The sequence below is a fragment of the Nicotiana tabacum genome, chromosome 22 (assembly GCF_000715075.1).
Source record: "Nicotiana tabacum cultivar K326 chromosome 22, ASM71507v2, whole genome shotgun sequence".
NCBI classification, from domain to species: Eukaryota; Viridiplantae; Streptophyta; class Magnoliopsida; order Solanales; family Solanaceae; genus Nicotiana; species Nicotiana tabacum.
The window spans coordinates 116,009,810-116,081,898 of NC_134101.1; the positions used below are offsets into that span (position 1 = coordinate 116,009,810).

Consider the following 72,089-nt stretch of genomic DNA (forward strand, 5'->3'; position numbering starts at 1 on the left):
AAGGAGCAGGTAATGAGGAAGGGTAAGGAGATAGGCAGAAAAAAAGAATATACTCCAAGAGAAGATGGGGAACAAAGATGCTACTATGATGAACATCATGCTCAAATCCTGTTGGAAGAGAGCATGATGAAGCTTATTTCTAACAAAGTGTTCTTTTTTGCAGGAACAGTCTCTAGGCCCTATTGTTCACTGAAGTTCTTACTAGTGGTATTGTTGATTTTCACCCAACCTAGTGGAATGAAGGTAGAAATAGGATACAACCTAGAGGAACCAAGGTACAAAATTCAGATATTAAGCAACAGGACATATAGATCATTATGGCACATTAAGGCAGGGGTGCACAGCATAAAAAAATTCACAAGGAAAGGAAAACTACAAGCAATCGAGAAAAGAAGCACTCAAATGGTTGGGGTCACACCTAAACACACATTGTGGACAGTTGAGGTACATAAGCTCAACTGGATGAAACAATCGTGGACATCATACAGTGGGAATTGGTTAGCAGATCTTCAGTTTACATGGATTTTACACGACCTTATGAGGAGCTTGCTGCTGGTGGTATTAGTACTTTGTACTCAGTCCAACACAAGTGAATTATGGGGGAGTGTAATTACAGTTCAGGAAGTCATAGGTACTCAGTCATTAAGCTGGTACTGTTCTCGACTTTTGGACTATAGCAGAAGAAACATTCAGGAAATGGAGCTCATGCAATGCTCGCTGCAACTAAAATGGATAAGGCAAGGCACAGGGCAACCTTGGTTAGGTTTTTCAAACAGGAGAGGATCAACAAGGAACAAGAATACAGCACATCAACACAACAGAAAATGCAAAGAAGGAATTCAGAAGTGGAAATTAAGCAGACATATCATAATGGCGGAGGAAAACTACAACAAAGTAGAGGCAGATGGACGCGAAAAGCTGGAACACTGTTACATTGGTAATGATCTCAGAAGGACATTTTGGCACTCACCCTTGATCTGGATATCATTTACAAATATGGCTAGATTAGTTACATATTTTGTGATGCCAATGTTGAATTCACTACTCAATATTGGTAATAGGATTAATGTAATCTTCATTTGTTATTACTTTCATAGCTTAAGACCTCCTGACAAATTCATTGTATTCTTTTGATTTTTATGAATAAAACCTAGCCCTAGGCCATGCCTAGTGGATTGCTTAAAAAAATAAAATATCCCTATCGGGTGGCATCCCCGGCAGGTCTGCAAAAAATACCTCTGGAAACTCACGAACAACTAGTACATAATCCATGGAAGGAACCTCTGCACTGGAATCGCGAACATAAGCCAAATATCCCTTTTCAACCATACGTCGAGCCTTCATATAAGAAATGACCCTACTGGTGGAATGAGCAGTAGTCCCTATCCACTCCAATCGAGGCAACTCCGGCAAGGCTAAGGTCACGGTCTTAGTGTGATAGTCCAATATAACATGATAAGGTGACAGTTAATCCATCCCCAAAATGACATCAAAATCGACCATATCAAGAAGTAGGAGATTTACGCTGGTCTCAAGACCCCCAATAATAACCATACACGAGCGATAGACACGATCTACAATAATAGAGTCACCCACCGGTGTGGACACATACATAGAAGCACTCAAAGAATCACGAGGTACAACCAAAAACGTAGCAAAATAAAATGATACATAGGAGTATCTAGACCGTGGATCAAATAGAACTGAAGCATCTCTACTGCAAACTGAAATCATACTTGTGATAACGGCATCGGATGCCTCAGCCTCTGGCTTGGCTGGGAAAGCATAAAACTAGGGTCGGGCCCCACCGCTCTGAACTACATCCCTGGGACGGCCTCCTGCTGACTGGCCTCCACCTCTAGCAGCTTGACCTCCACCTCTAATATCTCGACCTCCCCCTCTAGCTGCATAACCCCTACCTCTAGCTGGCTAAGCGGGTAGTGGAACACCTGGTGCCGGAACTATGGCACGAGAACTCTAATGTTGAGAACGGCTCGATGCTTGAGTGCAAAATCTAGCAATGTGCCTTGGATCGCCACAAGTATAAGAAGACCTCGACTGCTGAGACTGCTGACCCTGACGGCCTGAGTAACCCACTTGAAAACTTTGGAGTGGAAATGCACAGATAGGAGCTGGTGATGTATTGTAGGGTAGCTGGTCAAAATACTGCATATGATAGCCACGACCACTTGAAGCACCGTGAGAAGCCTGAAGTGCTGAATGAAAATGGTCTGGGAGGATGGCCTCTACCAAAAGAATCCCTGCCTCCAGACGAGGCACCATTGAACCTACCAGAATGACGAGGCCTCTTGTCAGACCCCTGACCAGTCCCCTAAGCTAGAACCATCTCAACCCGCCTGGTCACATTGGCCGCATCCTGAAAAGAAATCTCGCTCCCTGTCTCTTTAGCCATCTGCAATCTGATAGGTTGAGCGATTCCCTCAATAAACCTCCTCACTCTCTCTCTCTCCCTCTCTCTCGGTGGGGAGCATAAGAAGAGCATGACGAGACAAATAAATAAACCTAGTCTCGTACAAAGTGATGGTCATAGAACCTTGCTGAAGATGCTCGAACCACCTGCGGTAGTCCTCTCTCTGAGTGATAGGAAGGAACTTCTCGAGAAATAACTGAGAGAACTGATCCCAAGTCAAGGCAGGTGACCCAGCTGGTCTAGTCAACACAAAATCATTCCACCATCTCTTAGCGGACCCTATCATCTGGAATATAGCAAAGTCGACCATATTGGTCTCTACCATCCCCATGTTTCGCAACGCCTCATGGTAGCGGTCAAGATAATCCTGGGGGTCCTCAGAAGCTGCCTACTATAATAAACCGGGAAAAGCTTGGTGAACTTATCCAACCTCAACAAAGCCTCAGAAGACATATATGATCCACCAGCGGCCTGAGCCATAATAGCTGGCTGAGCTACTCCCACGGGTTGAGCTGCTGGAGTCCGGAACTGAGGAGCCATCTGCTCTGGAGTATGGGTAGCGGGAGTCTCGACTCCTCCCCCATCCTGAGAGATGACTAGTGCTACAGGGAATGTTCCAGTCTCAGCTACGCTCTCCATAAGGCCCACTAGATGGACCAAAGCATCCTGAAGTACCGGGGTAGCAATGAACCCCTCGGGAACCTGAGCTGGCCCTGCCGGAACGGTCCGAGCTGGAACCTCATCATCGAACTCCACCTGAGGCTCCGCTATTGGTGCTACTGCTCGAGCTCTAGGCTGAGCCCTGCCCCTACCTCGGCCTCTAGCACGGCCTCGGCCTCGTCCTCTAGCACGGCCTCGGCCTCGTCCTCTGTCCCTCATAGAAGCTGCCGCTAAGGGCTCGGGTTGTTGATCAGTTGATAAAGTGGTACGTGTTCTCGCCATCTGCGAAAGAGCAGAGTAGATGTTTAATTAGCATTGAGAAATCCAATCGCACGACAGAGAAGAATAGATGTGAATTTATTCCTAAACACTGTAGTCTCTAGGGGATAAGCATAGACGTCTCCATACCGATCCCTCAAACTCTACCTAGTTTGTCCGTGAATTGTGAGACCTAGACAATATAGTGCTCTGATACCAACTTGTCACGACCCGAAAATTTCCATCGTCGGGATCGTGATGGCGCCTAACTCCTAGAATGCTAGGCAAACCAACAGATACAGTTCTAACACATTAATCATTAACCAAAACAGTAATTAGCAGTAATTTAAACTAAGTAAATATGAAGTGCAAAAATTTTATAACAGTTTAAAACACTAATACAAAACTACTCAAAAGATCTAGTGTCACAATCCACGAACTTCTAAGAATTTTCTATAAACACAGGTTTAAAAGAAATACATCTATCCTCGAAATGAAAAGAGACAGGAAAACTAAGATAGGGGAAGGGGACTTCAGGGTCTACGAACACCGGCAGATCTACCTTGGGTCTCATGTGGACTAAAGGCAGCAACCCAAACTCTGATCAGTGCGGTCCAGTACCGGGATCTGCACAAAAAATGCAGAGTGCAGTATCAGTACAACCGACCCCATTTACTGGTAAGTGCCGAGCCTAACCTCGGCGAAGTAGTGACGAGGCTAGGACACGACAAACAACATGAACTTGTGCAATTAAATCATATACGAGAAAATAACAATAACGGAAATTTAACAACTAATAACGGGAAGAGGGAAAACATGTTGAGGGGGGATGTCAAATTCTAAAAATAGTACAGTATAGAAACTCAATAAGTATCATGCTTTGAACCAACGGAATTAATAACATAGTAACATGTGCACAGCATCACCCTTCGTGCTTTTACTCTTGTCCTCACCATAAGAAACAACAAAAATGGCACGGCATAACCCTTCATGCTTTATCACTCACTTACAAAATATTGCACGGCATCACCCTTCGTACTTTACACTCTTCCTCACCCAAACAGCAGAAATAATAACAACCCAACAAGGGAATCATCAATAAACAACCTCGTTTCAACAATTAACTTCACAATATAAATCCCAACTTGAGTCAATACTCAGCAAATATCCAATACCAGGAAAATATAATAAAACTTATTTAACATGAAGAATAACCAGTTTAAGCATGAACAGTACGTATAAAGAAACACAACAGTCACAAGTATAAGACTCACTCGCATGCTAGGACCCGACAACAACGTATAGATACTCGTCACTTCACCTATACGTCGTACTCAACAACTAAGCATGTAGCAAATAAGGCAACAATACCTAATCCCTCAAGCTAAAGTTAGCCACAATAGTTAACTCGATTCCACGGCTAAAATCAAGCCTCAATTATTGCTTTACCTCTCGGTTCCACCTCCAATCCACTCGTATCTAGTCATAATCAACTTAATAATATCAATTATCGCTAAAGAAATCAATTCTAATGCGTAATTATAAGTTTCCCAACATTTTTCCCAAAAAGTCAAAAATCGACCCTGGGTCCGCTTGGTCCAAACTCGAAGTTCAGACCAAAACTGGATTACCCATTCACTCCCGAGCCCGAATATACAATTGGTTTTGTACTTCGACCTCAATTTGAGGTCTAAATCCCCAAATTTCGAAATTCCTAAATTCTACCCAAAAACACCCAATTCCACCATGAAAAACCCTAGATTTATGATGAAATCTTGTAAAAAGATGAAATAGATTGAAAGAAATAAGTTAGGAATCATTTACCTATGATTTGGGGAAGAAATGGTCTTTAGAAAATCGCCTCTTGAAGTTTAGGGTTTGAAAATTTGAGAAATGAATCAAAAATCCCGTCCAAAACTCATTTTGAATAGTTGCAGGTAGCGCATTTGCGATCACAAGTTCGCAAATACAGACATTACTTCGCAATTGCGAAGGTTGGCCTGGCCTGCTAGCATCGCAAATGCGAACAACTGTTTGCAAATGCGGCCCATGTTCCAGTCGCAATTGCGACGATGAGCTTCGCAAATGCGAAGGTCCCCACCCAGAGACCTGCAACATACCAGAAATTTTTCTTAAGTTTCAAATCACTCTGTAGCCTATCCTAAACTCACCTGAGCCTTCGGGGCTCCAAACCAAACATGCACATAAGTCTTAAAACATCATACGGACTTGCTCATGCGATCAAATCGCTAAAATAACACCTAGAACTATGAATTCAACCCCGAAACACATGAAATTTTCAAGATAGTTTCAAACTCCCTATTTTCTCAATCAAAGGTCCGAATCACGTCAAATCACTTCCGTTTTTCACCAAATTTCACAAATAAGGTTTAAATATTATAACGGACCTGTACCAGGCTCCGGAACCAAAATACGAGCCCGGTACCAACAAGATCAAATCATTTAAATTATTATATTTTCAGTCTTATCAATTTTCTTCAAAAATTCATTTCTTGGGCTAGGGACCTCGGAATTCGATTCCGGGCATACGCCCAGGTCTTATATTTTACTGCGGACTCTTCGGGACCTTCGGAATACGGGTCCGAGTCCATTTACCCAAAATATTAATCGAAATCAACTAAAATCATCTTTTAAGCCAAAAATTATCTTTTCTTAAGTTTTTCACATAAGGGCTTTCCGGATACGCGCTCGGACTGCACACGCAAATCAAGAAGAGATAAAATGAGGCTTTCAAGGCCTTGGAATACGAAATCGGATTCTAAAACAAAAGATGACCTTTTGGGTCATCACAACGCAACACTATACTTTTTGATCCATCATAAAAATCAAACAATCAATCCCTGAATCGAAGAAGATTTAGGGGAAAATACATAAGTTGCTCCATATATTTGTTCCGAAAAGTGAGTTCCCCGCTCAACCTTTACGGGTGTTGTTTTTTCTCTCTGTACTTGTCCAAACCGAATTTATTTCCTCCTTAATAGGTGACATGACAGAAGAGTTATTTTCACGCCTCAAAGGGCGCGTGACAGATAGAAAAATGGTCAAAAAGTGATTAAATAAGTGACATGATAGAAGAGTTATTTGGCAAAAATCATCCTTGAACTATAGCCCAAACTTAAAGTACATCCATATGATGCCTTAATGAACAAAAAAATCCCTGTACTATTTAAACGGTTGCAAAAATTATCCTTCCATTAATTTTTGTCAAAAAAACTAACAGTAGAAACAAATGTGCATACCAAGCACCCCTAAAGTTTCCAAAACTGCCCCTCCTGCCAATCATCTTCCACCTTCACCAAAAAAGACAAAGGCTTCAAAAATAAAAGTTATATTAGCGAGTAGATCCAAACTGTAGATCCAGCTTGGTGCAGATCCAAAGTTATATTACGGAAAAAGGTCGGCCATGCCAGCTTGGTGCTTGTTGATGAAAGCAAGTGAAGAGAAAGTATGAAAAATAAGCTGCATTAAGAATAAATGTAACCATGGAGTGTAATATATTTGTGAAGCAGAAGAAACAATCCCAATTAGTTATATGTTCATTGTCAACAATTCTTTAAATCTTGTGATGAATGATCGTTTTGTGTGATACTTTTAGCTTCAAGATCAATTCTATTTACCTTTACTTGAACTATTCCAACAAGTTTCAGACAGGGCAACAATCAAATAATACTTTTATTAAGATAATACTCACATTCAAGAAACACTATGCAACAGAATCAGGAGTCAGATAAAAGCATGCTCCATAGTTAATTGCGCAAAGCCCACATGTCTAAGAGATGCAGCCAAATGAGCATCTGAAGCACGAATTTGTGTCAGTCTTTCTTGCATATTCTGGAATGAAGGACTATTTAACAAACTGGTATTCTATCACCCAATGATGGGTCCTCTAGAAATTGACAAGTGCTTCTGCAGCATTATCTCTCATTTCCTCTGACTCATCCTGCAACATATCTACTAATTGCGGTATAGCCCCAGAATTTGCAAGAGCAACTCTATCTGCTTCATTGTAACTCAAATGGGCGATAGCTCCAGAAACCTTCTCCGTCACATCACTGTTTTGATCTTCCAACAGCTGAACCAGAATCGGAATTAGGAGTAAATCCAAAGTTATAAATTATATAAAGGTTTTGTGGAGCTTGGTTGTATTTTAGAGTTTAATCTCCAATTCTGTAGTTTGGTTTTGTGAACTTTTATTTTTGAAGTCTTTGTCTTTTTTGGTGAAGGTGGAAAATGATTGGCTGGAGGGGAAGTTTTGGAAACTTTAGGGGTGTTTGGTATGCACTTTTGTTTCTGCCGTTAGTTTTTTTGACAAAAATTAACGGAAGGATGATTTTTGTAACAGTTTAAATAGTACAGGGATATTTTCTGTTCATTAAGGCATCACAGGGATGTACTTTGAGTTTGGACTTTAGTCCAAGGATGATTTTTGCCAAAAACTCAGTCTTGTTTTCATCGGTAGTTACACTAATTATATTAATTAGTTCTATTAAAGAAAATACTAACCTTTTTTCTTTTCTTATTCTTTTTATCTTTCTTCTTCTCTTTCTCTTTCTTCTTTTCTTCTTCAGCTATCTTTCCTCCATTTTTGCCCGATCTGCTTACTTTGAGTGACCAGCCGTGACAAAAAAGTACTCATTTATGACAAAAACTGTACCTTATTTACTTATAGACTAACAAAGTAAAAATTTATTTTGAGATTGAAAAATAAAGAATAAAACTTGGAAGTCTTAATTATCACCTCATTTTTTCAATTCATCTTCTTAAAATCACAAGTTATACCATACACAAATTCATCATTCACGTCAAGATTATAGTTCACTGCCAAAATGCCCTTCATTCTCTCAATTTTGCTCGAGTAATATTTTTTTATCTAATTAACCCAAAAGAAAATTTTCTTTGGCTTATTAATTGACGAGACCCAAATAAAATTGCACACGGAAATAATTCAACAAGAACCAAAGAGTAAGTGAGTTCATGCCGATATTCAACCGCTCAGCAGTGCTCTTTTAGGGAATATTATTTTGGATTTCTTTGGGGGGGGGGGGGGATTACGGTGAAATAAAATAAAATAGAGTAAACGGGTTAGAGTAAATATTTGGGGAGTCCGAAACCTTTTTAATTATTTTTTGGACAAAAAATACTTTTGTACTACTTTAAAAAAAAAATTACACAAATGAGTAAAATGCAGTATTATACTGCGAATTACTTTAACGAAAATTTTGCCGTTAAAGTAATTCGCAGTATAGTATTGCGTTTTACTTTAAAAAAAAATTGTAAATCGCAGTACTATACTGCATGTTACTAAGATGTTGGGCTCAGCTATATTTTATTAAAGCTGTTCGCAGTATTATACTGCATTTTACTTAAAACGCAGTATAATACTGTGAACGGCTTCAATAAAATATAGCCCTTCTTCTTCCTTGGACCACTGAACCGAAGGAAACCAAAAACCTTCGATTCTGCTGGTCCCCCCCCCCCCCCCCCCGCGTCAAACTTCAAAAAAAAAATTTGGGCCCCACCCGTCACCTAAAGAGCAAGGAGTATAGGTCCCACATACAAGACAAGCTTTGGATTCCTTCTTTCGGGTGCAAAAATTCGATTTCAATCAAATTTAAAAAACTTAAATCGAGGTATTTCAATTTTGTTTATGTCGAAACTCGTATAGTACATGCATGTTTGTATTGTTTAATGTGCTTCCATGTTAATTTGTGTTATGTTTGTGTTTAAATTTGTATCTTATTTATACCCGGATTGATTTATTAGCTTTGGTATAAAAAATTGTTAAAATTTGATAAATTATTTGTATTGTTAAAAAATTAATATTATTTATTTTGTTTGTTGTTCATATTTGTATTTTATGTTAGTTGTTTTTATATGTAATAGTGACCTTTTAGCGTAGTAAAATAAATAGCCTTTTAGCGTAATAAAATATAGAGCCTTTTACTTAGGTTTACTTAGGTTTTTAGTTTGTGTAAATAGTGCATTATGTATATAATGATAACAATTATCGTTTAACAACATTTATATTTAATTGCATTTGAACAACAGTTTTACTTAACCAGTACACAAGAAACACAAACATTGCAAAACGTAGTACTATACTAGAACTAAAACCATCACTGCACAAAGGATAGCAGTACACAGAAAAACAAATAATAGAACTAAAACCATCACTGCACAAAGGATAAGTAAAACCAGCTTTTTTCACATGGTTTTCATCTTTTTCAGAACGACAAGACAACTCCATAAAACGTAGTACTATACTACGCTTTATGTGTTAAATTTTTTTGCAATAAACCAGCTTTTTTCACATGGTTTTCATCTTTTTCAGAACGACAAGATAACTCCATAAAACGTAGTACTATACTACGCTTTATGTGTTAAATTTTTCTGCGATAAACCAGCTTTTTCACATGGTTTTCATCTTTTTCAGAACGACAAGACAACTCCATAAAATGTAGTACTATACTACGCTTTATGTATTTTGTCTCGCCTATAAATAACGGCATCATTATAGTTATTTTGTGTGCTCAAAAATTAGTAAAAGCAAATATTTCATTAAAAGTAAGGTTTTTTTTTACTAAAAGCAAATATTTCATCAAATGGCTCAACTTCTTCGTGCACCAAAGTGCAACTGTGGAAAAGAATGCTCGATGCAAAATTGTTGGGACGATGGTGAAGTTGGACGCCGCTACTGATGCTGTATGAACCAGTTATACAAGGTTTCCGGCGAACTTATTTGTGATTTTCAGGAATGGGTTGATGAACCATATTATCAGGAATGCTACAGAGAACAACTGCAGTTTCTTCATAATATGTGTTTATGCCAACGGGAAACACAAAGAGAAAGCGATAGAATTATTGTAGAAATGAGGGCGAAACTGAAGGAGGTGGGAGAAGAAATATGGAAAGCACAAAAGGAACGAAAAGAAAAATATAAACGGGAACTTGCGAAGGTGAAGGCGAAACTGAAAGAGGTAGAAGAAGAAAAAGAACGAATGGAAGAACGATTTAAGTGGTTGGAGCGGAGAATAAATGGCAACCGGGACTAAACATTTGCTTGTATGTGTTTAGTGTATTTTTCATATTTCATGTATTTTTATTATGTTCGCCTGTTATATTTGTGTTTGTGCTGTAGTAATGCTTTATTTTAATTGAAGTGCAAGTTAAGTTTAAGTGCTTGTGTTGTTATATGAAACTACCAAACCACGCTTTACATATTACATTTCCTACAATTAAACAGCTTTTTCTTCACTCATTTCAAATTGTGGAACATAATTTTATTTGATATATATTGCAACATACACAAGTAAAAACATGTATTACAAAAAACAATACCAAAATAAAAGATTAGGGGTATCCTTGATAGTTGGGTACATTCGACGAACTTGCACCAGGAGCCGGATTACCACCGCCATGCACACCACCTGAAGGACATTTACGACGGTCGTGTCCTGTTTGCGAGCATATGCCACATTTACGCGCATAAACGGTGTCACCAACATCCATTTGATTCCGTATACGCGTTCTCTTTTGCACTTGCAGCTTGAGCAAATAGTCCTTGTTACATACCATCTTAAAAGGTTCCGGCGGCCAATAATGCTCAGCACCTAATGGCTGCAACTTCCTACTATACGTGTCTATGTATGCAGCAACACTGTATTGCCTATCAATATAGTTTGTTGCCCCATATCCAACTTGTTGAAAGCACTTCAACGCATGTGCGCACGGCATGTGGTAGATAGTCCATTTCCCACATGAACATAACCTTCTATTTTCATTCACCGTCTGTAGATTATTCCCACGGTGTCCGCGGATAGCGGTCTTAACTTCAAAAACACCCCGTTCATGATCATACTGAAGAAATGAATGCCACTGTGCTCGCCTCCTGGACCTTTCAAATCTTCTCATGGGTATTGGCATAAATTGAACACCTCTGTCCATCAATGCTGATGCAGCTGCATGCCTTTCAACAAACCTCTCTGCACTCTGTTTGAATGTCATGCGGACCATGGCAGTGACAGGCACTCCATGGGCAGACTTCAACAAGCTGTTGAATGACTCCGGCACGTTTGTAGTGAGGGCTCCCCATCGTCTGCCGCCATCAGCATGCAATGTCCACATGTGAAGCTCATGCCCCATCAACCAAGTATAGGCTCGTGGTTCTAACTACCGGATCGCTTCCATGCGCCTCGTGAATTTGCACTGCTGGTGCTCAGTTGCAGCCAGCCACATTAAGTCATGCAATGCCTTGTCAGGATATTTCTTCTAGAAATTGGCCTTCAGGTGATGCACACAGTAGCGGTGGTATGCATATGGTTCCTGCCATTCAGGCAAGTGACATACAGAACTTAAAATACCACCATGCCGATCAGATATTAGACAAATACCTGAACGCTGTTTGACAACGTGCTGCTTCAAGTGGTTCAAAAAAAACGTCCATGTCTCTTCACTTTCGTTGGCACATATGGAAAAAGCTAGTGGAAATATTTGCCCGTTGGCATCTACTGCAACTGCAATCAAAAGCTTAATATCATACTTTCCATAGACATAGTACCGTCTATGGAAATAATAGGACGACAATGCACAAAATCATCAATTGCTGGTTTAAATGACCAGAACACATAGTTGAAAATATATTCGGGTCTGTCCGAACTCCGCTCACGCCTCCATTCAACAACAGTCCCGGGGTTAAAGTGTTGCAGTGCGGCCATATACCTGGGCAGATTTGAAAAAGACTTATCCCAATCGCCATAAATAAGTTTAAAGGCATGTTTGCGACCGAGATATGCCTTTCTTTTGGTTATAGTACAACCATACTCCTGGTGGACGGCTGTAATACACTCTTTAATCTTGAACCTAATGGACACTTCCAAATATGGAATCAAGACAAGAGAAATCAAGTCCACATCCAAGTTGAAGTGATTCTCATTGTATGTGTCCATTTCACATCTGTGCTCGCTAATAAATTTACCCACTTTCCACAAACCTGATTTCTTCTTGGTGGCACGCAACATCCAGTGACAACCCATAAAGTCTCTACGACATACAGCCTTGTATTTCTCCATAGTTGACTCACTTACCGTCATCTCACGGCACTCTCTTATACTGTAGATTTTTACAGCCCTAATTAGGCGAGCTTTATCAGGGAAATACATGCCCTTTGTCAGAACAGCTAGTCTAGACTCATCCCACATCGCTGACCGAAATTCATCATCATCCCTTGTGAGGGCATCCACGTTCGGCATGCTTGGCAAATTATCAAGGTAGGGAATACTCCGCTCATGAAATGGCACGTGGGACTCGTACACTCTTGGTCTAGCTGGAGGTGGAGGAACATGTTCCCTCGTCAACTCAGGTTCAACATTCACTTCCTCCTCTTCATCACCCTCATCATGGAAGGGTGTGTCATCCCCAGACTCATCCGCATTGTTGTCATAATCACTATCATCTTTCTGACTCTGTGCATCTGCCAAATCACGAGTAAATACGTCATCTATGGGTAATTGTGTGAGGTCATGAGCTTCAAGAAGCTCGTTTTCACTGCACATAAAGAACAAAATGATAAGTTACTCAACTAGATAAATACTTTAGATATAGCTATATCACTTTACTTACAAGTCGTACTGTCTTGACGTTTCATGATAGATATTTTCTTGTTGGTGATGACTCCCAGATGGACCACCATGGTCCAATACTCCAGAACTACGCATATTCCAACTAGGGGCAGGGTCATAACTTGTAAAATTCATATCCGGACGGTACCCCCTATGAAAAATATGAGTGTTAATACAAATCCAATTAAAACATAAATTAAACATCGCTAAAGCGTAGTAAAATTGAAGTTTACCAGTCGTCTTGTTGATTTATCTAAAGTCAAAAAATTATTTTGTGGCTGCTCATTCGCCGGTGGTGACAAGTTTAAATCAAGGCAAGCTCTTTCATCACCAATCTGTCCGGCAAAAACTGCTCCAGAATAACCACCCGATGACTGAGGGTTATCCCTACTATGCACGCCCTCATTATTGGGAACGTCTTCCACCTTGACGTACATTTCCAATAATTTTATTACAATAAATTCCCTATATTCATCTGGAATCAGCAAAAAATCTCTAAGAGTTTCATCATCTTCGATGTTAAACTCAGAATAATAAGCAAACCCCTGCGGAGTCACTGAATACGGAAATCTACCGGTTATTTTAAGGTTAACCGAACGCCTCCTCTCATTCATTTTTTTACGTAACAACGATACCAATTTATCGTACTCCATAGTAAGCGGCAATTTAACATGACATTGTGGAGGTGAGCTATACCTCACAGAGTTATTCTCCAACACAACCTCACCCCCCCCCCCCCCCCCAATATAGTGAAACCCTTATTTTTGCCACTTCAGACATTGTAAAAAAATAATTGATAAGAAGAAGAGAGAAGTATGAACGTAAGTTTGAAATAAAGTATTGAATGAATTTTTATAAAATTGAAACGCCTTTAAATAAGGCAAGTCCGACGTTGGGGTGTAGAATTTTTCTATGTAAAATGCAGTACAATACTACGTTTTATGTATTGAATTATTGTTATGTCAGTTCATTATTGGTGGGGGCAAAAACCAGAGTACAACGCAATTATTTAATGTAAAACGCATTATTATACTGCGTTTTACAAATATATCTTAGTAAAACGCAGTATAGTACTACGATTTACAGGAAAAAGAAAATTAAGTAAAATGCAGTACTATACTGCGAATTACTTTAACGGCAAAATTTCCGTTAAAGTAATTCGCAGTATAATACTGCGTTTTACTCATTTATGTAACTTTTTTTTAAAGTAGTACAAAAGTGTTTTTTGTCCAAAAAATGATTAAAAAGGTTTCGGATATTAGGTAGAATGTTATTATCTTAATTAATTAAATTATTAGACTAATAATTATTTAAGAATAAAATTTAATATGTGGCATCACCAGAGGGAGAGTGTATGCCACACACTACATACATCTTGGGAGAGGGCTTAGGAATGGGGAAATAAATTTAGTTTGGACAAGTACATGGAGGGAAAACGACATCTGTAAAGGTTGAACGGGAAACTCACTTTTCGGGACAAATATAGGGAGTAATTTATGTATTTTCCCAAGATTTAGAATGTCTTTCTTTTTGGTAAAAATAGCACGGTATAGCCAGATTTCGGACTGGTCATTCAAAAATAACCACCGTTTACGAAGTCAATGAAAAATAGCCACTATTTTGCTGCAACAGAGACCGGTCCAGCATAATATACTGGAGTTCGGTGCACCTGTGTATGAACTCCAGCATATTATGCTGGACCGATATACTTTGCTGACTCCAGTATAATATACTGGAGACTGGAACACCGGTGCTCCAAACTCCTGTATATTATACTGCACAATTATACTTGCTGGAACTCCAGTATATTATGCTTGAGTTCTAGTGTACTTATGATGGAACTCCATCGTATTATGCTGGAGTTCCAGCATACTTATCTTGGAACTCCAGTATAATATGCTGGAGTTCAAGCATACTTATGCTGGAACTCCAGTATAATATACTGGCGTATTTTTCGGGTTTTGAACAGTGTTTCCGCTCAAATTTATCTTTACATGAAAAGTGACTAAATTTTGATTACTTTTGAAATTGTGCTATTTTTGAACGTCACTCGTACATCTAGCTATTTTTTAATTTCTCCCTTCTTTTTGTCATTTCAAAAAATGTTGTCCAATGTGGCCTGCATCCAAGGTTTCTAACGAAAATCATCTTCCTCATCAAATGAATAAAAAAAGAAATCCTCAAAGAAAGCACCTATTGTAGTTCCCTATTTTCCTACTAGTTGAAGTTATATTACTATTTGAAGTATTTCAATGTTCATAATGATTGATTTGGTAATGACATGTTGCTAGTATTTCTTTTTATTTTTCCTATACTTTATTTTAAGTTAGGTATGTACTCCCTCCGTTCACTTTTACTTGGCACATTTTGACTTTTCACGCCCTTAAAAATAATAAATCAGAATTTCGTACGTGACAGTTAGTATGTGACAAACAAGTTCAACAAAACAAGTTCAACAAAACAAGCCAAGTATATGACAGTTAAGGCATACACATAAGACAATTAAGGTAAGTAGCAATTAGTCATGGAGTCTTTGAAGGAACAAACAGTAAAGATCCGGCCGGTCGTTTCATGAATTACCGCTCCGTTTTCCCCATTTATGCTTCTTTATATCTTTTTTTCAGATGTATTATATGGTATCGGGTTGGTTGGTTCGGGTTCAGAGTGGTTTTGTAGAGAAATGAGACACTTAATCTCTTTTGAGTAAGCTTAAGTTGGAAAAGTCAACCGGATATTGACTTATGCGTAAAAGGTCTCGGATGTGAATTCCGACAGTTCGGATAGCTTTATTAGGTGATTTAGGACTTAGGAGCATGATCGAAATGTATTTTGGAGGTCCGAGGTAGATTTAAATTTACCATGATACTCATATTAATTGATACATATTCCTTATGGTTTTGAGAAAATGATTTGAAATGAGTATTAATGTTGTGGGTATAATAGGAAAAAAGAAATTGTCTTCTCTTAATATGCTAAAAGTGATAAGTAAAAGTAAAAATATATTTTTAGAATATTGGACAAATAAAAATGAACGTATCTTTTAAATACTCTATAAAAGTAAAGGCAAAACAAAATTTCGTAGTTGGACCACCTTTTGTTTTGTTCTATCTCCTGTTGAGTTGGCAAATAGATGAAAGTGTTTCTTATGTGGCTTTATTATCTTTTTCCTTTTTCTTTTGACTTTTAAATTGTATAATCGTTCTCAAAAATAAAGAAGTAGGAGTACTCTGCAAAATCTATATATTTATATATAAATGTAGGAATAGAAAATGTGACTTGACACCTCTCTTTGGCCAATGATCCTATTTATCTTTTTTCTCCTTTTTTTACCTTTTCCCCTTTCATTCTTTTTATTAAATTATTTAATAATTGGAAATTGATTATTTTCTATAGTATTAATTACATCAGTTAACCATTCTGCCCATAGTTAGGTTCATTACAATTATTAATACACCTATTATCCTTTCTATTACAATTATTCAATATACGTTACATTTTCTTTTCCTATGCTCAATGTAAGTTACTGCTTTTATTTTGGTTACTATAAATAAAGCATATCTTTTCCTTTGCATCACTCTATCTCTTCTTCTTTGATCATTCCTTCTCCTTTTAATTTGAATTTTTTTGTACAGAAGTTCTCTTTTTTTTTTTCTTCTTCTTCTTTTTTATCGACTTTTTCTTCATATTATTGGTGTTTTTGTGAGAGTTATTTATTCATACACAATATTGGTGCATAACTTTCATTGGTTAGGGAGTGAGCAAGAGAAGAACATATGGCATTATTTTGTGGGCAATATTTAGGATTCAACTTCAACCTTGATAAGTACACTTCCATTTGCTCTAGGCTTGTAGTTATAATGTGAATTTATATGTAATAAGCAATGACTCTGCTTTTTTATCTTGCATTAAAATACTTTTTATTTAATTTTAGGAATGATTGTAATAAATTTCACATTGAATTTTGATTATTGTTTTATTATTTTTAAAAGAATTGAGAAAGTATGGTTACATGCTCAAACAAATGACAATTTGAGAAAATAAGATTATTTTTCTCATCTAGAAACAATTGATAAGGTTTGTGTCATGTCACCTTTTAATGGCCTTTTGATTATTTTTAAAGAGATTGTCTCGCCATTTTTTTCAAATCTATTATGCTTCTCTATATAGTTTACAGCTATGGATCTCTTAAACGGTATTTTATTAGACTCCTCTCTGTTATGTTGTAATGGCAGAAATAATAATCAAGAGAGTTAATTTTGAGATTTTTATAAAATTAGTAGGAAAAAAAGGATAATTAATTTAATTGGATAACAATTTCTCATTTGTTGGAGAGTTTGAATATGAGAATGAAAAAGAAAAAGAAAGAAAGAAAAATAACACTTGAGAAATATCCGAGCATTCGATTATGCATTTTATTGGTATGTGATTTTTATAAGTTTATGCATATAAAATTTGACTTTATTATATCGATTAAACCATAAATACAATATTTTTATTGGAATTAGAGGTTGTATGAACAAAAATTCACATTTAAATATGTGTGTATGTCTTTTTTCTCCTATTCAAAAAAAGAAAAGAAACATGAAATGGAATTAAAGAAACTAAAAACATAAAGAAAATCGAACAACCAATTCATTGTTAGTTATACCTTTCTTGAAGATTCACAATTTTTTTTGCCAGGTGAAGTACGTATAATTACAACTAACTGTATAATTTTTTCATCAACTCAAGTACCTATTCATAGATATTGAAGAAACTTTTAACATTCCTTGAAAATAAAGAACCTTTAACATTCAAGAAATGCTGAAGGCCCTTGTATCAGTGAACATCAATTCGAGAAGACTGACTAAAATGAAAGAAATATGGAGAGTACGAACAACAAAAGGAACAACCTCATCTTCATGGAAGTTGTTTTTTCACGTAGCTTTAGCATATCTCTAAGCACAAGCTTCTGAATATTTCCGACTGAAATTCTTGAAAGCTCTTCCTTGAAAATCAATATTTGATACCATATATATAGTATGCAATTTAGCTCTACAAACTCTATAATATCCTTCTTACTTTGGCCTTTGTTTGCCAAAGTAAGAACACTATTTTTCTGGATTAAAGTTATATGGCCGGATAATATTATTTCTTACGTAATTAATACTATGATTTAGTTTGTCTAAGGCTACCGATTAATGATATTTATTAGAGTTACTTTTAATTATTTTTTAAAGGATTTGATTGCGGAGATATTTTTACACCTTTAATATATAGAACTTAAACTTATTTTTAAATTTATTTATTTGACTTTAATTTATGTACATTGATACTAAAAAAGAAATTTGAATCACTCTACATTATCGATTTATATAAGACTAACTCTTTACTTTTTTATGTTCTTGACCTTTTTGAATTTTCACAAAGTTCTTAAATTATGTGCGCAAAGAATGTGTATAAATTTTTATAAATTAAACTAAGTTGTCCACTTCGTATAAAAACACACTTAATTAATCAACAAAGATTGATTTTTTTAATAAATTATGATATTAGACATATTTTGATTTTTTTTATAACAATTCACTAGTTAATGGATAAAGTATTGTTTTTAGCCTTTGCAATTTTGCACAACTTATGGAACATAACTTATTGGTCAGGTCATATCAAAGAGCTTATGGTTAAAACATCTGGTATCTAAAATACTAAATTCGTATGGTTAATAACCCTCATAATTTTAATTGAATGAATTTGGTTGAAACTGGGGCTTCATACAGACCAGTACACTGTGGCCTCTCTAGCCCCACCCCCAACTTTTCCTCGCCGCCTCCAACCTCTCTTCCATTTAGCCGCTTTTCATTTTCCATTTTCAACAGCTTGTTCCAAAGGTCAAATCTTTCTTTACTACTTGGGGCTTTCGCCAATCATAGCCCCAAGTTGTTTCATCATCTTTACAAAATTTCTTGAAATTTCTGCGCTTCTTAATTTTGTATTCTTTGCTTGTCTTTTTGTTTTTATATTGATTTGTTTTTTTTTCTTCAAATAGTAGTAATAAAATAGAATCTCAAGCCTCCTAAAGAAAGCTTGTCCCTTTCAAAGCATCAAAAGCTACTGAAATTGCCTTCTCATGACCCTTTAAAGCTCAAAATAAAAGGTCCCCAATTCAAACCCAAATACCCCTTTTGCCCCCATGCACTTACATACATATATATCCCCTCCAAAATCTACATTTTTGAGAAAAAGTTTACACCTTTAAGGGCCATTCTTTTCTTGAGAGAAAAGGGTATGGCTCTTGTGAGTAGAATTCCTTCAATTTCTTCATCTTCTGGAGCAACCCAATTGAGAAAAATCAAATCTTTTGTTCTTAAACCTGTTTCTTGTATCATCTATGCATCACAATCATCTTCCCCCTTTACTGAGAAGCATTCAATTGAGAGATACCAAAGGGACAATTGGATTTACAAGAATGAATTGGAGGAGAAATCTGGTTCTTGTCCAATTCTACCTGATCCCAGCTATGTTAGGGACTATGACATAGCTTTACAGCTACCTGAGCTGAAGAAAATGCTTCAGGTGTTGAAGGAGAAGAGGGGAAGTGAAGGAGGAGGGAGTGATAAAAGAGGGCCTGGGAATGTGTACTTGGTTGGTACTGGACCAGGGGATCCTGAGTTGTTGACACTTAAGGCTTTGAGAGTTATTCAGAATGCTGATCTTTTGTTGTATGATAGATTGGTTTCTAATGAAGTGTTGGATTTGGTTGGTCCAGATGCTAGACTTCTCTATGTTGGTAAAACTGCTGGTTACCATAGTAGGACTCAGGTTGGTGCAATTCCTCTGTGGTTTTTGAACATTTATACTTGTGTTTGTTTGATTTACTGAATTATAGATTCACAGTTGAATAAATTTGGGTAATCTTGATCCTTGGATAGAGAAATTAATTCTTGGCTTGATGCATGAATTTCCTTCTATTGGAATGATGCTTCTATTGGCAATTTTGTGACATATGGCGTTGGAATTTAGTGGGAACTTAATCATTTGGAAAATGCTTGGGATGATTAGAAAGTGAACTCATTCTTAGATGATAACTTAGGTAAAAATGGGGCTTTCCTACCTTTTTTTTCCAATGCTGGAAATTTCACAACATATAGTTCTGAAATGCAGTCTTAGATTCCGATAGATTGGATTTTATTGTAATGGTGGAAAAGCTATAGCCTTTCTTCTATTCTGTGTTTTAAGTGATGCCTGAAATTAGCCTAGATTTGAAAATTGCTCAAATAGTTGAATTTAGCGGTGCATTAAGTAGTGGGTAGTCGATGGTTGAAAATCTCTGTGTTACAAGCTCCTTAGCTGAATGTTCGCCTTCTCCATGTCATTGCAACAACTAGCTAGCTTGCATTGTGCATATGACCTCTGTGTATATTTGCTAGCAGACTTTTTGAAAGATAACAGTCGTATTTTGCGTTTTGCAGGAAGAAATTCATGAGTTGCTTCTGAGTTTTGCTGAAGCTGGAGCAAATGTTGTGAGACTAAAAGGCGGTGATCCGTTGGTATGTCTCTGGCTTAGATGTTTTGTGTAAATCTATATATTTGTATATAGTTGATTTTTTACAATTCCAGAGTTGAAAATTCGGGGCTTTTGTTGGATCAGGTATTTGGACGGGGTGGAGAAGAGATGGATTTTCTTCAACAACAGAGAATTCAAGTTAAAGTGATTCCAGGTATTTGATAAGTTTGTGAATCTCACAAATGCTCGATTGAGCTATATAATCACATATTGTTATTATATCTTCCCAAGTTTCATTAAGTTGGCTGGCGTGCTAACTTAAACCCACTGGAAATATATCTTAATTACGAAGAGGCGTTTCAGTGTTGAGAAGTAGCAATATGCAGTGTGGTTGGGGAAAGTATATCTTCTTCAGTATTTACTTGGGGAACAAAAGCAAGTCTCTCTCTAATAATCATAAGCTTGCAATTTACTTAGTAAATCATGTCTTCTTTCTGGAAGTTTAATCTGTAATTTTAAGATTTTTCCTTTCAGATTAGATGCTGAGAGTTTTTATCTTGGCCCCTGTTGAATAGGACATTATGTATCCTGAAAGAAATATGAAGTCTCTCTTGAGAATCCAATATCTATGTTATTTGAGCAGATTTATATGCTAAATTCTGATCTTTTTAGACCCATCTTCCAACATTCAGAAAGACTTGTGCAGTTATATGTTTACCAATATTATGGTCGCTGGTAGTTTCTCTGTTGATAGAAAGGATTTAATTTCCAAATAGACTCCATCTACACTTTGTAGTTGCTCTATAAATTTTCTGTATAGGTAAGAGTGGGCTAGTTATGTGTCGTGCATAAGTTAATACATAGTTGGAAGAAGTGTGACATAGTGGTTAAACTGGAATCTCATTCTGCATTGCACAACTTGATGTAGGCCTCATTGTGGTCATTTCATTTCAGGCATTACTGCAGCTTCTGGTATATCAGCAGAGTTGGGAATTCCATTAACCCATCGTGGTGTTGCAAATAGTGTTAGATTTCTCACTGGTCACTCAAGAAAAGGCGGAACAGATCCGCTTTTCGTTGCGGAGAATGCAGCTGACCCTGACTGTACTTTAGTTGTTTATATGGGCTTGTCAACTCTTCCTTCCCTGGCCTCAAAGCTGATACATCATGGGTTGCCAACTGACACACCAGCTGTTGCCATTGAGCGAGGGACAACACCCCAACAACGCATGGTAAGCGAACCCAGTTGCTTCTCTTTCTCTTATTCCTCCATTATTTGCCAACGTTGTTGATTTGTCAGCTACGTTTGAGAATAAATCATTTGTTATTTGATAACTGCACGCGACAAAATTGGAACAACAGTTACACACATGCATTTAGGGAGAGGACATTTACATGAGTATTCCTGCTTTATGAAATATTTCAACCCCTCTTCCTGAGAATGAAAATATGCTACCTCCGTTTGATCTGTTGTCTTCTTGATGGAAGATTACAAAAAGGTATTAGAAAAAAACGAATGTTGCAAGGAAAAGTCGTTATGCCAAAAGGACCTCTATTTTCCCCCAAGGTTCTGAGATTTTATTCGTTGAACTTCCAATTGAGAGCAAAGCACTTTTTGGTGTACAGATATTGCAACACTGCAGTGAAGGATCCTTGGTCCCTGAATGGGGCTTATTGGCGTCATTACCACCAAGCTTCGAGCTTTCTTTGGTTGCCTTTTCAAAGACGACATTAAGCTTGGCCTTAGTGGGTAACTCTGAATGTTATTGTTTTTTGGATAAATACTCAAGATAGTCTTTCCTAGTCACATTACCAACCCATTGGTTTCAGAGCTATCTGGTATTAGAAATATTGGGCTCATAACCTTTGCGCTAAAACTACCACCTTTGTTCTCACATCATGCTTAGCTTCATTGGTTACTATAGTCAACATGATCATGAAAGCAGCATTTATTTGAAGTTGAGAAATGTGCTGGGAGGTTGTTTATATAAAGTGAGAAGAACAAGTGAAAGACTGAGCCTTGTCTCAGATCTCTAACTTGGAGAAGCTATCTGAAATAAAGGTTTGAAGTGATTCAGATAATAGCAAATTCTGCATGTAGTGTTCATTTGTAAACAATAGGAATAAGGGTTTCCAGCCTTCTCATTCATGGATTGGATGAGTTATTCTTTGCTATTATACCAATGTTTCTTTTCTGCCTATTTAAGCATTCAACTTGACAGGAACTTTGGATTGCGTGGCTGATTGTAGTTGCCCTTGTAATTCACTCAGGTGTTTGCAGAATTGAAGAATCTTGCTGGCGATATTGCATCAAACCAGCTAGTGTCACCAACCTTGATTATCATTGGGAAGGTTGTGGCGCTTTCACCATTATGGCCACATTCTGCTGAAGAGAATCCCATCTTGGTTGAGACTAGATCTTCAACCAACACAGTGCAATAGAGCAGCCTCGCTGAAGGGATGATTATTTGTGATCCCAAAACCTCTTCTCTTTCCTGCAGCCAAGCTGGACATTGCTGCTTGCTAAAAGAAGTGCCACCCGATCACTTGTCTTTCAGACTGAAAGTCTAGCACAATAAAGGCGGTCTCATTTCTGGTGCTGTGGCGATATTTGGAGAAGAATCCCCAGCCAGCCTGAACATCAACAGGTCGAATGTTTACTCTCATTCCAAAAATCTGGCAACTCTTGCTCTGTATTTTCAAGAGGCAAGCAGAGACATTGAGATTTTGATGAATATCAAATTTTTTAAAGCAAATATTAATCCATAAGCATTCGCACAATGTATGTATCGAATAATTGATAATTTTGTAAATTGAGTTGGAAGAATATTGGTTTTTAGTGTATTTCTGAAAATTGCTGCCTTTTGGGCGATCATTGAGTTGTATCTATTATTCTCTTGTTGAGCAATACTGCCTTTTCTACGAGGTGTTTCAGCTGTTAACGTGTATGAGGAGAGTAAAATCGATTCTAGCTAGTGTTACTCAGATGATAATTTGAAGAATTAACTTATGAAATTTGTTTCCAAAATGTTTGTACCAAAAGAGCTGGAAATATTCAGGTTTACATTGAGCAAAATATTGTTGTCACCTGATCTTGACGGCTTGGACTCTTTGTTTGTAATTTAGGGGTAGGAGTGGAGGATGCACTTCGGAAATATTCAGGTTTACATTGAGCAAATTCTATAGATGTAAATGATAAGTTGGCCATTGTTGATTTCCTTAGTGCATTACATGACTTGTAATGGTTCAATTTTTTTACTATAAACTTTTCCCAGCATTACCTTTTTTATGCTACTTCAATGTACATTTCACCTACCAGGAAAAAAAATTATTCTGTTTCCACTTTTTCTTTTCTTTTTAAAGATACTAAGGGGTCGTTTGGTATGAGGTATAAGAAGGTATAGGGTGGTATAAAAATTTAATACCATCTTAATATTATGTTTGGTTAGCAAACCAGGTATAAGTAATTAACACCCGGATAACTTATACCTTATAGAGGGTGGGGTAATTAGCACCGGTATAACTTATACCTTCTTAGAAATTATACAATTGTCATTCTTAATACAACATATCAAACAGTGAATAAACAACAATCCCAGCATATCTTATCCCAACATAACTTATTGCCTGTTTGGCCAAGCTTTTTTTGGGCCAAAAGTGTTTTTGTTTGGCCAAAAGCACTTTTGGCCAAAAATTGAAGTGTTTGGCCAAGCTTTTGGAAGAAAAAAAAGTGTTTTTGAGGGGAAGCAGAAGCAGTTTTTGAGAAGCAGAAAAAAGTAACTTCTCTCCAAAAGCACTTTTCTGATAAACACTTTTGAGAAAAAATACACTTAGAAGCAATTTTCAAAACCTTGGCCAAACACTAATTACTGCTCAAAAGTGCTTTTTAAATTAATTAGTCAAACGCAAACTGCTTCTCACCAAAATCAATTTTTTTGAAAGTACTTTTGAGAAAAGCACTTCTCAAAATAAACTGATTTTAAAAGCTTGGCCAAACAGGCTATTATACCGGCATAATCCGTATTATAACCAAACGACCCCTAAGTTGTACAGTAGAAGTTAGGGCCACTAGAATTTGCTCTTCAGAATTTAAACCAAAGCTGCATTTTAGCCCCATTTTAAGGCAGCTTTACCCCACCCCATTCCATCCAAATCTATACATGCTCCACATATATTCCGACATTCTATTATTCTCAAGCAAATTTGTTATTAGGGTTAATATTTGAAGATATGACATTTTTCGACTGCTCAATGTTTAACATACATATTATGAAGGATTCCTGCCATAAGTTAAAGAGAGAATTTATCAACAGGCTCAGAAAGATACACCAATTAAAATGGCATATATACCTCAAAAATTTGTATGATTATATACATTAACACATATATTACATATACATTGATACAGTGTAAAGAATGAATGAATAAAAATGTGTTCCTTTCCCAGAGCAAATAATGCTCCTTTACCTTTGCTCCCCACTTCAAAATTAGGAATTGAACTTGTATAATATGTATCAGAGAATCACCTTCCCAGTCTCATGTTACTAAAAGTTATAACCACCAATCATTCTCCTCCAAACCGAGTCGAAAAAACACTACTGTACCTCAAACCACCTTGTCTGCTCTTCAAAATCATAGCGAGGCTAATCCAAAATTCTCAGAATGTTGCAAGAATGTACGATTTATCACGTGTTGTTCCCTCGTAAGGAGTAGTTACATTACATCGACAAATGGCTCCTAGTACCATTGCACATGCACTCTGGGACAGGGTATTTTGTCACATCCCTTCCTGCTTTCCTCAATTCTGGCTGACCTAAAGAATCTCTATGCAACTCCAGTATAATTCTGTTGAATTCTGTTTCAGAGAGAGATGAATTCAGAAAATGTCGAAGCATCTGTCTTTTGTTGGGAGTAATAGTCTTTTTGTGTCCTGCATAAGCCCTGTGTCCCTATTATAATACAAATTACAAACACTAGTTAGAGAAAAAATCTCAGAACTAAGTTCCCAAACTAGTGTTTCCTGAACTATAACAAGCAACTGTAGTGAAAGGTAGGCGACAATACCTGAATAGCGTGGCCCATGTTTCCACCATGAGAAGGCATGAAAACATTGCTGTTCGCGGATACTATGTAGTCAAGAGCAGCCATAAGGGAGGCTTTCTTTGCAAATGGCTCAAGTTCCCCGGGCAATGCAAGATCCTCTTTGTTATAGAAGTGAGTGAATTCACTAGTCAATGGTTGCAATGCTTCTTTCCCACCCAAAGGAAATCCTCCTGCCCAATAGATTCTTGCACTCTTTGGTGCTCCTAGAGCTTTTAGCAACCTAACCACAGATTGTCAATTTGTTTAAGTAGGCAATACTTTAGAAGTGCATAAGCAGAATAAAACTTTTATGAAGGCTAATGCTTGCCTTGTGACCTCTAAGGCATTCAAGGGACAGAGACCAGCAAGTTTTCTGGTATGGTAAGTCATGTTTGAACGTGAAGTTAAGAGCTTGGGCCTTTGCTTTCGCTCATTGTTGATCATCTCATCATACTCATGGCTTAAACCGGGAAGACAACCTGTTCTCACCCACACATCCTTCTCCATTCTCAAATGAAGAGCAACATATGGTCCCTTACTCCTCATTCTCTCAGTAAGCTTGTTACCAAGTTCTAAGATTGATGGAGAAAACCTCAAAGCATGAAATGCCACCTACAAGTTTACAAACCAAGAATTTTGTCAAATTGACAGCTAATGCCTTAAGAAAGATTTAGCAGTTGTTTTGTTCGAATAATAGTATTCTTGCGGACTGCAGTTGGTATTGTATTTTATACTACCAAATACAACGTGAAATAAGAATACACGTACCAATAATATCTGCATAATAGAAAAATGAGATTAAAATTTACCTTGCAGCGAAGTTTTTGAAGATCAGAAGGAAGATCCTTAGAAAGCCTCGAGTCAAGGCCTCGCAGAAGTAGAACACCATCCCTCCTAAACTGCAGGAAGATCAATTCAATAATCAAAATCAGATCCTCTGTAATTTCCGAAAACTTGCTTTCAACTTCAATTCACCAAAGACTTTTCTTAGATAAAACAAAAAAGATCAAAACATCTACATGGATAGTAAACATCCTTATGAAAAAGTCTAACAGTTGAATTGGTATTTGCAATTTTGGGTTCAGGTATCTATTCAAGAATATAGTAATTCATTCAAGCTGCCATAGAGTCAATTTCAAGACGTCCAACTAGCCAACTTGAAAGATACTACTTCAATATCTTCCAAAGATCTCAACTTTGGTATTAACCAAAGAAAAAACACCAATCTTGATTTTCTCCATATATTTACAATCTTGATTTTGTCTAACTGCATGGACTTACTAAAGACTATTAATCATACACTGAACCTCAACTACCAAAGTGAAAAAAAAACATTAATATTTTTTTCTTCCCATTTTTTGTTTATTGCTTTCAATTATTTTAGTATTTGAAGGGAAGTCTTGGAGCAACGGTCAAGTTGTCTCTATATGACGTATAGGCCACGGGTTCGAGCCGTGGATTTGCATCAGGTTAGGCTGCCTATATCACATCCTCTTGGGGTGCGGCCCTTCTCTGGACCTTGCTTGAACGCGAGATGTTTTGTGCATCGAGCTACCTTTTTTAATTATTTTAGGCTTTTGGACCAAACACCTATTTAACCAAAACAAGGAAAGTAACTTGATAGAAAATTGAATGAATCTTCTTACCTTTCTGGTATAATGTGAACGAATCCATTCAGGGGAGGCATGGAGAGGAGTCCTTGATTCCTCTACTGGTCTACTCATCACATGTGTAGATGGAAGTGATGAAACTATTCTTACATCATTTGCTAATACTTCCTTAAAATGATCCAAATCAAATATATCAGAGAACTCACTGCAAACAAACACCAAAAAGAAACATAAAACATACGTTAAGAAATCAAAAACATCCCAGAATAGCATAAAAATCTAACTTAGACCAAACATAATGTCACTCTATGGAAATAACCAGTTTTCCAAATAGATGAAATAGGCTTGTCAAGCTGATAAAGTTGCCTAAATTCAGAGAATTAGGCAGGAAATAAACATTTTCTCAACTGAATGAATCAAAACAGACAAAAAAGATAAAACTTTTGAGCTGGAAAACAAAGAAAAATGGTTCAAAAATAGAAAAAGAACAAACCTTTCATCACCCCAAATGACATTAACTTGTAAAATAGGAACAACAAGAGCAGCACCAAGAATCCTAGCAATTACCACAGCATCCACAATCTGATTTCTTTGCTGATTCATTCCACCAGAAACCACAACCATTAAATATTTTTTCCTACCTTTTACAATATCTACACTTGTTTTCCTATACTCTGCACTGAAATCCAAGCAAGGCCTATAACCCAACCCATCAGGTTGTTGCCAAAACTCACTGTTTTCATCCCCTTCATCTTCTTTTTTCCCCACATTTAAAGCTCCAATACTGAGCTGAGAAACTTGTTCGTCATTTGAGAATGAGCTCTTTTCTTGAAAAATCTCACATGGGTTTGGTGTAAAAGGAACTAAAGTTTCAAAATTAAACCACATCTTTAACATACCAACAAAACCAAAAGCAAAAAGAAATAAAACCCAGAATTTTGGATTATTGAGCAAAAGCTTGAGCTTTACAGAAAAAGATGGATTCTTTTTCTTGGGAGAAAGTAACAGAGACTGAAGTCCTGAAGAAGAAAGTGAATTTATTATTTGAGATGGTACTGCTATGTAACATTGCTGCTTCTTCTTGTTACTCTTTGACACTGCCATTTTAACACAAAAACAATGAAAACAAAGCCTTATTTTCCCTTTATATATGTGTAAATTGTAGGTGTGTTCAAGTTTAACACAAGAATTTTTCTCAGACTTTCTTAGAAAGTTTCTGCAAATAGAAAAAGAACATAGTAAGGGTGTAAAAGAAGAACGGCGGGAACACGAAATACGATGATTAAATGCGCGTTTGGTATTGGATGTAAAATGGTGGAAGTCAGAGAAGGTGTAAGCGTAGTGTCAGATTTATTTTTCAATTTTTTACTTAGTAGGGAATTGAAGAGTTGAGGGTATTTATATAAGTGTGTGAAGTGGGGAGAGAAATTATTTATTAATGTGTTTAGTCTAACATCTTGGTTTTTCAAATTGGGAAGCAATTATAGTTTTATTGAAATGACGATATTGCTCTTGGTCAAAAGTATAATAATAGGCTGTTTTGTCAAGCTTTTTTTTGGTAAAAAATACATTATTTTTAATTGAGGTATTTGACCAAGTTTTTAGAAGATAAAAAAAGTATTTTTGAGGAGAAGCAAAAATAATTTTGGAAAAGCAGAAAAAAGTAGCTTCACTCCAAAAGCACTTTTTTAAGAAGCACTTTTGAGAAAAATACACTTAGAAACAGTTTTTTAAAGTTTGGTCAAACACTAATTGTTTTTTCAAACTAATTAGCCAAACACAAACTGCTTCTCTACTTTTGAGAAAAACACTTTTGAAAAAAAATACTTCTCAAAATAAGCTGATTTTTGCAATTTGGCCAAACGGGCTATAAGAATTATAAATAAGAAAATCTCAGTCCATGCGTGAATTTCACTCCTTTTTTTTTTTTTTGAGGTGTTGAATTTCTTAAACTGCTGGACTAGTATTACTCGTGAAAAATGAATAATTGTGAAGTTGTGACAACGATATGTCTTGAGTTATTTAAGAGTTTTCATATTTGTTGCGATGCTAAAAACCAAGACAAAGTCAATCCTCATAAACTTGGCAATATTTTTTTTTTCAATTTGAATATATCGATCTAGAGGAAATGGTTCAAAAAATATACTCATATATCTAACGAATATGGATCATTAAGGGATCATTTCGCAGGATGCATAAGAATAATGCTAAATATGATGTATTAGTAATACTGGTATTAGTTATGCTTGCATTAGTTATGATGACATATTTCTTATTCATTGTTTGGTTTGATGTATTAAAGCATTGCACAATTTCTAAAAGAATTGCTTGTTTACAAAAATACCCTCAAAACCAGTCCATCACTTAACTTTTTAAAAGAAACATATGTTGAGAAATGTTTTTATATGAAAAAATTTTAAAAAAAATATTTAATTTGTCTACCTATATTATAATATAAAACAAAATATTTATTTATAAAAAAGGTAATATGCTAAGTATTTATTTATTTACTAGCGATATAATTTTATTTCTCACTATTTGGATTATTTTAAGCCTGCATTAATATAATAACTGGCATATTTTAATCAAGCATAAATTTTGAAGGATAATTTTATTTTTAACTAAGCTAATGCATGCATTAAAACCCATTGCATTACTAATACCATGGTTTTCTATGCATTAGTTATGCATAGAATAATATCAAATAGGATGTATAACTAATGCTTGCATAACTAATGCATAGGTTCAAAATATCTACCAAACAAGATATTATTAATACACAAAGTTAATGTATGCATTATTTTATCTAATGCATCCTACCAAACGACCCGAGTGAAAAGGCCGATAGAAAAAATGAGCTTTTGAATATATTTGGTAGAACTCTTATATGTTACATAAGTTACCATATTTAATTCTTTATTAATTCTCACTGCCCAAGAACCATCCTCGCTCCCCAAAAAAAAAATTAAAGTTTGAAAAAAGAAGAAGAAGGAATCCAAACACAGAAACTGGACTGGAAATAGTTTATTGTTACTTGTAAACTCAGTCTTACTGGTTGCCAAATAGCACTTGTTGTTTATGCAATAATACCTAACATTAACAAATAAATGAGTAGATAAGTGTTGCACTAAACAGTTTTAGCCACGCAAAGCAGCTACTTCTTTCTTTTTTTTTTCTCTTGCAGTTTTACTTTCGCATTTCACCTTGTCAAAACCTTGTTCTCATAATTTAGTAGAATGAATTTGAATTAGTCGGATAAATTTTGAATAACGAGTGGTTCAGCAAAAAAATCGCTTCTCTCTACTTTCCATTCAAAAGGACGCGAAGGATGTTGGATCTTAGAATTTTTCAACAACTATTTTAGATAGTCACGTTTGAAAACCAAAAAGTTTTCTAATGTATGTAATCAATAATCATCACTTCAGGAAAAAAAAAATATATATATATATATATATATATACTATTTCCATGCCATCCCTCCACCACCGCCCAACTCTGAACTCTCTTCTTTATTATTTTTTAAAAACCATTGTATTGTTATTGTTATTACTATAGTTATTATTATATCTAACATAGCATAAAATTAGGATAACTATTATTTCCTTATGCAGATTTGGACCATTCTAAAACATACATAATTAATTATCAATATATTTATTGCTTATCTGATTACTCCCTCTAATCTAAATTTGTGCGCTCTTCCTATTTTGGGATGTTCAAATAATTAGTGCATTTTCATTTCCATACAACTTTTATAAGAATTCAAAATCGTTTAACCTATCCAACTTATGCTTTCTGTGATGTTTTATCAGGACAGTTAATTAAGTGACTTTAAGTCTTCAAATTGGAGAAGATTTTTCAGTTAGGTGGATAATCCTTTTACTACATTCCACAATACTTTTTATAAAAGGTCAAATTTTCTTTTGCTGATGTTTGGATTAAAATTGACCGGTGATTGTCGATCAACTCTCCTCCTTTGATCGATTATCAATTTATTGTCGATAATCGCCCCTCTATTCTGTGGCTACCGCCTGTGGCCGATATCGACCTATAGTCAATAAATTGACCTCCTTCGTGGTCGATCATCAACCCATTTTTTCCGATAAACAACCTCCTTCTTGATTGTTTATCAACCCATGATCGCTAATTAATTTTTTTCTTGATTGATTATCCACCTTCTTCTTGGTAAAAAAAGGCATTTATGTGAATGAGTAAGCCGAACTGATGTCAACTTATGATTGCTAGTCGACTTCCTTTTTAATCAATTAAGGTCATTTTTTAATTTCAAACATATAGGAAGAAAAAAAATAAAGATCTTTTAGTTAAATCCGTTGAAGAATCAAATATGAGCCATAACTGTCAAGCAGCTCCTCCGTCTCATTCTGTTAGGCAGTTAGGATCTTAGGTGTGTATATATATATATATACACACACACACACACACACACACACACACATATACACATAGCTCTTGTACAATAGCGAGCAGCAGATTTCATTGTATGAAATGAGTTAGTTCTTCTCTGCATTGCTCAATTTTCACTTCTTCTCTCTAGATCGATCAACTAGTTCTAGTTTTCAACATGGTACCAGAGCCTGTGAAGACGATCAATTCACGCAGATTGCTCGCAATTGATTTCTCTTTCTAGAACTCCTTAATCGTCTATGTAATTGCTTCGATTTACCTCATCCTAGGTTGAGTCGTCTTTGAGCAATTGGGTATTTTTGGAATTCTTTGTATTCTATTCTATCCTAAGCTCTCGATTTTTAATCTTCAATGGCGATCGGAGCTGTTGGTACTAGCTCAGGCACATGAATTGAAGATACGACTACTGATGCAACTCCAGTGGTAGATCCAGGTCGTGTGGGTGCTATAGTTATCGACGAACATCATCCTCTATTTCTCCAATCTTCTGATACTCCGGGTAGCTCTCTAATCTCAATCAAGCTAATTGGACATGAAAATTATGCTCTATGGAGTAGCTCTATGCGTATGAGTCTATTGGGCAAAAGCAAACTAGGTTTTGTAGATAGAAGATATTCTAAGGATAAATTTGATCCTTCTCTTCATGATTTGTGGGAAAGGTGCAATGCTATTATGCTTTCATGGATAATGAACTCTGTGAGCACTAAGCTATTAAGTGGAATAGTGTATGTTATAAGTGCTCACAAGGTGTGGAGTGACCTTAGAGAAAGTTTTTAAAAGGTAAATGGCTCGAGAGTCCTGTACTTGCACAAACAGATTGCCACTCTGTCATAGGGCATCTTATTAGTGTCCTCTTATTTCTCAAAATTGAAGGAGTTTTTGGCTGAATTTGATGCCCTTATGCCTTGTCCTAGTTGTGGCTGTGAAGAATCAAGAGAAATGTAGAACACTTTGAGTATCAAAGGTTGTTACAATTTTTAATGGGACTGAATAAGTCCTATGCACAGTATGTCACATATTCCCTCCATAAACAAAACCTATTCTATGAGCATTTCATAAGAAAGTAGAAGGTCCTTGGTTAATCATTCTTCAAATGTAGCAGAAGTTTATGAGGGAACAACCTTATTCACTAATAAAGGTCACCCTAATTCATCTGAGTTTGCCAATAAATTTGGTCCCGCTTCATACCCCTCTAATCCTACCTCTTATTCCCCTGGCCTTTACAATCATAATCAAGTGATGTTCAATAATAAAGGAAACTCATATCCTATCAATGATTTTAAGCAGGGGATGAATCAGTTGTATTGTGACTACTACAATTTCACAGGTCACACTAGGGAAACCTGCTATAAGCTTAATGACTATACCTCATATTTCAAATCCAAGAAGAAACATCCTTAGGCAAACTCAGATGTTTATACTGGAGAGAATCAATTCTCCAACAATGTTATACCAATCTATGGGAATTCTTCAACTTCACAAGCAGTAGGCCACCTCACCAATAACCATCTTGCTTAGAACCAGCTTGCTCAAGCTACAACAAGTGGAATTCCTCAATTTACACAGGAACAGTACAATCAAATCCTGCAGATGCTTGGAAAAGGAAGTGAGGATAGTGGCTCAGCCATAGTAGCAGGTATGGTACATAATGCAATTCTTCCGGAATAAAAACCTAAGTGGATAATTGACACCACAGCCTCTAATCATATGGTGCATAGGATTGATATGATGTTTGATCTAAAATACTTGGGACAGACTAAAGTAGGGAAAGTATGTAATACCTATAGGAGAGTTAGCCACTATAAGACATCTAGGCTCACATGCATATTTCCTGGTCATAAGATAACTAATGTAATGCATATACCTGAGTTCAATACATTCTCTTATCTGTCTCAAAGATTACAAAAGAGCTAAAGTGTGTAGCTATGGTCTTTCTTGATTTTTGTATATTTCAGGATCTCTTCAGTGGACATGTGAAGGGGATTGGTAAGGAATATTGCGGACTGTATGTGCTTACCTCTGGGAGTATAATACAAGTAATGGAGGATGCACCTACTACAAGAAACTCAAGTTATGTTCCAAAATCTCTCACTGTAAATACCACTGAGTTTACTAGAATAAATGTTGCCCTATGGCATAGGAGGCTAGGTCATGTACCTTTGGATATACTAAAGAAAGTAAGTGAATTTCAATCTGTAAAATTTGATGATATTGAACACCATTGTATTATCTGCCCAATTGCTAAGCAAACAAGATTACCCTTTCCTTTGAGTACTTCTACTGCTCATTCTAACTTTGATATCATTCATGCTAATGAATGGGGCCCTTACAGGGTTCCTACCTACGGTGGAAAGAGGTATTTTTTAACCATAGTTGATGATCACTCTAGATTCACATGGCTGTATATGTTACCCTCAAAAAACTAAAGTAATTTTTGTTCTTAGGAACGTTTTCTTAATGGTTAAAACTATTCATTCCTCTACTGTTAAAGTCCTAAGAACAAACAATGGTTGTGAGTTCTTTAATACTGAAATGACAGAACTACTCATATCACTAGGCATCATTCATCAAAGCTCGTGTGTTTACACTCCACCAACAGAATAAAGTGGTTGAGAGAAGGCATTGGTGTATACTCAATGTAGCAAGGACACTCATATTCTAAGCTTTAGTTCCACTCAGATTTTGGGGAGAATGTATTACTACTACAGTTTATCTTATAAACAGGCTACCTACTTCAATACTCAAAGATAGAACACCATATGAAATATTGCATGATGCTCCTACTTCTCTCACTCATTTGTGAGTGTTTGGATGCCTAAGCTATGTGTCAGATGTAAGGAGAACTAATTATGCTCCTAGAGTTGTTTCTGCAGTTTTTCTTGGATATTTTATGGTTCAAAAGAGCAGTAAGATGTATACACTAGTCTCTAGGGAGTTTATAGTCAGTAGGAATGTGGTGTTCAAGGAGGATGTCTATCCTTTCAAACATACTATCTCTCTTCTATATCATCAGTATTCCCTATTTTAGAATTCTCCCTTGACAATAATTCTGAAAGCAATATTACAGTATCTCCTTAAAATACTACAGGCTTATCTAATGCACAACATGTTGATCCCTTAATATCTGTTGAAGCTCCAAATTTATCAGTTGCTTCAGAAACTAGTACATCACTAGATGTAGAGTCTTCTATTGAGACTTCAGCACCAGTGCCCCATCATGAAGTACCTGAACCTAGTAGAAAATCTCTAAGGGTGTCCAAATCACTAGTCGTAGTGGGAGAGAAATAAGACAGCCAGTTCGTTACACGCTCTTGGGAGAATCATATGATAGGATCCCTGAGGAGTCTACCTCCGAACCTGTCAATTACGACCAAGCACTACATGATAAGGATGCCGATAAGTGGATTGCTGCTATGAAATCAGAGATGGAGTTTATGTACTCGAACAAGACTTGGAGTATTGTTGATTTGCTAGATAGAAAGGTGCATATTGGATAGAAATAGATTTTTAAAGTTAAATATACAGCCTCAGGAGCAATAGAAAGATACAAAGCAAGGCTAGTGGCTAAAGGTTACATCCAGCAAGAAGGACTAGACTATACAAAAACTTTCTCCCTTGTGGCCAAGATGGTCACAATCAGGTTAGTTATATTGCAGCAGCTAAGTATTGGCATATCTTTCAAATGGATGTACACAATGCCTTTCTTCAAAGAGATTTGCTTGAAGAAGTATACATGGGCATCACACAAGGTTTTTCTACCCATGGAGGGACAGACAAAGTCTATCGATTATACAAATGTTATTTGGTCTCAAACAGACAACACGACAGTGGAACAAGAAGCTAACAGATTCTTTGCTACATCTTGATCTCACTCAAAGTCATTTTGATTATTCCTTATTTACTAAGAAAGTACAGGACATACTGGTGCTTGTCTTAGTATATATTGATGACCTTTTGGTTATAGGGATATGTCCTCAGCTTATTCTACAAGGTAGATGTAATCTGCAACTCATGTTCAAGATGAAGGATCTTGGTGAGCTCAAATTTTTCTTGGGCATTGAGTTTGCTAGATCAAGAGAAGGTATTATCATGAATAAGAGAAAATATGCTCTAGAGCTAATTGCTGAGCTGGGATTTGGAGGAGCTAAACCTACTAGTGCTCCATTAGAGCACAATCAAAAGCTCACCTCTGTAGACTATGACAACTTCATCAACACTCAAAGCACAGACAAGGACAATGCAGATATAGATCATCTGCTACCTGATGCTAGCTAATATCAAAAGTTAGTAAGGAGACTTTTGTATTTGACAATGACCAGAGCAGACATTGCCTTTGCTGTTCAGGTCCTTATCCAGTTTATGCATAAGCCCAAGCAATATCATATGGAAGCTACACTAAGGGTGGTAAGGTACATCAAGAATGCACCTGGTTTAGGATTGATGATGCCTTCTAAAAGCTAAGGGAAATTAAGAGCCTATTGTGACTCAAACTGGGGAGGTTTTTTGCAGACTAGCAGGCTATCTAGTGAAGTTTGGAAATGTCTTAGTCTCTTAGAAGTCAAAGAAGTAAGAGACTGTGGCAAGGAGTTCTGTAAAAGCGGAGTTCAGAAGCACGACCTCAGTGGTGGATGAACTAACCTAGTTGACAGGTCTATACGAAGAATTAGGAGTGGAGGTTGAAATGCCTATTGATCTATACTGTGACAGCAAGGCTGCAATCCAGATTGCAGCCAACCCCATATTCCACGAACGTACAAAATACATAGACATAGATTGTCACTTTGTCGGAGAAAAAATTATTCAGGGATTGGTAAAGACACACTATGTTTCTACAAAAGAACAACAAGCTGATCTGCTGACCAAAAGTCTGGGAAAGCCACAACATGATTATTTACTATCCAAGCTGGGGTTGAGAGATGTGTTTCAACCATCAGCTTGAGGGAGGGTGTTGAAGAATCAAATATGAGCCATAACTGTCAAGCAGCTCCCCCATCTCATTCTGTTAGGCAGTTAGGATCTTGGGTGACAGTTGTCACAAGCTAAGTTAATAGAAGTGTGTGTGTGTATATATACACACACACACATAGCTCCTGTACAAGAATGAGCAACAAATTTCATTGTATGAAGTGAGTTAGTTCTTCTCCGCATTGCTCAACTTTCATTTCTTCTCTCTAACTCGATCAACTAGTTCTAGTTTTCAACAAAATCAAAACTTGCAGAGGGATCATAGATCAAATCTTCTATCTAGTTAAATTTTCAACCATACTTATTTCATGTTCCAATCAATACTATCATTTTAGCGTAACATACGATAAGTAAATTGTTGAAGTTTCTCATTTAGGGATTAAAAAAATGAAGTTCGATTCTCTACTAGTTTATTTAATAAAATTGTAGCTTACAGGATTTTGCACATAATTTTGAATATATAAAGTTATAAATAAATTAATTGTCTAATTAGCTCTAAATAAATTTATATTCGATAAGCGAAAATAATAACCAAAAGTGCAAATTTGGTAATACTAGCTCGTTTTAATAGTAATATTTAAGATGAAAAAAGGGGGGTCACCAATAATAAATTTTAAAAAAGAAGGAAAATATAGGACGAGCAAAAATGTTCATAGGCTTTATCATCGGATTTTCCCAAAGGAGCATGAGTTCACCTTCAAAATGTCTGCACTAGGGGTGACAAAATGGTTAAAAGAAAACAATTAGCCACTCATATTATTCACTAAAAAATGGGTTGAATAATGAACTATTTAAAAACGGGTTAAATATGGATAAGAACCATATTATCCATTTAGAAAATGGATAACCAATGAGTCTAACTTTTACATTTGTAAAGCCTCGAATTGGGGATTCCTCAAGTTAGGGAGACTAAGAATTCTCCCAAAAGTGATCATATACAAGAAGTCATGAATAATATGGGTAACCCATATTATCCACCGATTAACCCGTTTTTTATCTGTATTAAATATGGATCGGGTCGAATAATCGATCCGTTTTTTCATTACTCGTTTTTTACCCGAACCATATATCTGACCCGACCCGCCCATTTGCCACTCATAATCTGCACCATATATAATGATTAATGATGATTTATAAGAGAGTTGATCGAGTCTAAAAAATACCAATAGTAGGAAAGCCTAACAAAACAAGCAAATCAAAACAAGGAATTAATTTGCGAGGTAACGTGTGGGGCAAGGGTTCTCGTGTTGCCTTGTGGGTGGGGTGGGGAGGGACTTTCATTTTTTTTATTTTTTTGTTGTGTGTGTGGGTAAAATCGAATTCTCATGAAAATGTTTGAAGTCATTTGGTCATGAGGATAAGGAATTATTAATAATTTAATAATATAAAATTAGCTTTAGAGTAACTATAAAGTTATCTCGTGTAACTTACAAGTCACAAGTTCAAATCGTAAAAACAGTGAGTAATACTTACATTGGAATAAATTGTTTACATCACAATGTGGGTGCGGCCTTGTTCGGATGCTTTGTGCTTTTGAAATTTGTTAGTCACAATTATAGATTATTATGTTTTTTTCAAAATTGAAAATATTGTTGAAAATGGTGGGGGAATTGGGATAATGACTATCTTCGTGTCGTGTAATGAAGTAGCCAGCTGAGGTATTAAAAAATGGTGGCTAAAAGGAACATGTGAGCTGCCGCCTTTGCTCTTTTGACAGCCTGTTATCTATTGTATGCTTTCTTTCCTTCCTTTGATAAAGCTAGGAAACTCCCTCTGCGTATGATAGGCTTAGTTCCCAATAATTTGCTACTACTAATAATACTCCAACAATCAGATAGTACTAGTCCACTTTCCTATGCCAGCTAGACAACTACAGTATCTTACACGCTGGCATTTTGGCCACCGTGTTCGATGGTGACCTTTCAACATCCTGCCACGTTGGTTGGAACCAACAAAAGGCCACTACAATTGCTTCTTCTGTTTGTGTTTGTCTTTGTTTTGGGGTGCAGGAGATTAGGCTTTTTAGGGGCTTGAATTAGCTAGCTACAATTTCCTTCATTTTGCCCATTTGATGGAAAAGGAAAACTTGTGAAAAAGTTATCGCTAAAAACTAAATTTCACAACCTCGAATTAGTTGACAGATTCCTGTTGTCCCCTATGTGCATATGATATGGGCAACTTTATTTTCAAAATAACATTACTCTTTGCAAAATTATGATCTTTTAAGGTGTCTAAAGCATTCGTCTTGGTTGGTAGGTGGAGGCGAAGATTTAAAAGTGGCGAGGTCACTACTACCGAATAAAACTTTTGTAAAATGTTGGAGTGAGAATCAAATTCAGACAATAGACTAAAAGTCAAATTATACCCTTTAAATCGATCGATGCAACTTTGAGTTTTAAGGTACTAATTAATATATGTTATTTAAGATATACACATACATATATTTTTTTTCTGAAATTACCAGGGACCGATGACTCCTGCCCTAAGGGTAGGTCCTCCTCCGAGTCCATTGAGAGTTGAGACCAACGACAAGGGTTAAATAAAAGAGAAGTGGGGTTTAGTGTGTTCATTATAATTAAAAAATCAGAACTTCGAAACCAATTATTAATTTCAAAGTTGGCTATGAAATATGAACTTCCCCCTCCTTTCCTCAGTTATTATTCATTTGTTTTTTTAGAAACCAAAAATGCATGTGCTTTTTAATAAATTCATATACCATTTCAGAATATATAGCTAGTGTACGCTTGAAGCAAACATCAAGTTTTCAGTGGAAAAATTATATTAAGTCTTCAATTTATTGGGACATGGTTTTATGACCATGTAACATTATTAATATGCTGCCACACATTTGGTTGGGAGCAGATAGGGTTTAAGAACAAGGCGTCCCCTTCGACATGTTAATCATATGTTATTGTTTCTTTTTCATTATTCTTGGGGCAAGGAGGGACCGTACTCGACATTGTGTACTGTGATTCTTTAACTTACCTAGTGATTTTATTCAACAAAGTAATTATTGAGAGAAATAATTAAGCTCCTCATTAATTTTCACTAGGGCACCAATCCATCATCTCTTTTCCTAACAAACTTATCATAATTACGGATTAATTTAGAAGTAAGAATTTAAGATTCTGACTTGACTAACCCAAAAAGGCACAATCCGTTTGCTTCCTTAACAACTCAACTATGAAACATTTTTATTTAGTTACTTACTTTTTATTTTAATCTAAAAATTCTGATGTTTCATTTTTTTCTTTGTTAATGCTTCAGTTAATTAATTAAAACTCATTATTTTAATACTGAAAGTCAGAAGCTCTTTGGCTCTTTTCATGCTCCACTAGAGGCTAGAGTAGAGTACAATAAGAAAGTGATTGTAGCCATTTTTTAGTTGCGTTTACTTTCAGATAAGCACCAAAAAAAGAAAAAAAATGATTTCATTAATTATCATGAGCCCCCCCCCCCCCCCCCTTTTTTTTTTCCATTTCATGTTTCTTTTAAAGAGTATTTTTTGGAAAAAAAGGAAAACTAATATGATAAGTTATGTGAATTAGGTTACAAGGAAAATGACTTCCTACTTTCTCACAATTATATTTTCCACATGGGGAATGCCCTGTTAGAAGTCAATTGCAATATAATTTTGAAGTGGATTGTATTCATTGCAGATTGATTTGTGTTCAAGCAAAATAAATTTATATATTTGAGAAATTATGACTCAAAATCATGAAGATCCATTAAAGAAGCTCTCAATCTCCAATGAAATTGTAAAGATATAGATTATGCTGCGTTTTTGGACCGAATTGCAATGGAAGTTGGAGTAAATTTCAAATATTCTTTGCGTTACTTAGTAGTAGTTCTTTTTCTTGTACGTTTCTCTTTTCGCAAAATTTGCTTAAACTGAAAGAAAATTTAAATGTTATTATGTAACGACGTAAAGAGTTTTTATTATTTCCATGATTGAAAGATTGCAATATCTTGTAGAAGTAGCAATCCAAGCTTAGGACAGTTTTCTCTTTCTTTTTTTTTTCCCGGGGAAACAAAGCATGCATTAGTCAAACCCAATAATCAATGGTACAAAACCAGATGAAGCCTCGTTGACAATCCAAACAGGAAAGTTGTCAAACTAAGAGACTTCACTAACTAGCGCGAAAGAAAATTTGGCTAACTTATGATTACAAGTATTGAATCCTCTACTTAGATATTTAAAAGATATATCACTCAAATGTTGCTGAAGTGCCCAAATATCTTCGCAAAGAGTATTAACCTCCCATGAAGGACCTCTGCTTTCATTAAGCATTTGAACCATTATTAAGGAATCAGATAAGATATCTATATTCTTCCGGTCATACTTCACCGCCAGTTGAATTGCTTTTTTTATTGCGCACGCTTCAGCTATTATGGCTTTTCCAACAAAAGGAATTGGACTACCATAGGTATAAAGCACGTCACCATTAGCCTTTAAGGCTACCATTCCAATACTCGCTTTGCAAGTCTTTGGATCCAGACCTGCATCCACATAAAGCAACACTTTTTCTGAAGAAAGAGTTAGTAATGGTGGATTAGTAGAAGTATCGCTCATAGTGTTAACATGTTCCTTTGCAATTGTAAATTTATTAAACTCAAATAATGCTTTAGATAAAATCTCATTTTCATTCCATATCACCGAATTAAAAATATACTCATTCCTACCCTTCCAAATCATCCATAGAAAAAATACTAGTTGCAATAAGGTATTAGTTTTCGAGAATCTTTTAGTGTCTAACACTAATTGATGATAGTCTATATAATTACGTATTTTAGTCGCTTATTACACTCAAAATTACTGCACTTTAATTGAGTTCGAGTTTTAATCGCTAGTGTCTTGCACTAATTGTGTGTTTTATGCCATGTAGGAATGATTCCGAGCTATGTAAATGTTATGGAATGAATTCAAGTGATTTGGAGCTTTGAAGTCTGAGTAAAAGCCCAATAAATTAAGCCGGGATCGTATTCGGGGATCGACGGATGATAGAGCAACAAAACGAAGAATTGAGTAGGCATATTGCGCACTGTCTAGTAAAATGTACATAACTTTTCGCTCAGAACTCTATTTGGGCTTCATAATATATGGTCGGAAAGCTAACTCAAAGGAATATAATTTTGATGTTTTACGTTTTTCCAAATTTTAAACAGAACAGGGCGAAAAATGCAGTCGAAACTGCGGCTGCGGACCTGACGCGGACAGAAGCAGTAGCCTTGCAATGTACCGTGCCCGTACCGCGGTTGACCGCGGCCGTGGCTGTCCAGACGTGAAAAACTATCCTTTTTCGCGTAGGAAAAGGTATAATTATTTGGGCCCGACCCTACTTGGTATATATACATGGAAAAACGGTATTTTAAGGGTCGGGACACACTTTTGACATAATTTTAGACCTAAGGAGGCGAAGGAGACCAATTTTTGATACAGATTCGACCTAAGGAGGCAGAGACACAATAGGAGCAAGGCGGGAAATCCTTCTACGAGTTTTTCCTTCCTCTTCCTATTTTTCATTGTTGGTTATGACTTTTAGTATTGTAGTTTTACATACTATTATGAATAGCTAATTTGTTATCTAGAGTTTTGATAGAACCTTTTGTAGGATAAATTCTTGTTATGTTTTTATATAATTGAGCCGTAGCTTTTCTCTATTTGTTCAACTACGTTTATATTGTGGTTGGTTGAAGAGCTCTCAATTATCTGTGCCTATTTAGTATGTATTACTCGGGAGAGAGTGCATATTTAGGTAGTTGTTGAACAACATCACTCCCGACGTATGTGAGGAATCAATAACCAAGGATTTAAAGGTGGGATTATGGATAACGAAACCTTGGGTGCGATCTAAGTGAGCTGTAATTAAAGCCAGCTAGCGTAACTCGGGAGAGTATGTCTAGTAAATTGTCGTAATTACTCGGGAGAGAATTACAACACGCAGAGCGCTCATGATCGGTAGAGAATACTTAGGCGAAATTATAGAAGACATAGCGGGAAGGATTCCGACAATTGGGAAAATTATAATTCTAGACCTCCTTAATGTCTCTAACCCTGTAGTATCTTTAATTGTTAATCTACTAATTTAATTATTTAGTTAATTTGATATAAGAATCTTAATATTTATAACTTAGGAATTGTTCGAACTTGTATTCTTGGCGATAGTGAACAGTTGTAGCTAAGCCTTATCTGTGAGATTCGACTCCGGACTTGTAAACCGGATTATATTTGCAACGACCGCATTGTCCTTTTTATAAGGCATAGTTGGGCGTGATCAAATTTTGGTGTCGTTGCCGGGGAACTAACGGTGTAGCTGTAGGTGTACATATTTCTAGGTTGCAAGTTTGAATTGTTATTTTTGCTTTCTTGTATTTACTTTTTATTTTTATTTTTTTACTTGTTAATTTTTTTTTAAAAAAAGAACATGGTATCTTGGAATGATGAGAGTTTTGATGTTGGTAATTCTACTTTTGATCCTCATTATGCATATTGTGGAGGAAACCACGTAGGGCAAAATTATCAAAATATTCCCGAGAGCGAGTTATGTGCACCAACTCAATCTTATGTGTGGAATGTGTGTGATATGTGTGGTGGTCAAGATGGTCACTTTCATGGTTGTGCTTATATTTCTTATCTTCCCCCAACCCCTTACTTTGATGGTTCTTCTTTTTCTTGTGAAGTTAATAGGAACAAAGAACCTAGGTATGAGGACCTGAAAGAGATCGAGTATATGCTAAAATGCCTTATGGAACAATATGATGAAATACAACTGCGGGTACAAAGGCAAGGGGCAAGTATTCACAACTTGGAGGCTCAAACGATAAAATTAATTGAACCTTGTAAAGCGCAACAAGTTGACATTGTGGATAGTAGTCAGTATGAGCATGAATTGGCTGCAGAAATTGCCATTATACTGGAAGATTTAAAAAAATATGAGGATGAGCTAGAGGAGGAGGCCAGAGTAGAACACCAACAATCAATCGCACTAGATTTTGAGGATGTCGATGTTGTAGAAGAGATACTAGAGTCAACCAAGGATATTGAGGATGCATATTTAGTTGACTCTATTGTCATTAGTATTGAGAAGGTAGACAGTCCCAATGTTCATGTAGTTGAGCGCATTGGGCCTCACTCCAAGCATTCTTCCATATTGTGTTTAGATGATGATATGGAAATAGAGTCGTTCGAGCCATTTGAGGAGTCAAGGAGTAAGGAACTAGATGCTTACATTATGGAATTCTTCTTGCGAGAAAGTCGGGATCACACACCTCATCCAAAGGCCAAGAAATGCAGAATACTATATTATTTTGTTGGGCCAGTCAGATTCATTCCACCACCCCAGGAGCATAATCATAGAGCAGAATCAAAACTTGGGGTTCGATTCATAAGTTCAAAGTGGAGGCAGAAAGTGATTCACGTCGTGCTGCAACGTTAAATCAAGCTCTTGTTGGGAGGCAACCCAGCTTTACTGCTTTCTTTTATTTATTTATTTTTAATTTTTTATTGTATTATTTTTGTAGTGCCGATTTTTAATTTTCTAGGAGCATGGAAACTAAAGCTATTGGAAGGATGCAACAACGAAGCAGATGGTTGGAACTAAGTGTGAGGTACCCGCACGAAGGACCAAGCCTGGGAGAAGTCTGAGTATCCCATGAGCTGCTAGTGCTTCGGCCTTTGGCCTAACATAGAGCTTCTTTTACCCTCTTTTTAGTATGGTTTGCATTGGGGACAATGCAAAATTTTAAGTGTGGGGTGAGGAGATTGTCTGGGTGACTTTCTATGCTATTTTAGTTGTGCTAGTTTAATTAAATAATATTTTTTTAAAAGATTGGACTTTTCCCGACGATGGATCTATTAGAAAATTTTCTTGAGGAATTTAAGTCTAAAGAAAAAAAACAAAAAGATTTTCTTTTGTTAGGTAGTGTAGCAATTACCCCTTGGTTTTTCTTTAAACCACGGTTCTTTTCCAAGGGTTTTGTTTGAACCAGGTATAGTTAGTTTTTTTTTTGGGAGTAGGAGTCATTGTGTTGTGTTTTGAATTGAAGCAATATCTCTTGACTTTGTTATGCCTTGAGAATAGTGAGTACTTTGGTTGTGACGCTTAGGCTCAGTTTTTGACTCTTGTATAAGTTCCTTAAATTGTATGATCTTAACTTTTCTTAACTGCTTTGACTAGAGTGTCTATGAATCCAATCCTGAGTGAGTTATGTGCCATGTTTGTGTAAGGTTTTGCGTTATTCAGTGCATTGCATTTGATGTCTAGAACTTGCCCCGTGTGTTTGCAAATCGAAATAGTAGTTTTGTTCCGTCTTGGAAGTGATATAGGCATTTCTTTGTTGAGCCAGATATGTATATTTTACCCACCTAATTGTTATGTATCATAGTTAACCCCTTTGAGCCTGTAATCCTGTTTCTTTGACAACTACATTACAAGCCTTACCCTTTTGTTTGAATTAAACATCTATTCGAACATTCTAACCTCTCATGAGCACTTGAATTGTTATGAATGATATAAAAGTTAAAGTGTGGGGTGGTTGGTTTGGCTTTTGGGTGGAACTAATGAAATCAGGAGAAATGTGCACTGTTTTGAACAAGTAAGAGCCACTTGAATTGAAAAAAAAATAGTTGTATTGCTGTGAGAAAAGTATTCCTTAATAAGTGGTGACTCTTGATGTAATTGTGCTTAAAGAAGTATGAGATAATATACATTGATGTGAAAGTGGAGTTTGGTTTGACATAAGTATGGGGTTTGAATGTTAAAGTATATGTATTAAAGTGTTTAGGGAGGTGTAGTCACTCTTATATCTAAATGTATCCTACCCGTCCCATAGCCTACATTACAACCAAATAAAGTCCTAATTAATCCTAGATTGAATAAGCTCGATTAGTGGAGTAGTACACTACGGGCAATCTTATGGTGCATCTTTTGTGGCATATGAATGTTATTTCTGAGAGTGAGTGAATTCTTTCTATCTTGAGTTCCTAAGTGTTCTTAAATTTTATTGTGTGGAACTACTCTCTTTTGTTGTGTGAGGGCACTTGATTCATGAAGGAAAGGTAATGTCAGTGACCTCTATGTTAGAGTAAGTGGGTGAGTTGTGAATAATGCATGGTATTTGTGAGTCAAATCTTGAGGTGAAGATGTTACACTTTTGTGCTTAGTCTATTTTAAATACTCTTGGTGTGATAAGTTAGGAGAATTGTTTAAAAATGTCGTGTCTATAAAAAAAACTACAGTTTGATTGCTCGAGGACGATCAATGGTTTAAGTGTGGGGTGTTGATGATAGGCTATATAATTACGTATTTTAGTCGCTTATTACACTCAAATTTACTGCACTTTAATTGAGTTCGAGTTTTAAACGCTAGTGTCTTGCACTAATTGTGTGTTTTATGCCTTGTAGGAGTGATTCCGAGCTATGTAGATGTTATGGAATGAATTCAAGTGATTTAGAGCTTTGAAGTCTGAGTAAAAGCCCAAGAAATTAAGCCGGTATCGTATTCGGGGATCGACAGATGATAGAGCAAAAAAACGAAGAATTGAGTAGGCATATTGCGCACTATCTAGTAAAATAAACATGACCTTTTGCTCAGAACTCCATTTGGGCTTCATAATATATGGTTGGAAAGCTAACTCAAAGAGATACAACTTTCATGTTTTACGTTTTTCCACATTCCGAATGAAACAGGGTGAAAAATGTGTTCAAAATCGCGACTACAGACCTGACGCGGACAGAAACAGTAGCCTTGCAATGTACCGCGCCCGTACCGCGGTTGACCGTGGCCGCGACTGTCCAGACGTGAAAAATTGTCCTTTTTCGCGTAGGAAAAGGTTTAATTGTTTGGGACCGACCCTAATTGGTATATATACATGAAAAAACGATATTTTAAGGGTGGGACACACTTTTGACATAATTTTAGACCTAAGGATGCGGAGGAGACCAATTTTTTATACAGATTTGACCTAAGGAGGCAGAGACACAATAGGAGCAAGGCGGGGAATTCTTCTACGAGTTTTTCCTTCCTCTTCCTATTTTTCATTGTTGGTTATGACTTTTAGTATTGTAGTTTTACATACTATTATGAATAACTAATTTGTTATCTAGAGTTTTGATAGAACCTTTTGTAGGATAAATTCTTGTTATGTTTTTATATAATTGAGTCATAACTTTTCTCTATTTGTTCAACTACATTTATATTGTGGTTGGTTGAAGAGCTCTCAATTAGCTGTGCCTATTTAGTATGTATTACTCCGGAGAGAGTGCATATTTAGGAAGTTGTTGAACAACATCACTCCCGACGTATGTGAGGAATCAATAACCAAGGGTTTAAAGGTGGGATTACGGATAACGAAACCTTGGGTGCGATCTAAGTGAGCTATAATTAAAGCCAGCTAGCGTAACTCGGGAAAGTATGTCTAGTAAATTGTCGTAATTACTCGGGAGAGAATTACAACACGCAGAGCGCTCATGATCGGTAGAGAATACTTAGGCGAAATTATAGAAGACATAGCAGGAAGGATTCCGACAATTGGGGAAATCATAACTCTAGACCTCCTTAATATTTTCTCCAACCCGTAGTATTTTTAGTTGTTAATCTACTAATTTAATTATTTAGTTAATTATATATAAGAATCTTAATATTTATAACTTAGGAATTGTTCGAACTTGTATTCTTTGTGATAGTGAACAGCTGTAGCTAAGCCTTAGTTCTCTGTGGAATTCGACTCCGGACTTGTAAACCGGATTATATTTGCAACGATCGTATTGTCCTTTTTATAAGGCAGAGTTGGGCGTGATCACTAGCTTATGCCACCATGTAGCAAAATCAGAGATCAGATGCAAATTTGGACAACAAATCAGACTCATTTTCCACACATAAATTGATCTAGGACATTGAAAGAACATGTGCTCTAAAGTTTTAGGTTCCATCCCACAAATAGGACAGATGTCATCCATAGAGTGAATTCTTTTTTTAATAATATTTTTAACAGACAATGTATTTTAGACACACTTCCTTAAGAAATGTTTGAGCTTGTTTTTAATATTTAAAGACCATAAATGGTTCAAAAGAATTTCGGGAACACATGAGAACTACTTTTCACACGATTAGCCGAACTTCTATCATTTGTGAGGAGCAATTCGCCAAATAATACCCAAACTTTACTTTGTATTTACCTGAATTAGTAAAATGCCAAATTAGTCGATCATTTCCCTTTACGGAAGAAAGTGGAATAGTTAAAATAGATTCGACATCATCTTCACTAAATAACGTATTCAAAATCTGCATATTCCATGTGTTAGTACTGTCATCAATAAGTTCTGATACTTTCATATTTGTCGTAGTACCACTCATCATACTTAAGGGGTTAAAGGAGCTATCTCGTGTCAGCCATGGATCTCTCCATACTCTTACAGATTTACCATTTGAAACATTCCATCTAACACCTCTACTTAATAGATCTCGCCCCCATAAAATATTTTTCCATACCCAAAATGTATATCTATTGGTCGGTGCCTGTAAGAAAGATTCCTTAGGAAAATATTTACCTTTAAGGACTTGAGAAACTAACAAATCCGGTTCAGTCTGAATTCGACATGCTAGTTTGGTTAAAAGAGCCATATTAAAAGCCTTAAGATCCCGAAAGCCTAATCCCCCATTAAATTTTGGTTTACATAGTTTTTCCCACTTTTCAAAATGCATCTTTATCTTTTATCATCATTCGTGCCCCACCAAAAGTTTGAAAATAAACTAGTGATTTTCTTACATAGCTCATCGGGTATCTGAAAACAAGACATAGCATATGAGGGAATATTAGCTAAAACAGACTTTAATAAAACTTCCTTCCCTGCTTGACTTAAAAACTTTCCTTTCCAACCCTTTATTTTAGATAAAATTCTATCCTTTATAAAAACCGATATTTCTTTTTTAGATCTTCCCACAATAGCAGACAATTCTAAATACATCACCCTTTCACACATTCATATATTATTCAAAAAAGAGCATATTATAACTTTTTCCTCCTCCATAGTATTCTTACTAAAAAAGATTGCAGATTTCTCAAAATTAATAATTAGGACTGTTTTCTCTTTCGTTCATTTAAAATAAAACAATTTAGTTATGCTACGTGGGTATATATATGTTAGTTATTACAACATGGCTAAATTTACATGCCAAAGTTATACATTGGCAGCTTATTCTCATTTTCTTGGATCAGATTGACCATTTTATGCCTTTTTTATTTTTTATTTTTTGTGATACATAAACATAATTGAGTTATTTCTCCTATTAGAAAATTAGTTTTATAACTTTGATGCATGTAATTGAAAGTTGGATTACTAGTCATGGAATTGCCCCATAAATGTTTTCTATATACCTTTGTTGGCGTTGAGTTACTTTTTTCTTTATTTAAACAATTGTAAATTTTCTATGAACTTTGAAAAAAATTACTAGGGAAAAATAAATTATACTCTTTGCTCTCAAGTCTCAAGTCTCAATTTCTCTAAGTTATGTTAACAAAATTCAATAATTAATTTCCTTTTATATGTCTGATAAAACAGTCTTTTACATTCTGGATTCAAACTATAAACAATTTTAAAAAAAAAAAACAGATTCTGATTCCCAAGCTATTTGGGTGTATTTTACATGAGTAGTAGCTCAGTCGAGGGAAACAACATTGTGCATGCGATTAACAAAAAAGAAATTACTTATAGTTCTTCTGTGCAAGAATATTTTCTCTAGTATTTTCTTTTTCATAAGTTATTTATCCTTACTCATTGGTGGACTCGTGCGTTGGACGTGCAGTATTATTCCTTTTAAAATAATATAAATTGAAAAAAGTGCCCTTCGAACTAAATTTCTTTTGAAAGCTAGCAGTCACAATGATCTCCAATTATTTCTTATATATTCTCTAATACTATAAAATGGTGTTGTGGTGGCAATGTTAATATCTAGCAATACTATATTTAGGTTTATTATTAGAAAATAACGTTTTCTTCATTTAATTGTTCTAGAAGAGAATAATTCACACCCTTGTAGTTTTGTGTAGGCTTTTTAAATTTTATAAATTATAGCTTTTGCAATCAAAATTAACCCCTTTTATCGCAACTGTATTTGTTTGCTAACAAAAGTAGCTACATTAACTAAACTACAACCCAAATGCCTTAAGCTTGTTTATCTTAAGAAAAATTTTCTGACGTATTTTTATATTTGAAAAGACCTAAAAACATTTTTTTTATATTGGGTCATCGAAGAAGAATTTTAACACTTAAAAGGATCAAATCAGATTCTCAACAGACGTACAACAATTAAGGTACAAATTATTGACAAGATTGTAAGATTTGTTAACAAATGCAAAAATTAGATGGCTTTATTGATAATTAGGCAACGATTATTCCGAGAACCATATGCTGAGGCTATCGAATCGTAGAGGTTAATTAAAAATTATCAGAAGAATTAGGTATGCAATCTTTTCTAGATAAGAATCCATGGAGTTGGAAGGAGTCAGTTCCATAATATTCCTATCATTTAAAAAAAAAAAACTTACTAGCTAGTATTTATCAAAATAAAATTTAAGTTGTTAAATTATCATAATTTTTCTCATAAGTAGCTGGAGCCAGAACTTAGAGGCAAACGCAACTCCTTAACCACTTCAATAATATGTGGCTTTTAGTGTTTAATCAAATGGCTTGATTAATCTTCAATAATATTCTCCAAAATGATTGATACCTTATAAACCTTATTCTTTCATGCATAATCCCTTTTCTTAGGTAGATGTTTGGTATGTATATGCTTCAAATTGCTGGCCAGCGACTACACCAACTTTTGCATATATATATATCAACGAGCAATTTATGAAAGATTAAGTGACAAATTTACTTTGCTAGATGATTTTTTATTGAAAATAGTTTCGGGGACTAATTACACACACTTTGCGTTCAAATTTCGGTCTAATGCTTAAATATCCCCTGATTTCAAATAGAATTTAGTTCATTTTACTGTTGAAAACCTTAATGAGTTATAAATAAGGGCAAAATACAAAATTGGCCAGTCGGCCAAAATAAATTACATTCGTTAACCAAAAAATATATAAAATATGCATATAATAAATATATATACAAAAAATATATATTATGTTGGCTATTATTTTTTGGAGCGGCTAATAATTATACATTCCTCAACAAATTACTAGAAAATATTAATCAGGGAGGCCACTTTGCCCTTACATTTACTTGATTTTATGTCAAATGACAGAGCAAAATTACACTGAGATATTGTTTTTTTTTTTAATTATTTATAAAAAATATCCCTTTTGGTTTTATGAAAGAGGTGTTATAGCTAAATTTTGATTCTCGGCCATTTCCTTTCCTTTCTCCTGACTTTCCACACCCCCAATAAATGAGTCGATCGAATTTTTTTAATTGACAAGGATTTCAACAACCAGAAATTTTAATATTCAAGTTCTATTTATATATGTGTTAGTGTTGTAATCAAGATTGGTATACTTCTTGCATATCATATAATTTTTCTTGTTTAGCTGAAGAAACTTACACCTACTGAACTATTAGAGTTGATTTGGTAAGGACTAGGTAAACAACCGTAATAATTATATTAATTTTATTAGAAGGTAGAGCAGACTAGACTAAGATATTTGTTTAACTTTTTTTTTTTTTTTGTTAATTTGTTAATTTGAAGCTAATACAAAGAATAATTTAGTTGGAGGTGTTTTAATCAAATGTAGTTGTTAGATTTATTACGCATGATAGTCTTCTTACGATTGCAACCAAAAGGCCTAACTAATATTTGTGTGATCAATGTCTGTTTCAAATGATTTCATTGTTTGGACTTTTAGAGAGTATGCTTTGCATTCAATGTAAGAAAATAAAAGCTTGATAAATAGTGACATTTATGATGACCTCAAAATCTTCTTCCACAATGTCAACTTAGATAACAAACAATTAAAGATGAATTTCTAGAAGAGAACGACCTAGTTCTACCTATGGAAAAGATCATGAAAGAGGCGATTAGAATGGTACTCGAATTCATTTATGATCTCGAGTTTCCAGACACATTGCACTCTCGCTCATGAGTTTTCACTCCGTCCTAAGACGAATAAAAGAAGAGTGGTAAACCTCTCGTTGGTTTTTGAAATTCAATACCAAAAAGTGTTTTTATGCTATCGACCGACATCGATTCCTCCCAATCTTTGAGGAAGAGTCGACAATCCTAAGTTCTTTTGCTCGTTCAAGAAGTCTTTTCCGATGGAAGACTTGTAGGAGAATATTAGAAAATAATTAGAGGAAATATAAATGTTCAAGGAGGTGTGAGTTTATATGGATTTTGCGGTGATTAGGAATTTAAATGCTATGTACTCGTTTTTTAGAATTTAACCAAGATTGAATACAACATTAATCTAAAGAGCATTAAAAAGAGCACCTCCTTAATATTTAGTGGGCTATATCCAAAACAATAGTATACAAGAATTTTAGAAGGACAAAAAATTAGTATTTTTTTTTTTTTTGCTGAAAAGGTTAAGGGGCAACTAAAGATGGAGTAACTTTCAAGTTTTAATCACGGGTGTTTTTAATTATATGAGGATATTTTTCTAGCTAAGCAATTGTTCCATTGGATCTTGAAACTGACATAGCATAATTTCATGCAATGATATTTCTGTGTATTTCAAGAAAACTAGAACAGGATAAGGTCTAAATTAATACTAATGAACATTACTCTCGAAAATAACGAACAAAAAGAGAATCTTATGCTTGATGAATAATACTTCTAATTTTTTTTGGGGTGGGGGTGCGGGGTGGGGGGTCAATCAATAAATTCCAACCCTCTTAATTGTTCTGTTTAACATAAACTTAAATCAGAGAGTTTGGTGTCTATCTACATTGCCTTCACATGTATTAGGGTCATTTCTTGAAGAAGGCCATTGGGAAGTGAAAGTAAAAGGAAATCCGGTGCACAAAGTATTTTGTATATATACATGACTTTGTGATACAGAGAGCCTACTATAATACAAGTATTAATAACTATTTTTACCGTTCGAACTCGTGACTTATAGATCGCATCGAAATAACTTTACTGTTGCACCAAGATTCTCCTTCACCTGTTGGGAGGAAGTGAAAAATATAATTAGGAAATTCAAATCAACCTCCTCTTCGTCACATGACGGGTAAAAGTCAATCCATGTGATAACTGATCAATTCCATAAGTGTTGCAGATGCTACTGGAAATTTCAATTTTGCACATTAAAAAATGCTGCTAAATTTACTTTTTCGAAGATTTTCCTTGAAATGATTATCTTCAAGATCCAAATAAGGAGTCTGGAACCTAAATAATGTGTGTTTGGACTCAAAACACACAAATAAGTGTATTAAAAAAAACGATATTTTTATATATAGTGTGCAACAACAACACGCTATATATTAACGGTAACGTCTGCCGTTAAGTATAGCGTGTTGTTGTTACACGCTATATGTATAGCGCACAAATAGAAAACGATATCCTCTAATTTTTGTCCCACCAATAAGTGAACTGACAATCACAATTATTTCAATGTATAGCGTGTGTTTAGAAAACGCTATATATCCAAAAAAATTTACCTCCCGAACTAGCCATTTCCTATATAAAGTGGTCAGAGTATTTGAAAAAATCGTTCACATACAATTCTAATTCTCTTCAATATTTTCTTATTGTTAAACTCTGAAGCATTTTTTCGCAATGTCTGAAGAGCATAGAATAAGAGTTTCATTATATTGGGGGGGGGGGAGGTTGTGACGGAGAATAACTCTGTGAGATATAGTTTATCTCCACAGGGTTATGTTAAATTACCACTTACACTAGAGTACGATAAATTGATATCGTTGTTATGCAAAAAAAAGGGAAAGAGGAAACGTTCAGTGATATTTAAAGTAATTGGAAGATATCCGTATTCCGTCACTCTGCAAGGGGCTGCTTTTTACTCGGAGTTAAACATCTACGATGATGAAACTTTACGGGATTTTCTGAGGACTCTGGATGAATACCGGGAATATCTTGTAATAAATATGTTGGATATGTACGTCAAGGTCGAAGATGTTCCAAACAATGAGGTGGCCGGACATGTTCCAAATAACACCTAGTCATCGGCTGGCTATTCTGGAGGAGTTTTTGCCGGACATGTTCCTGATGAAAGAGTTTTCCTTGATTTAAACTTATCCCCGTCTGCTTTACATAATTCACAAGACGAGTGGTAAGCTTCAATTTTCCTTTGTGGTACGATGTACAATTTTGTTGTATTCAATTTGTATTAAAGCTCATATATTTAACAGGGGGTACAGGCCGGATATGAGTTTTATAAAGGAGGAGTTTTTGCCGGACATGTTCCTGATGAAAGAGTTTTCCTTGATTTAAACTTATCCCCGTCTGCTTTACATAATTCACAAGACGAGTGGTAAGCTTCAATTTTCCTTTGTGGTACGATGTACAATTTTGTTGTATTCAATTTGTATTAAAGCTCATATATTTAACAGGGGGTACAGGCCGGATATGAGTTTTATAAATAATGAACCCGAGCATAGTTTTGGTGTGTTGGCTCAAAGTGGTCCATCCGAGAGCTATCACCTACATGAAAATGTCCATCATGGAATTTCATCACATTACGACTTGTAAGTGAAGTGATACGGCTATATGAAAAGTAATTTGTAAATTTAGCATCTTATTAATTTGTTGATTATGCAGTGAAAACGAGCAAGTTGAAGCAAATGTACTCACTCAATTGCCCGAAGACGACGTATTAAATCGGGATCTGACAGATGCACAGAGTGAGGAAGAGAACAGTGATTACGACAACAATGCTGATGAATCTGGAGACGATACACCCTTTCATCGTGAGGATGGTGATGAGGAGGATGAGAAGGAAGGACCTGATTTGACGAGAGAGTATGCTCCACCCCCCTAGACGAAGAGTGCATGAGTCCCAAGTGCCGTTTCATTCAAGGGAGGTTCCTTACCTTGATAACTTTCCAAACATGCCGGATGTGGAAGCTCTAACAAGGGACTTTGATGAAATTCGGACAGCAATGTGGGATGAGTCTAGACCAACAGTGCTGGCAAATGGCATGCTTTTTCCTGATAAAGCGCGCCTAAGCAGGTCTTGTAAAATGCACAACGTAAAAGAGTGTCGTGAGATGACGGTATGTGAGTCAAGTCCGGTTGTATACAAAGTTGTTTGTCGCAGGTGGTTTTGGCCATGTCATTGGATGTTGTGTGTGATGAAGAAGAAGACAGGTCTGTGGAAAGTGGGTAAATACATTCCCACCCACACATGCGAAATGGATACATTCAACGAGAATCATTTCAACTTGGATATTGACTTGATTTCTCTTGTTCTTATTCCACACATCGAAGCAACCATAAGGTATAAAATCAAAGAGTGCATTACAGCAGTCCACCAGGAATATGGCCATACAATTACTAAAAGAAAGGCATATCTCGGGCGGAAAAGAGTGTTTGAAATAGTCTATGGTAACTGGGATAAGTCATTTGCAGATCTCCCTAGGTACATGGCTGCACTGCAGCAGTTTAACCACGGGACGGTTGTTGAATGAAAGCTTAAGCGTATTCCAGGTAAACCAGAATATATGTTCAATTACGTTTTCTTGGCGTTTAAACCAGTAGTTGATGGTTTTTCGCATTGTCGGCCCTTAATATCCATAGACGACACTCATGTCTATGGAAAGTACGATATCAAACTGTTGATAGTCGTGGCAGTAGATGCTAATGGACAGATATTTCCTCTAGCTTTTGCTATTTGTGCCAATGAAAGCCAAGAGACGTGGATGTTGTTTTTGAACCACTTGAAAGAGCACATTGTGAAATAGCATTCCGGTATTTGTCTAATATTTGATCGACACAGTGGTATCTTAAGTTCTGTGGAGAACTTGCCTGCATGGCAAGAACCTTATGCCTATCATCGTTACTGTGTTAGGCACTTTAAAGCTAATTTTCAGAAGGCATATCCCAACAAGGATCTCCATGATTTGATGTGGATGGAAGCAATAGACCACCAACAGCATAAATTCCGGATGCACATGGAATATATCAGGCAAGAAGATGAGGCAGCCTATCGTTGGTTAATGCGACATGACCCTGAAAAGTGGACGTTACATGCAGATGGTGGCAGACGATGGGGAACTCTGACTACAAATGTGTCAGAGTCTTTCAACGGGTTATTGAAGTCTGTAAGAGGATTGCTTGTCACAGCCATGGTGCGGTTGTCGTTCAAGCAGATGGCGGAGAAGTTTGTTGAAAGGTCTGAAGCTGCAACATCATTGATGGAAAAGGGTGTTGAATTTATGCCAGTGCCTATGAAAAGATTTGAGAAATATAGACGGCGAACACATTGGCATTCATTTTTGCAGTATGATAACGAAAGAAATATTTTTGAAGTTCGCACCGCTATCCATCAAAATCGAGGTAATAATGTACATACTGTAAATGAATCTAGAAGGTTATGCTCTTGTAGAAAATGGTCCATCTACCACATGCCTTGCTCACATACCATAAAGTGCTTTCAACAAGTTGGTTTGGGTGTAACCAACTATGTTGATCAACAATATAGTGTTGCGAAGTACCTAAACACATATAGTAGGCAGTTGCAGCCAGTGGGTGCTGAGCATTATTGGCCGCCTGAACCATTTAAAATGGTGTGTAACAAGTCCTATTTGCGTCGAATACAAGTGAAGAAGAGAACGCGTATACGGAACCAAATGGATGTTAGTGAAACCGTGTATGCGCAGATGTGGTATATGCTCGCAAACAGGACACGACCGTAGAAAATGTCCTTTGGGTGGCAACAATAATCAAGCTCGGGGTGGGTGTTCTTCTAGTGTACCTAATTAATTATCCATGAGTTGATGTTGTAATAATTAGTTGTTATGTCTATGTTGCAAGATTTATGAAATAAAATTATGCTTGTTAATTATGATTTGTATTTTTCCATTTTACCTATTTAAATAATAATTTAATTTAAAATTATCTTGTCAATATCATGACATAAAGTTGATAAGACATAAAGTTGTCTAAAATAAAGTTGACGAGACATAAAGTTGTCTGAAATAAAGTTGACAAGACATAAAGTTGTCTTGTCAATATCATGATATTTAACACACAAAATATAGCGGTATTACATAGTACGTTATGTATTTAGCGCGGTTGAACACTAAATTATGTGTGTGTTGTCTCGCCTATAAATAACAGGCTCATTGTAGTTATTTTGTGTGCTCAAAATTTACTAAAAGCAAAAACTTCATTAAAAGTAAGGTTTTTTACTAAAAGCAAATATTTTCCAAATGACTCAACCTCTTCGTCCACCAAAGTGCAATTGTGGAAAAGCATGCTTGATGCAAAACTGTTGGGATGGTGGTGAGGTTGGACGCCGCTACTGGCTCTGTATGAATCAGTTTTACAAGGTCCCCGGTGAACCTATTTGTGATTTTGAGGAATGGGTTGATGAACCATGTTATCAGGATTGTTACAGAGAACAACTGCAGTTTCTTCATAATATATGTTTAAGACAACGGGAAGTACAAAAAGAAAGCGATAGAATTATTGCAGACTTGAGGGCGAAACTGAAGGAGGTGGGAGAAGAAAAATGGAAAACACAATGGAATTGTGATGCACAAAAGGAGCTTAAAGAAAAATATAAACGGGAACTTGCGGAGGTGAAGGCGAAACTAAAAGAGGTAGAAGAAGAAAAAGAACAACTGAAAGAACGATTTAAGTGGTTGGAGCGGAGAATAAATGGCAACCAGGGCTAAACATTGGCATGTATGTGTTTAATGTAATTTTCATATTTCATGTATTTTTATTAGGTTGGCCTGCTATGTTTGTGTTTGTGCTAGTATTTGTGCTATGTGTTTAGTAATGAACTTTTCTTTCAGTCATTGTAATGGAATTTTACTTCTTTACGACTTGTGTTTTTATTGCAGTACGAAACTAGCTACTTAACGGAGAAATCAAAACGTTATTCACATATTATATAAAAGTTGTTTTAAATGTACATATAATGCCAAATAAAAATAAATAAAATCAGTGCGTCCCGCATCCAGTGTGCCTCAACGCAGCCGCTGCCCTGAGGCACATCGCGTCCCGCCTAGGGACGCTATCAGGATTGTCATCATCAAATCACCGCCTTATAGCTGGATGCGCCGCTGCATGATCTTCAGTGATGCTGACATGATCAGTAGAAGAGGCCGTCAGTCCAGTAGAAACCTACATAAGAGTCAAAAGCTCAGAATAGCAAAGTATATAATTCGTCAGAACAAGTTGAATTGTCGTACCACTATTTCCTCGGGCTCCTGAATGTAATCATCAGTGGCAACCATGTCAACATCGCGTTCATCCTTAAAAAGGAAATTACCAAAGTTATGAAAAAAAAGACAAATTATAATTCAATACGCTATGAAAACCATACATGCGAACGTGATGATGAACCATAACTCAGCCGGCGCCCACCACTTAAATCTCGGGTCGGCCGGTCCTCAGCAATGGTAGACGGGCCTGGAAAGTATGTATCCCAATCCACTCCAGAAAGCTGCGTGCCCGTGATCAATAGTTGACCTGACGGGGTCACCTGCGAAGTCCCTAGAGTGAGATCCATCCCAAGGCCACCCGGCATATCGGCAGGAACATAATCAGCAGGGGCCTCAACTCCCCCTTGCTGGGGACCACCTCCTCTCGGCCCATCACCACGTCGCCGGCACCCCCGCCTCGTCGGGCACCACCACCTCGTCGGGCACCCCCACCTCGTCGGGCACCACCACCTCGTGCAACACCAGGACCTCGCTCGTACTGATCTGGCTCCACATGATCAGGCATGTGAGCCAAATACTGATCCTCCCGGGCTCGCTGCAGTGTCCGGGCATCCAACTCTACAAATCGATGTCTATAATCCTGCAAGGCATCCGCAGGATTTCCGATATAATCCTACATCTATAGTCCCATCTGGTAGACTGTGTGTAGTCCAATAGCCTACACAACGTATAAAATATAAACTACGTATATTGCACTAAAATACTGTTATATGATGAATAATAATAGAAAACATACTAGGGCCTTGTGTAGCCCGACGTATGGAACGTACCGACCGCCAGCAAAGGGTTCCCGATAAAAAGTCGAGTGACGTGCCGGTACCAGGATATATACCTCTGAATATCCACCTCCTGGTCCCAAGTATGTGGGGGCGGAATCATCTCCTCTCGATGGTCCCAACTCTGGATCTGCCCGGCTAACCATGCCATAAATGCATCGTCCGCCCGGCTACGATCATCCCTCTGATAATGCGTAGGCTCCCATATAGGCCCCCTCGGTATATACTATGGGCGGCCAAACTGCCGAAGTGCCCGCTCCGAGGCATGATGCTCCACAATATCAAGGCATATGAGTGGGGCAGAAGTGCTCCAAATATGTCGACCAGCCGAGCAATAAGGTGGCAGGGAAGCTATCAAATCCTCGATGTATGGCGTCCAGATGAACTATCAAATAAGAACATGAAATGTGAGTATGCGCAACACTAAGTTAATCCACACAAGGTAAGTTTAGGTACATATTTACCTGTGCGCCCTCCAGCAGATCCAACACATCCCTGAAGAGGGGGAGATTATGATGAGCATCATACTCTCGTAATAGTCTACGGCAGAGAACCCACCTCCTAGATAAAGGGAGAAATGGAGGTGCTACAGTAGGAGGTAATTGTGGTCGCGGTGGCTGAAACTGCAAGAACCGCTCCTAGGCCCAAACCTAACATACAAAGTTGACGTAATGGTTAAGACAAAGTCTAACTAGGTAGAGTTGGAAATGATGAACACTTTATTGGAATATGTTGTCACCTGTAGAAGCGGCATAAAACCACAAACATCTCTCTGAGTGGCCATTCTTGCCCGGCACATCTGCCTATACATGTAGCCGAGAACAGCAGCCCCCCAGCTGTAATAGGGTAACTCATCCAGCAGCTGAAGATGATGTAAAAATCTAAGGCTGACGAGGTTTTCCGAAGTATTAGGGAACAAGACCCCTCCAAATAGAAGAAGCAACAACAACCTCGTATAATGAGTGATATGCTCCTCCTCTGTATCATCAGTGATATCGGGGTGGAGTAGCTCCAGGTGCTGTCTAATAGGGGTCAAAGCCATCCGACTAGCACCAGACAATGCAGCCTTTTCCTGAGGCCTGAAACTAGTAAGCTGATGCAGCATGTCCAAATAATGAACAAACGACATATATCTCATAGCAATAGGCAGTGAAACGGTCATGCCATCAACGGGCAGGCCATATAAAACCTCAACGTCCTGTAGCGTGACGGTAGCCTCGCCAATGGGCAAATGAAAAGTATGCGTCTCCGGTCGCCACCGCTCAATCAACACCGTGATCAACGCCCAGTCAACCTGTATCCGGCCGATCTCAATAATCCTATAGAATCCGGTGGCCTGGAGGCGATGGGCTACACGCTCGTGGAGAACTCTGTCATGAAGAAAATTCCACAGGTCGTCACCTCTCCTAGCGCGGAGAGTCTGGGAAAGTAACTCTCCATCCCATATATGGGTGGACCTATGATCGCCCTGAAGCACTAATAGCTCACGAGAGTAAGGGCCGGGATGTATAGGCACGTCCATGTCGTCAACTGTAAATTAAACAACATTAATTGTATGTTAATTATTAAATTGTACAAAGTATATGTAATAATTTGGGCCAGGCTCGATATTTTAGGCCCAGTAGCACCAAATTTTCATGAATATTTATGTGTGTCAATTTCAATTTTTTTTATAATTTTGTGTGTGTTTGTTTTATAATTTAAATTCTATATTTTTTAGAGATTTAATTGTACAAAGTATATGTAACAATTTGGGTCCAGGCTCGATATTTTAGGCCCAGTAGTTTCATGAATATTTATGTGTGTCAATTTCAATTTTTTGATAATTTTGTGTGTGTTTGTTTTATAATTTAAATTCTAAATTTTTAATTATTAAATTGTACAAAGTATATGTAACAATTTGGGTCCAGGCTCGATATTTTAGGCCCAGTAGCACCAAATTTTCATGAATATTTATGTGTGTCAATTTCAATTTTTTAATAATTTTGTGTGTAACATTTTATAATTTAAATTCTAAAATTTTTTAGAGATTTAATTGTACAAAGTATATGTAACAATTGGGTTCCAGGCTCGATATTTAAGGCCCAGTAGTACCAAACTATCGTGAATATTTATGTATGTCAAATTTAATTTTTCGATTATTTTGTATGTGTTTGTTTTATAATTTAATTTCTAAATTTGTACAAAGTATATATTTTCATCTACCATTCTAAAATTACTTAAACTACAAGGATTCTACGCTAAAATACTATACAATTTACTACGCTAAAAGTTTCTACATTTTAGTACGCTAATAAATAAACTAAATATAAAAAACATATATATTTTAATCACATAACATTAAAAAAAATAGCTACAACAATACTAGTTTCGCAAATAAAAAACACATAATGACATAGAAATACTAATATCTAAATACTTATATTAACATAAAAAATTAAATCTAAATTTTACACTAATATCTAAGTCTGGATAAATATAACATACTAGTTTTGCAAATACAACACAAAAGGACATGGAAACACATTCAATAGGCAGTGATATACATTATTATACAAGTTTGGACACAAAATAAATCAAAATACCTCGATGTTGTGTGTGTATTGAGTAAAAATTTGAAGACAAATGAGATAAACCACGAGTCCAGAATGCTCTACTACGATGGAGGACCTACATTCCTGACCTTTTGTGTGACGGGAGGGGCCCACAATTTTTTTTTAGATTGTCGAGCAATTGGGGGTGGGGGGACCAACGTTTGTAAAAAATGGGGGAGGGTTCTGTCGAGGAAGAAGACGAGTTCAAATTAAACGCTATATATAGCGTATGATTTGAAAACGCTATATATAGCGTTTAATTTGAACACGCTATATGAGAAGTCAAATCGTCTAACACATATAGCGTGTAACAATAACACACTATACTTAACGGCAGACGTTACCGTTAATATATCGCATGTTGTTGTTGCACGCTATATATAGAAATGTTATTTTTTTTTAATACATTTATTTGTGTGTTTTGAGTCCAAACACACATTATTTAGGTTCCTTAAGATAAGTTGGTAAGTAGAAGTATTATTTGTCTGTAGTTGTGATTTCTAGTTTGATTAGTTATTAAATGAATCAACTACTGAGCCAAAAGAAAAAAGAACTCAGTTCTTCCTTCTTAATACACTTGCAATACAATCCACATTTTTCTGAATATATATATATATATATATATATATATATATATATATATATATATATATATATATATATATATATATATTATATCCGCCGGCTATTTATATTTTAAGAGATTAGGTGACGGTTTTTAGTGATTTCCTAATCAATAGTACTTCTTAGTAGAGTCTTTCATAGTTTTGTGTTAATGTGAGTGATAGGGTGATGAGATAAGGGGAGAAAAAAGAGAAAGCCTAAAGATAAGTTAGGAAACAAAGAAAAGAAAAACCCATGTGAATAATGTCCCCTTCCCATGTGCATTTATGTGCTCCTTCCAATGGCCCCATGCCCCCCCTTTAATTCTTTCTCTTTGGTCAGAAAATTCACAGACTCTTATTTCAGTCATAACTTGGAGATTGGGCCCTTCACTTTTCACTTTTTAGGAATACCTTTTCTCTTAAAAGTTGTGTGCCTTTGGGCCTACTTTTTGTCACTTAATATATACTATGATTCATTTAAGACTCAAATTCCTTTATCTTAATCTCGGAAAAGGTCCAATAATATTAAATATTGGATATAGCTCAATTTTATCTTCCGTTAGCAAATTGAGCCATTAATATTCTTCATGTTAGCAAACTGGACCAATAATACCTTCATTTTAACGGCGGTCCACATAAGCCTTCTCAAAGACATTAATTAGCTGATGTGGTATCCACGTGGCATCCACATAAGCGGATCTCACTTAAGCCTACTCCACTAACCCATTAGCCCATAAAATAAATACCCAGTTATCAATCATATATTATTGGACCTTTTCCCATTTTTCCCATCATGAAATATAAGATCAAATATAACAAATAAGCCTGATCATGAAATCGCAAACCAAAATTGCAGAAAAAAAGAATAAAAAACAACAACAAGAAGAAGAACAATAAATCAAAATCCAGAGAAAAATAAGAATCAAAATTTCAGACCCAGATGCTACAGTATCATCATCTTCGGAAGAAGAGGAACAAGAAAAGAGACCATAAAAAAAGAAGCCAAAGCTCACTGTTCATGAAAACTTTCAAGGTAAGGTGAAGACTAGGTCCGAAAAAGAAAATGGGGAGAATATTGTGCTGAATTTAGAAACCCATTTAACAATTGGAAAAAGTCCAATAATATTTGATTGATAACTGGGTATTTGTTTTATGGGCTAATGGGTTATTGGAACAGGCTTAAGAGAGATCCGCTTATGTGGATGCCATGTCAGCTAATTAATGCCTTTGAGAAGGCTTATGTGGACTGTCGCTAAAATGAAGGTATTATTGGTCCAGTTTACTAACGTGAGGGATATTAATGGCCCAATTTGCTAAAGGAGGACAAAATTGAGCTATATCCAATAATTTAAGGATATTATTGAACCTTTTCCGTTTTAATCTAGCTAGTGTTTGAACATAAATTTAGTTGAAATTTGAAAAATAAAATCTGTTATTGTGTTAAAATATAGTTTTTGAAAGTTAGAGTTGTGTTTGTATATGCATTTTACTTGAAATAAAGTTGAAGTTCTGCGAGTGGAAGAAAAAAGTTCATCCAAAAACTGGCCTAATCTAATTTTTGGAATTTGAAATTTGTTATTCAAACTTTTTAAAAAATTGACCAAATTCCTTTATTTTAAGCTACCGTTTGGATATAAATTTGATTTAAACTTGAAAAAAAAAGAGTTTTTGAAGTTGCGTTAAAAAATAATTTTTTAAAGTTAAAGTTGTGTTTCTATATGCATTTACTTCAAAATAAGTTTGAAGTTTTGTGGGTCGATTTTTTTTTTCATCCAAACGATCAAATCCAAGAAAAAAACAATTTTAAATCTTTTTTTTTTAGGAAAAAGTAAAAAATCCTATATCCAAACGGGAGCTATGTCATGTCATTCTTTTCTTTTAAAATTTCTGCTTTTTTTTTCTTTCTTTTTCCTCTCTTAGTTGGTCAAAGGTATAAGAACAAGATGCTTGCTTTTGGGGTCCACTCACTCAGTTCAATCCGAAGAAATAGTGACTTGGAAATCACCCGATTGTTCATCTTTTTTGACACAAACTGATTGACAGCTCAATCATTTGGCAAATTTGGATAATAAATCTTTAGATTGATTTCTTGAACCAATTATTATAACAGATTACATCGTTCTTCCCAGTCATATTTAATCATGAGTTGTGAATTATTTTCTAACTTTACTATTATCTGTCAGCTATCTCATTTCATAAGTTGTTTTCGTCTTAAATGCATAGCAAATGTACATGGATTAATATCGATAAGTAACTTCACTAACCTTTGAGTCTAAATTGTGCTTGTAATTTAACTAAATGACTCCATTTTTCTTATTGATGATCTTGAATATCTTTATCATAGTTAGATCATTTCATGGATTAAGTTCCACAATTTCGTAGCCCCAGAGCCCTATTTCTAATTGGAGCAATTCAAGCATTAATTAGTACTACCTCAGATCTAAAAGGAAAGGAAGGAGAATAAGGGAAGGGCATTCTTCTCAAGAAAAGAAAGCGAGGAGGGTGACTGAATTTCACTCTTTATCATTCCTTACTACTCCTCAATTCCCATCAAATGTTGTCTTATTTCCCAAGCCACTGTTCAATCCTCCTTTTCTGATTGATTGAAAGTAGCAAGGAAAGACAAACAAAAACTTTGTTGGCTCAAGAAGCAACTGAGGAGAGAGAAAGAGTAGTAAAGGAAATACAAGTAGCAATTCATGAATTATGGTTAGAGCCCCCGATTAAAGTGGGTTTGGGCCATCAACCCATCAATTGAGGGGGAAGTGCACGGTTATCCACTAATAATATATGTATTTATTTTTAAGCCACTGTTTAAAATGTCTTTAGTCTTTAGCCACTGCTTTAATAAACTTTAAGTGTCCGGACAAAAATACTCTTCTGCTCATGTCCTTAACTTTTGAACTTAACTTCAGGACTTTAAGATTACATGTCCTTAACTTTTGAACTTGGAACACTAAGTTTAGGACTTCAGGACTACATATCCTTAACTTTTGAACTTAACTTCGGGACTTCAGGACTACATGTCTTTAACTTTTGAACTTAACTTCGGGACTTCAGGACTACATGTCCTTAACTTTTGAACTTGTAACTCTAAGTTCAGGACTTCAGGACTACGTGTCCTTGACTTTTAAACTTAACTTCAGGACTACATGTCCTTACCTTTTGAACGTGGAACCCTAAGTCCAGGACTTCAGGACTACATGTCCTTAACTTTTGAACTTAACTTTAGGACTTCAGGACTACATGTCCTTAACTTATTTACTTATGCTCCGGAAAGCCATCATCTGGTATTGATTATTTTATATGTAATATTTTTACTAAGCAATGGATTGTGCTTCCTCCTGCTCCTTCAGAAACGTCACATTTTAAAGAAAATGAAGGTGTTGGTTTCTTGATTGATCCTAATTATTTCGACTATCTTGTGTTGCGATTTATTCCTTTGGGTGATTGCAAGTTTAGTATCCAGATGTTTTCGTCTGAGAAACGAAAGGGGGATAACTTTTGAGGTAATTAATGAAATGAATGCATTGGCGTATTTCCGTTTGGGAAGGAAAGGGTAACACTGTCTTTTCATATTAATTTTAATAAACTAGTGGCTACTTTTGCTCAGCATTAAAAATGCTGGATAAAAAGTAAATATCACTTTAAAAATTGGCTATCCCACGCCATTTCTACATCAATTGAGTAGAGTTGGACTATATTTTTGTCAGCCCATTTCAAGTTGAGGCTTTGTATCACAGCTCCAGTCAGTCCGCACGCTTCATATGGGGTGGAAATGACACAAGGTAGCCACTTTTAAACATGTTGTTTAAAATATATTCATAGTTTACGATGTTTTTAATTATTAGCTATTTCGCTCAAACTTCATGACACAACTTCCTAGAGTTTAAGCCTCAAAGTTCAAACTTCAGGACATCGTGTCCTAAAGTTCGAAAATTGTGTCCAGAATTTCGTATCTTATTTCCTGAATTTTAAATTAGTAGTTCAAGAATTTTAAATTAGCAGCTCAAAAATCCAGGACATGAAGTCTTGAATTTCCAAGTTCAGGGTACTTAGTCTTGAAGTTTGGGTGAATTGACTAATCTTTAAATACATTATAAATTATAGATATATTTTAAATAGCGGACTTAAAAGTGGTCATTGCTGCACTTCACCCTCATATGGGTGGGTTGGGCTGGCATCACGCCAGGCATTTTAAAAAGGGAAACGGCAAGCTATGTTCATTTATAAGTAGCTTATTACAAAAATTAGCCAATTCATAAAATATTACTAATAATAGCCAATTAGTTATTTGTAGCAAAAAATGTTAAAATTTTGCTCTCTTTTGAGTGGGTGTTATTAGAATAGATTGGGTACATCTTAAGAAGCTTGAATCTCAGTTTTGGAATGATCTGGTGAAATTTTGAGGTGGTTTGAATGGAAAATTCGAAGTAAAAACTGAACATGAAAAAAAATGATATGTGTATCACACTGTGTATCATTTGTGTATTACATATGTATCATATTTTTATCAATTGTGTATCACATGTATATCCATGTATACTTGTGTGTGAGATACATGCGTGATACATTTTTGATACATGTGTCGCAAAAGAATTTTTTGAACTCAGTTTAATTACGAATTTTAATATAAAACCAACCCAAATCACCTCCAATATTCCTCAAATTTTGTATATTGACTTATCTATATGTTTTCAATGAATTTCAACTATACCCATTGAAAAAGTTCCTTTTTTGCTTAGATTTTTGGAATACGGTATTTTCTTTTTTGTATTTCATCACCTTATTTGCTACCTCATCCATGAAATTTCCTTTCCGTCTTACGTTTAATGTTGCTAATCATGCTTAAAAATATAGAAAAGTTGATTTTTGCACGTGATTCTTTGAGAGAAAGAACCTTATTTATTTATTTTTTTAATTTTTATATGTACTTGGCTAGTTTTGGAAAGTCTATGACTAATGGCTAGAGGTTAGTAAGTTGAGACTTGTCTGGGTCATTTGCATAAGTTTCCCTTTAAAAAATTTATGAAAAATTAATTAATTGAACAAAAATAAAAAAGGTAGAACGTTGAACTAAATTAAAGGAAAGCAAAAGATTTTTTTAACTTGTGATTTTGTCATTTGGTTGTTTGTTCACTGAGAGATCCCGATTTTCTGTTTGTGATTGGTGAATGTAAGTAGTGGATTGTGTCTTCCTATTTGATCAGAAGTTTATTTGTTCAATTTTTTCTGATTTTGTTCATGCTAAATCATAATAGAATGTTTTCAGCAAACACTGCAAATAGGAGTTGTCGAGATTTGAGAAGAGAATCGAGCTCCAGACTTTCTTCAATGGAGGATTCTGAAGCTTCTAGAAGAAGCTCGTAGAGAGAGAAAGACAGATGCTGAAGAATCCGATAAAATGTGAAAATGAATCTCAATTGAATGTACTGTGTACTTTTCAGTATATATACATGTGATATTTTTAATAACTAATATATTAACACTAACTAATACTAACTAATGCTGACTCAGCACACAACTATACAACTCAGTACAATTATACAAGTACAAAGATAAAATAAATATTAGTCTTAATACCCTCCCTCAAGTTGGATGTGATGAAACCACACCCAACTTGCTAAGAACAGAGCAGTGTTTGATCCTAGTGAGAGCTTTGGTAAGCACATCTGCCAGTTGTTGTCCAGTGCCAATATGGTGCAAGGAAATGAGTCTTTCCTAGAGTTTGATATGCACAAAGTGACAAGCTATTTCAATGTGCTTGGTCCGTTCATGGAACACATAGTTCCTAGAAATGTGCAGGGCAGAGAGGCTGTCACAGTGTACAGGTATTGGCAAACAAATTGGCACAGTAAGTTCTTCAAGCAGTCTTGACAGCCAAACAAGTTCCCCAACAACCTTTCTAAGGGCTTTGTATTCTGCCTCTGCTGAAGAGAGGGATATGGTTTCTTGTTTCTTGGATTTCTAACTGATGGGGCTGCCACCTAAGAACACAACATAACTAGATACTGATCTTCTAGAATCTGGGCAGGCTGCCGAATCAGAATCACAATAGGCAACTAATGAGAGGTCATCTGTATTGCTGAAATACAGTCCTAGAGTAGGATCCTTCTTTAAGTATCTCAGCATATGGTAGGCTGCCTGTAAGTGGGGATTCCTAGGATCTTGCATAAATTGACTGAGATGTTAGACTCCATATGCTATGTCTAATCTAGTATTTGTGAGGAAGTTTAGCTTTCCACCTAGCTTTCTGTATAGAAGGTAAAATCACACAATGGAGCCCCTTCCTTTGCTTTCAACTTTATTGTAGGATCCAGGGGAGAAGTCAATGCAGGAGAATGAAGACACTCATATTCCCTCAACAAGTCCAAAACAAATTTTCTTTGTGAAATGATGATGCCATCTGATTTGTAAAGAATTTCTAATCCTAGGAAATAATACAACTGTCCTAAGTCTTTAATTTTGAACTTGTCATGTAGAAAGGCCTTGAACTAATTGATTTCTTTAGAGTCAGTCCCTATGAGCAACACATCATCTACATACATTGCTACAAAAACAATAGAAGAACCCTGTTTTCTGTGGAACAAAGAGTAATCATACATAGAGTGTGTATACCCCCTTGAATACATGACTTAAGTCAATTTATCATACCATTATCTATTTGCCTATTTCAATCCATAAAGAGACTTGTTCAACTTGCAAACTAAACCTGGAGATTGTACCTCAAGGCCTGGAGGAGCTTGCATATACACCTCCTCATGCAGATCTCCATGGAGAAATGCATTGTTCACATCCAATTGTGAGATTTGCCATTTCTTCTTTGCTGCTATGGCAATGAGAGACCTGACAATGGTCATCTTGACTACAGGAGAGAAAGTCTCTATGTAGTCCATACCAGCTTGTTGAGTATACCCCTTAACCACTAACCTTGCTTTGTATCTCTCTACACTACCATCTGCTCTATGTTTGACTTTATACACCCATCTACATCCAATAGCTTATTTTTCTTTAGGTAAGGGGACTAAATCCCATGTGTTATTAGCATACAAGGCTTCAAATTCCTGTGTCATGGCACTCTACCAAGTAGGGTACACAACTGCTTCTTCATATGAAGTTGGTTCTCTATCATTACAAATGTTCTTTACAATGTGCTGATTATTAGGATGTAGGGCATCAGAAGTAATGTGGTGGTTATTATGGGAAAACATGGCATGCAAAGAGAAGTTAGAATTAGATTTTAGGTTTGGTATATTGCAAACATAGTCATTTAGATGTGAAGGAAATTTATGTTCCCTATGGGATCTTCTAGAAACTAGTGGTTCCTCCAGTGGCTGTTGGGGGACAGTTATATCTTGAAAATGTTCTGCTAGAACCTGTGTCTCATATGAGGAAGAAATAGGTAAATAAGTGACTGGTAATGCATCAGGACTTAGGAAGTTAGTGTTCTCCTGATCACCGAAGTTGTGGGAGATACAAACATCAGTGTGATCAGATGGATTATCAGTGAATGGTGCATTAGGGAAGACAAGTGGAATGTCGTTTACAATAGAGTTGAAAGTGAACGGGAAGATTGATTCATAGAAGGAAATATCTCTAGAGATATGTATTTTCTTAGTAGCTAGACTTGTACCTTGTACCCCTTTGTGCCAAAAGGATATCCTACAAAAACATGTGGGTAAGTTCTTGGTTCAAGTTTGTCTTTGAGAGGTTTTGGTACAGTGGGATAACACAAGCATCCAAAACTTTTCAAGTAAGAGTAATTTGGCTTTTTCTTGTATAAGATTTCAAAAGGACACTTGTTCTTTGGTGGAGTAGTTGAGAGTCTATTAATGAGGAATGTTGCTGTGAGTATGCACTCTCCCCAATATTTCAATGATAACTTGGATTGAAAAAATAGTGCCTGAGCCACTTCAAGAAGATATTTATGTTTTCTTTCCACCACTCCATTTTATTGTGGTGTGTAGGGACATGTCTTTTGGTGGTTTATTCCCTTTGATTGAAAAAAGGAAGTTGCTTCATTGCTGGTGAACTCTAGGCCATTGTCAAACCTTACACATTTGATGGTGGTTTGGAACTAGTTACAAAAGCCTTTATTACTTGTAGGGCATTGCTTTTGCAATTCAAAAGATGTGTCCAAGTGGATCTACTATAATCATCTACTAGAGTAAGGAATTATTTGAAATTATTGTGAGTGTCCACATGATAAGGACCCTACAGATCCACATGGAGTATCTCAAAGATTTTAGTGGTTTCAGTTGTTCTGTGGGGAAAAATCTAGATTGTCTAGCTATAGGACAAATATTGCACATGAAGAGTTGTTTGGTAGGAAAGGTTACAGGGATAGTAGAAATTCCTTTCATCTTACTAAATGGTACATGACCAAGTCTGAAGTACCATAACATATCTACACTATCACTAAGAGATGTACCAGAATACAAACTAGGAACACTGTCTTTATTATTATTGTTGCAAATGGAAATATTTACAATAGGAAATGAATTGTAGGATTGAGGAAGACAATGTATAGTATTTACATCATCAACATGAACAGAAAAACAAGGAAATTCACAATTTTTCTCAGGCGTGAGGCTACCTTTCTTCAAGCACTTAGAACAAAGGAAGTACAGTCCATCATACAACTTACCAATCTCCAGAAGCCTCTTCAGTGAAGGGGCCTGCAGCAGACAGGAAGTGTCAGAGAATGATGCAATGCATTTGAGATTTATTGCTAGGGAACTGATATACACTAGGTTAAATTTGAAAGATGGAATGAACAAGACTCTATACAGAACAATCTTAGGTGTCAGGAACACATTTCAATTTCAGTTACTTTGTAGCCATTTGGAAATTTTAACTAACAAAGGATATGGTAGGCTTACTATATTTTGTAGGTGAGTTTTGTTAAAAGTCATATGGTATGATGCCCCGGAATCTAATATTCATAAGTCAGCTTTTGCACTAAAACACTTGCATGATGGATTATCAAAGTCAATTGAAGAGGTGCAAGCAATCATACCTGCAAAATTTACTAATGCTCCACTAGACATGTATGCACTGGCTGGATTCTCTCTAGTATTTCCCGTCTGAAAATGCTACAACAAGTTAACAATCTGCCCGTACTGTTCCTTTGAGAGGCTCATGCCTTGACTTTCTTCTTGATGGTTCAAGTCTTCTCCTCTTTCCACATTTATGACTGCATTAGCCATGTCATTCTTTCCTTTGTTGAACCTTGTATTGTTGTTATATTCTTGAGAATTTTGTTTGTACTGATGTGGTCCTTGATTGAATCCCTGAGGGTATCCATGCAACTTATAGCACTTGTCCTTAATGTGACCTTGTCGTTTGCAATAGTCACAAAAAGGTCGGGGTCTACTACTTGCAATTTGATTTCCAGTCCCAACTGAGTAGTTTGTTTTGAAGTTTCTTTCCCCTAGGTTGACATTCAGTGCTGTGGAATCGACATTTAGTTGATTTCTTGGCTTAAATTCCCTTTGTTTTCCCTCCTGTATCAGAATAGCTAAAGCCTGTGCCATAGACGTCAAGGGGTTCATCATAAGTATACTTCCTCGAACAACCGTGTAGACTTCATTGAGTCCCATTAGAAATTGTATCAGTCTTCTGTCTTGTTCTGCCTTATGCATACTTTTCTTCATGCCACAGGTACATACACAACTACAATGAGTTTTGACGCTGAGAGTGTTCAATTCTTCCCAGAGTTTCTTTATTTTTGTGTAGTAGCCAGTGATATCAAGCACTCCTGACTCAAATCATTGATCTCTTTCTGAATTTGATACAGTTTAGCTCCGTTCATCTGATCATATCCATCCTCCAATTCCTTCCATAGTTCAAGAGAATTGTCACACCCCGAACCATGGTCTGGGCGTAACACGACACTCGGTGCCTGACTGCATGTGACCGAGCGAACCAACTGTATGGCTGGATCAATATGTGGTATAACTATGAGCTAGAGGTAAATATAAAACATGATAATCAACTAAAGAGTCTGACTGGAATATCATAGATGCAGAAAATACTAAAAGGTCCGCAAGTATAAACAAGTAGCCGACAAGGCTAACACATGAAAGCCTGCTAATATCTGACTGACTGGGTCATAGTCTACGATGCCTCTAAAGAACACTGAAAATGCTAACTGTTTACCGGGACAAGGTCCCTAGTATACCTTATTAACTAAAATACTATA

At 36.1% G+C, this 72,089-nt stretch overlaps 3 protein-coding genes across 3 annotated transcripts; 1 reads left to right on the forward strand and 2 right to left on the reverse strand.

Moving 5' to 3' along the window:
• Positions 1 to 19,019: 19,019 nt before the first annotated feature.
• LOC107769353 (S-adenosyl-L-methionine-dependent uroporphyrinogen III methyltransferase, chloroplastic) lies at positions 19,020 to 23,378 on the forward strand. Its single transcript, XM_016588565.2, has 5 exons — positions 19,020 to 19,785; positions 20,436 to 20,513; positions 20,615 to 20,684; positions 21,425 to 21,702; positions 22,742 to 23,378. Exons 1-5 carry the CDS (start codon positions 19,252 to 19,254, stop codon positions 22,910 to 22,912), a joined length of 1,131 nt encoding a protein of 376 aa, XP_016444051.2. The 5' UTR covers positions 19,020 to 19,251; the 3' UTR covers positions 22,913 to 23,378.
• Positions 23,379 to 24,796: 1,418 nt separating this feature from the next.
• Positions 24,797 to 28,533, reverse strand: LOC107769352 (O-fucosyltransferase 20). The gene is made up of 6 exons (XM_016588564.2): positions 27,656 to 28,533; positions 27,199 to 27,367; positions 26,362 to 26,451; positions 25,881 to 26,164; positions 25,535 to 25,793; positions 24,797 to 25,419 (listed from the first exon to the last, which is right to left on the reverse strand). The coding sequence occupies exons 1-6, from the start codon at positions 28,264 to 28,266 to the stop codon at positions 25,189 to 25,191; spliced, it is 1,644 nt and encodes a 547-aa protein (XP_016444050.2). The 5' UTR covers positions 28,267 to 28,533; the 3' UTR covers positions 24,797 to 25,188.
• Positions 28,534 to 40,669: 12,136 nt separating this feature from the next.
• On the reverse strand, positions 40,670 to 41,125 carry LOC142176032 (uncharacterized). The gene has a single exon (XM_075243071.1). It carries the CDS (start codon positions 41,123 to 41,125, stop codon positions 40,670 to 40,672), a length of 456 nt encoding a protein of 151 aa, XP_075099172.1.
• Positions 41,126 to 72,089: the final 30,964 nt, after the last annotated feature.

What these genes read in the sequence shown, in the direction of transcription:
- LOC142176032 (XM_075243071.1), bottom strand. Translation starts at nt 41,125, where the DNA reads ATGAGCGATACTTCTACTAATCCACCATTACTAACTCTTTCTTCAGAA.
- LOC107769353 (XM_016588565.2), top strand. Translation starts at nt 19,252, where the DNA reads ATGGCTCTTGTGAGTAGAATTCCTTCAATTTCTTCATCTTCTGGAGCA. An exon ending in GTTACCATAGTAGGACTCAG is followed by an intron (nt 19,786 to 20,435) that starts GTTGGTGCAATT and finishes TGCGTTTTGCAG; the next exon opens with GAAGAAATTCATGAGTTGCT. An exon ending in TCAAGTTAAAGTGATTCCAG is followed by an intron (nt 20,685 to 21,424) that starts GTATTTGATAAG and finishes ATTTCATTTCAG; the next exon opens with GCATTACTGCAGCTTCTGGT.
- LOC107769352 (XM_016588564.2), bottom strand. Translation starts at nt 28,266, where the DNA reads ATGGCAGTGTCAAAGAGTAACAAGAAGAAGCAGCAATGTTACATAGCA. An exon ending in GTCATTTGGGGTGATGAAAG is followed by an intron (nt 27,368 to 27,655) that starts GTTTGTTCTTTT and finishes GTTTGTTTGCAG; the next exon opens with TGAGTTCTCTGATATATTTG. An exon ending in ACATGGGCCACGCTATTCAG is followed by an intron (nt 25,420 to 25,534) that starts GTATTGTCGCCT and finishes GTATTATAATAG; the next exon opens with GGACACAGGGCTTATGCAGG.